Raw genomic sequence first — 72,089 nt, 5'->3', positions numbered from 1 at the left:
CAGTGCTTCACATTCTATAACAGGCATAATCGGAGACCGGAGCCAATATTAACTGGTTAACAATACTAACAGAAAATGGCACACAATGCAAGCATATAAAAGGTTTGCCTCCTCAGCTTTTTTTTTTTTTTTTACTGAAACGTGCAATAACACATAAACAAAGTGCTTCTTTTGGCAGATGCACACAACACTGTGAACAAGCCTAGAGTCCAGTGAGAACCTTAGAGTCCCTAGTGCAAACATGAACAAATTTTTTTTTTTTTTTTACTCCGTGACCCAGTCCCCATACCAATCTGGTCTTCGGCGCTGCCATGCTGGCCTTGAGACTTGCCAAGCCTGTAGGTGCGGCCCTCCACCCATACCCCCACCATGATCATGCATCACATGGAAAGGGGAGGAGGGAGGAGCCCCAACCGCATAGCGGTCATTAGGAGGTGGAGTTGAAGGCCTGGGGTCAGTTGGTCCATCCCCCGGCGCGGTCGAGAAGAGTGCATGCAGGTCGAGGTCCTGATCTGCTGGGTACACATCCACTTCTGGTGGACCAGTCTCAGAAGGCATCCAATCCTGGGCTCGGTTCAGGACCCAGGTGTTGTCTAGGGGCTCCCGGCTACGATATGGCTTCAGTTGGTCGTGATGGACGACTTTGACTTTGCCCCTGGGACCCTTTTGAATCTGATAAACTAGATCGTCCAACTGCCCCATCACAAAGAAGGGTCCTTCATAGGAGGGGAGAAACTTCCTTACTTTGTTCTTGACTTGACGGGTTCCTTTAATGAGATACCACACTGGGTCTCCGACTCTGTACAGTGTGTGGCAGGCATTTCTGTCATATTGCCTTTTTGCACGTGTGACAGATACCCCCAGGGCCTCTCGAGTGATGTTATGAGCCAGTTCCAGCCGCTCACGCAACTTTTGCACATATTCAGGGGCGGATGGTGCAGGATCCGAATCTGGGGGCAAACCAGCTACAAGGTCCACCGGCTCGCTGATTTCACGGCCGAACATCATGTAGTTGGGTGTGAAACCAGTTGAGCTGTGCTTGGTTGCTCTGTAAGCCATGACTGCATATGGAATCATGAGGTCCCAGTGCCAGTGACAGCGTTCTGCAGTAGAAGCCAGAATCTTTTGAAGGGTTGCATTGAAGCGTTCAACCTGTCCGTCAGATTGTGGTCGAAAGGGAGAGGTGTGAGTTTTCTCGATGCCTAACAGACGGCACATTTCTCGGAATACCTCGGATTCGAAATTGCGCCCTTGGTCGCTGTGCAGAGAGTGAGGCATTCCAAAACGGCACACCCAACCAGTCGCAACAACATCTGCTACCGTTATGGCCTTTTCGTCTGGGATGGGAAAGGCTTCGGCCCATTTTGTAAAATACTCTTGCACTACGAGTATATAGCGGTTTCCCCGTTCTGTATCACTGAGTGGACCCATAATGTCCAGTGCAATGCGCTCCATGGGGGCTCCGACTCTGACAGTACCCATTGGTGCTTGTGGGGTTTTATGGGGTCTAGCCCGGTATGCACAGTTAAGACAAGTCCGGCACCACACAGATACATCTTCCCTCATGTGGTACCAGTAGTATCTAGTCTGAAGTCTGGTCACCGTCTGTTCAACACCAAAATGTCCACCTACTTGCCCCTCATGCATCTGGTGCATGACATCAGGTTGTAACTTTCGTGGCAGGACAATTTGGGGATAGAACTGTGTGCCATCCAAGCAATAAAAGCGACGGACTAAGACTCCATCTCTGAAGTACAATCTTTTCCATTGACTCCAGTAGGTTTTAGTTGCTGGACTGCATGGGGCGACTGTGGTCCAGGCGGGGCGCTCCCTGCTAGCCTCCAGCCAAGCTTTGATTGGGGCAGTGTCCGAGTCTGTAGCCTGTGCCTGGCGTAGCTCCTCCATAGTCCAACCCGGAAACAGGGTGGTTTCGTTTGTATTTGCCACATAGATAGTCTCTGTGAGCTTAAAATGATCTGAATCGGTAAGGACGTTTGGGCTTACCCCGACCAGACTCGCAGATGTAGTTGACGTAGATGTTTACATCCCAACCGTACTCAGAGGACTAGTGTCAGACCCCAAATCACACTGAACTGCCTGGTGACTTGTGTTTACCGGCTGGGAGAGAGGGGCCTGCAGGTTACACGGACAGGACATACGGCATGGCCTGCGGAAGAGACTGTCAGCATTAGTGTGCAACCGACCTGGACGATGGATGATTTCAAACTCGTATTCAGCCAGCTTTTCAAGCCACTGAGCTAACTGACCTTCCGGCTCCTTCATCCTGGTCAGCCAGCGCAAGCTGCTGTGGTCAGTACGCACCTTGTAAGGCCGACCGAGCAGATACTGACGAAAGTGTGCAGTGAAATCAACGATAGCTGGTAGCTCTCGTCTCGTAGCACAGTAGTTCTGTTCAGTCTTAGTCAGTTTGCAGCTTCTGTATGCTAGCACTCGTTCAATGCCATTCTGCATCTGTGAGAGGACGGCGCCAATTCCTGTGTCGCTGGCATCAGTGTCAAGGAGCATTTCACCCTGATCCAGTGGATAACCTAAGACAGGGGCTGTTGTGAGGCAGTACTTGAGCTGGTCAAAAGCAGCCTGCTGTTCAGCACGCCACTGGAAACGTACGTTTTTCCTTGTTAGGTGGTGTAATGGTTCAGCAATGGAGGCAAAGTTCTTAACGAATCTGCGGTAATAAGAAGCCAGGCCAATGAATAGTCTAACGTCTTGGACTGATGTGGGAGGGGGCCAAGCTTGGACTTTGTGCACCTTTCCGGGGTCGGCAGCCACACCATGCTCAGACACAATGTGACCTAAGTAGGCAACTTGGCGATGGAATAAAGAGCATTTGGCTGGCTTCAACTTAAGATTTGCCTGTTCAAGTCTCTGAAACACCTGGCTCAACCGCTCCAGCATCTCTGGCACGTCTTTGGCCAGCACAATGATGTCGTCCAAATAAACAAGACAGGTCTCCCACTGCATGCCAGCCAGGACACGATCCATGAGACGCTGAAACGACGGTGGCGCGTTGCACAGGCCAAACAGCATGACATTCCACTCGAATAGTCCCTTACGAGTGCAGAAGGCAGCTGCGCGACGGGCTCTTGGTGTCAGTTCGACCTGCCAATAACCTGAAGCGAGATCTAGTGTGCTGAACCATTTGGCGGTGGCGAGGGTGTCCAAGGTGTCCTGAATGCGGGGTAACGGGTACGCATCTGTGATAGTTCGGTCATTGAGTGCCCTGTAGTCGACACAAAGGCGGTAAGTACCATCCTTTTTGCGCACCATAACAATTGGTGATGCCCAACTGCTGTGGCTGTGGGTGGCAATGCCATTCTGGAGGCACTCGCGGATCTGCTGGTCTGCATGATGCTGCTTTTCCCCAGCCATCCGGCGAGGAAGCTGCTTTATTGGTGCCCCAGGCCGGGTTATGATGTCATGCTGCACCAGACTCGTCCGTCCCAGGTCACCGGGCCCCCTAGAAAAGACACTTTCATAGGCACACAATAGGTTAGAAAGTTCAAGTTTTTCTTTGTCATCAAGATCAGTGGAACTCTGGACATAAAGCTCCTTCAGGTGCTCCGGGACCGCAGGGGTGTCAGGTTGGGGACTTGCCTTTTCGGGTGCAGTGGATAGGGGCAGAGCTTCTGCTGGCTGAAGGAGGCCTGCGATTACGCCTCCCTTTATCGTAACCGCGTGGTTGCCAGGATTGAAGAGACGCAGTGGGACAACATTTGTAGGCAGAGCGTTGACAAGGACTCTGGCAGTAAGTATTTTGTGCTTTTCAACAAACCCCTTCGTGGGGCTGAGCATCATGTCTCCTTGCACCCCTTGGTTACACTGCATAGTGCCCCTAACCAAGTATTCCTGACCAGGTTCTATTGTCACGGATCTGGCTACTCTCACAGCATGTGACTTTTGGGCAGCCTCTGGATGAAAATAGGACACGTCTTCTCCAAACAATATTATGCGGTGTTTGCCAAAATCAAGGCGGGCCTCAGCTTGGGTGAGAAAAGGGTGGCCTAGTAGCACGTCGTTGCCTGCTATGTCAGCTACCAAGAAGTCAACCACAACTTGGCGGTTGTTGATGCTAGAATGTTGGTCTCACCAAGCACTGGCACATCTTCTTGTCCCACCCCAAGCAGAGTCTCTACATGGGATGATTTAAGGGGGGGTCTCATGTCCTGGTGAATAGCATTATAATGCCGTAGAGGCAGCACACTCCTCCGCGCCCCACTGTCCAACACTGCGCGCACCTGTAACTCATACATGCGCATACGGATGCTCATTTCACGATTTTGATCTTTAAGGTGGAGCACAGTGAGTTGTGGTATTTCGTGATGGGTACCATGTATAAAAGTCTTTGCGCCCCTGCGAGGAGACGAGCACTGGCTCCGCTTGTGCCCCCAACCATCACAGTTGTGGCAGCGAATGTCTCCCTTACTAAAGTTCTTATGCTGTGGTAGGGTGTTTGCAACTGCGTGTGGGGAGGAACTATCAGGTGGGGGGCTAGCTGCAGACGTAGTTGCAGTTAAAGTCTCATTTCTGTCTCTCTCTCTTACAACAGCGGCCCGGGGGCTGCGCTCAGTAACGTTGCGGCCTCCCGGCCGCATGATGCTGGTAACATATGATGCAGCCCTCTTGGTGGTTTCATGGCGGTGAGCTATCTCATAAGCCCTGGCTAGGGTGACTGGACGTTTTTCTAACAGTTTTTGAACAAGCTCTGCGTCGCCCAAGCCATTTGTAAAAACTTCAACTGCTATAGCATCTTGCTCAGCCTCTGACCAATCCCCATAAGCTATGGATACTTTTCCATAAATGTCATCTCTGAACACATGAAGGGGTTCACCTGATTTACGTGTTCTTTGCCTCAGCTCCACTGCAACAGCTGCTGCATGGTCCGAAGCAGGACCATAAGCAGTTTCAAGTTCCTCCAGCAGGCGGCGATAGTCCCACTTGGACGAATGGCGGTTTTTGTGCACAATGGCGCCTGCAGCTCCAGTGAGACAGAATTTAAGCTGGATGGCCATAGTCTTAACAGACCAGTGATTTGCTTCAGCACAGCTCTTGAATCTGTGCAGAAACTCTCTCCATGGTGTACTGCCATCATACTGGCCAGGACGTAGGGTGGGGACTCTCTCTCGCGGGTCATAGTCTTCATCGCTGTCTGATGGAGGCTGACGGAGTGCGGCACGGCTCTTATATGGAAATGGATGACGGGGGTCTTTTGACAGGATTTGTTCGTGCTTAACAGTCTCTTCTGAGTTAATCCTGTGATGCAGCAGGGGGAATAAGTTTGTCTCTGGGTTGGGGGCAACTGGGGTACTGTGTATGAAGTTTCCCATGTGAGCTGTGAGGAATGGGTTTGTGTTTGCATAGTGCACCCTAAATGCCACGTTCTGAAGAGGATCAGGAGGGTTATGATCGTGGGATCCACCGTGCCTTTTTGCGTCTGCGCCGGGAAAGGGGTTTCCGGGGGCCGGATGAACGGGGCTGCATACCGGTGTAAACTGGTTTTCCCCATTAGCCTGTGAGTTAGCGCAGCTTTCATCACACAGAAACGGGTTATAATGCTCACATTTCCTCCTTGTTTCAAATCCATGAACCTCCGCAGTCCTTCGTCCCTCATTCTGGACGTTGGTTAGCGACATGAACGGGTTTGAATAGTTAGTTTCGTGTCGGTAATCATCATAGACGTAGCGCGCGGTCGCCATTTTTTTTTTTTTTTTGTCGCGACGCTCACCTCTCCTCTGAAAAACGAGGTGGTCCCTTCGTGGTCGCCAGTGTTAAGTGTTCCCGGATTCTCTTCCAGCTACGGTCGGAGGAAAAAGAAGATCCGTGTCTTCTTGGACTGGCCGACGTGGCTAGTGGATGTCCCAGAACTCTGGAGCTAACTTTCTCGGATCCTCACTCCGTTCTTAAGAGGAAGGAGGGGGGGCATATATAATAAAAGAATGACAGGCCGCATCTACTGAAGAGCTCTCCTTTATTTTTGGAGGTGCACTGGCATAAAAACAAATGATCGCTCTCTCTCCGTTGTTTTCCTGCTCCGATCTCCGTTTACTCACCGCGAACTACACCCCTACACGCATACTTCCGGTCACGAACATCCGGTCGCGCTTAAGCGCATCTCGTTAATACATACTGCACATACTGAGCTGCATAACCTGTGCATGAGTGCGGGACATCTCACAACATGTGTTACTGTACAGATAAATAACATGAAGTCAGATATCTTGTATCATTGATCAGGCTTCCTGCTAATATCTCATGTTTTTATATATTCCAGCATCACTTAACATCTATTATGTTAGTCTAATTGTTTCTGTTAAGCTGCACATGCCAACAGAAATAGACAGCAAGATATTATTACTGTGCTTAGAAAATGAAATTTCTCTTTTCATTTCCTTAGGTGCTGAGAAGGATAAAGCAGGTCCAAACTCCGTGTCTGACCCAACACCCTGGCGTGGAACCAGTCTGCTTCAATGCTTTTTCATTACAAAATGCAGGAAACATTTATAAGCAGGATTATGTACATTTACCTGTCGGAGGGAATGAGAGGCAAGTTTCTCTTCAATGCCCAAAAATTCAGAAATAAAGCTAATCAAATGGCAAATAACTGTAAAAGGTGATTATATATGTTCTTGCTATTTCATATTACATATAACAAATAGTAACTTTGCTGCAGTCACTTAGGACAAAAGCAATTGAATTAAAGTAAATACAGAACTTTACCATGTACACATTTATGCATCTGACTTCTGAAAGTAAAATGTAAAGCTGAAGTAAAAAAAAATACAGCTCTTTAAAACACACTTCATTTTCAATGTAATAAAATAAAAACGATCATTTTCACTCTTAGTTATTGATTCTGTTAAAACAGTAGTTGAGTTTTCTGGGTTTTATGTGGACTCTCGTGGTTCTGGAGGTTCTGGATGAGCAAGCCTCCTCAGAACTGTCTTCATCATCATCTGACTGGCTGAGATGTTACCTTCACTGCTGTCGTCTAGGTTCCTTTTCTGCACAGAACCAGATACTGACATCAGAACAAGCAATAAAAGTGCCTCTTAGCTTCCATTAAGAATGTATATGTGTTTGATGTGTTATCATTTTCTGTATGTAAAATTAATCAAACAAACGACAAACCTGTATTTCTGAAGAGAGGGTGGAAAGTCCTTGATGACAGCTGTGTTCCAGTTGTTGCCTGCATTGTAGGGTCAGTCTGCTCCAACATCAACTTTAAGACATCAGTAGACCGCTGGTGCTGTGCATGGCGTGAGATGTGCTGGACTAAAATCTGCAAATACAAGTTATAAAAATATCAGGTCATCACATAAATAGATTGTAGGTGTAAATAACTGCAGTTTAAGAGTAATCAAATATTGTAATACAAATAGATCAAAACAAACTTTATAAAGCACTTTAATGCCAAAGGCAACACAAAGTGCTTTGCATACTTTTATTTTTAAAAAGCTGATTAAATAAATCAGGTTTTCACACACCGAAACATAGAATATTAAAAACGCACTCATTTTATTTCACACAGTTATACACAGACACAATTTTCCCTAACCTCTGTCTTCACTGCATGTAGATAAAACAAAACATACCTTTCAGATTCATTGCATCAGGAGTCAGACCTCCACATCCACAGAGGCTGCAGCTGCAGATATTAAGCACAGCTCCCGTTTTACAAACATGACGTGAAGATGTCAGGAATAAAAAGTTTGCATTCGGGTTCGGTGAATAAATACGATGATGGAAATAAAATGTCCTCCCTGCCGATATCCAATAGGTGCCAACATCAGACTACATGATGGTCACCTTGTTAAATTATAATTATGATTATTACAACTGCATGTCATGTTGGGGAGCGAAAGCTACATCCATCATGAGTACTTACTGTGTGGTAGCAGGCGTAAAAAATAAATAGAGAAGTCATTTACCAACATTTACGTGGCAGAGCATAGGATAGATATAAGAAAATAAAACCTGGGCTCATTTGTACGCCGCAGGACGTTAAACCTGCTCGTGGCGTTAGCATAGCCGTTAGCATTAGCATTATCGTCATCAGCTTAAGTCACATCAGTCACAACAAAGCAGAACTTTATAGCAGTAGCGACACTTACCGACTGCATTGATGATGAGCCTCTTAAAGTTGCAATCCCCCCCCTTTCAACCGGGTTGATGCCATCTTCCCTTGGTATTTTCCCAAATGTTAGCAAAATGTTTGGCACAAACAGAGGCCGCAGCCAGCAGAGATGCAGGTGCATTATCAGCAAAAAATAATGTAATCCATCTGTCCCTGGTAGTTTGGTCCGCTGATGAAGGGAGAGAAAAAAACCTGCCGATGTTGGTTTTGGTTACAGACAGCAGTGGACATGATCGCTGCTCACACATCTTCACACAGCTTGTTGCTAATAGCAACTGAGGCAGGTCCAACAGGTGTATTTAGGCTGGAAAAGGGGCTGGTTAATGCAAATACCTCTCGGGGATGTCGACATCCCGGGGAGAAAATAAAAAAAATGCGTTTGCGAGACTTCGGTGTTGCGGGCAGTTTTGCTGCAAACAAAGCGTCCAGACGTAAAAACCCGTCTTCAACAGAAAGGTTTTTGAAACAGGTTTTGAAACCTGCAGTTAGTTGGTAGGACTGTGCTCTAAGACCAATTAATGGAGTAGTCAGATAGTGATGAAAATTTATTAACTAGTGAGATTGTTTCAGATAATGATGTTTGTGAGTTTTGGAGGAATAGTAAAATATCATCGGCATAAAGGCTTATTTTATGAATTATATTTTTGGACTGGATGCCCTTTATAATTTGATTCTGTCGAATTGCAGCAGCTAGTGGTTCAGTAAATACAGCAAAAAGTGAGGGAGAAAGTGGACACCTTGTCTGGTGCCCCTTTGAAGATTAAAACGTGGAGAGGTTTGATCGTTCGTCCTGACTCTCGCATTAGGGGAGCTGTAGAAGATTTTGATCCAGTCAAGAAAGGAAGGTCCAAAGGAAAATCTATTTAAAGTAGCTATAATAATTTCCAATTTAACTCTATCAAAAGCCGCCTCTGCATCCAGAGAAACTATTGTTGTTTCCAGGTTATTGATGGTAGAGTAATCTATTATATTGATTAGCCTGTGCATGTTAACAGAGGAATATCTGCCTTTTATAAAGCCTGTTTGATCAGGGTGTATAATAAGTGGAGTTACTTTCTCTAACCTTGCAGCTAAAGCCTTGCAGATTATTTTAAGGTCTGCATTTATCAGTGATATGGGTCTGTAGCTAGATGAAGTGTGGATTCTTTGCCTGGTTTTAACAGTACAATGATGCTGGCAGAGTTCATGTTTCGGGGTAAGTAGCAATGTTCCTTTGTTTGTGTCACCATTTTGAAAAACGTAGGGGCCAGTATTGTCCAGAATACTTGATAGAACTCTGCTGGGAAGCCATCCGGTCCTGGGGCTTTTTTACATGGCCTATGTTTGAGCGCTTCATGTAGCTCCTCTGCTGTAAGGGGGGAATCTAAGGCTGTAACGTGTTCCTGCTGTAGTCCTGGGAGGTCTATATTATTAAGAAACTGATTTATGTCATTATCTGATGGATCTAATTGGGATGTATACAGATTTTTATAGAAGTCTCTAAAATGCTATTTATTGTGTCTGGGCCATGTATTATATTACCTGTTGGCTCTTTAACAGATAAAATAGTTGCTCTTTCTTTGTTTTTAGTTGACTGGCTAAAAATTTTCCATATTTCTTGCTGTGTTTAAACCTCTCCAAGCATAACCTTTGCACCAGAAACATCTGGTAACTTTCTTTTTTTTCCTCAATTATGTACACACTTTAAAGATACTTAATCATTTTTCATATTTTTATTAGCTGGGTTGACAGGGGTTTAACTAACTGGGTGCAAACACTTGGTTAACTTATATTGTCACCTTGTTAATTTGGTTTATTTTGTCACCTTATCATTTTGCTTTGCTTTCGGTTAAAGGTGGAGTATGTAAGATTTTCAATATTTTCAAAATAAATTAACTAATAAAATAACTACAATCATAATTAGATTGTTTTTTTAAAATGTAGGTTCCAGTCTGTCCATATTTGATGCGTTATTAAATTACAAGTTTAATTAATGACAAATGACAAAAAGCACTTTGTTTTACTGGTAGGCAAACATTTAAGAAGGGTCTTTGTCATTAATTAAACCTGTAATTTAATAACGCATTAAATCTCAAGACCTCCGTCCAGACCTCTGGCTTTCTCAAGACTTGTTCTGATGAGTCTCCATGACAACGAAAGACTTGTTTACAATTGGTATCAACTAATTAAACTCTCCCAAATCAGGATTATCAGTAAAACAACACATCAAATCCCAATGGAGTTGAAAAGAAAGTGAAGAGGATGCAGAGCGGGAGTGAGACAGAGGAGAAAGCGATGGAGGTTTAAACCATTTCCTACAACTGTTTTGATGGGTAACGTGAGATCGCTAGCTAACAAAACGGACAAGCTTGAGATGCTAACAAGGTCTCAGAAAGAAAACAGAGAGTGCAGTATTATGTGCCAAGACATGGCTGCATGAACACATCCCTGACTGTAATGTGTCTGTACCGGGCTTTAAAACGGACCGTGCAGACCGCAGTAGACAACACAGCGGAAAGCTAAAGGGTGGTGGAATTGCAGTGCTGGTTAACCAGCGTTGGTGTCATCCTGGACATGTTACTGTCAAGGAGAAGATATGCACAAGGGACATGGAACTGTTAGCTGTGAGCTTCCGTCCATATTATTTACCCAGAGAGTTTACCTGTGTTATTCTGGTAGCGGTTTATATAATACCTGGTACCGCACCAGACACAGCCTGTGATGTCATCAGCTCCGTCGTTGCTCGGCTACAAACACAGCATCCAAACTCATTCATGGCGATCTCCGGAGACTTCAACAACGTCTCCCTCTCTGAAACTCTACCAACATTCCAGCAGTTTGTCAGCTGCTCCACCAGAGAAAATAAGATTTTGGACTTGTTTTTACCTTCATATGCCAGGAAAGGGCAAAACATCATCTTTTTTTAGGTTAAAATTAAGTGGCTAAGAAAGAAACTGAGCATCTGCTAGTATAAGGCAGAGTTTATTCTACAGAGCATTATACACTTCACAGGCAACTGGTAATATATTGCTTAAGTCCATTCTATGTACAACATGCATTACAAAATAAAGTTTTTCTTTATCATGATTTCTTTTGCAAGACTTAAAACGAAACCTCATCAAAAGAATATTGGAGACAAATGAAAAATGTAATTCAGTAATTTAACAAAATATTTTTACACAAACTATTATAACTTAGCAGCAGCAATTATTTAGATAATATGAGCAGTTTAATTTTAAAGTTAGATTTGGCATTTTCACCTTGATTAAAAATACTTAGTTGTTTGATTACCTCACTTACATCTCTTAAAACTTAATTTCACAAATTTAATAAAAAATGTTTTTAAAGCTTTTTGGCCACTAGTGGCATTTACTCAACAGTAGGGAGATGGGAAAGGGGTATAAAGGGAAAGAAGAAGCACATTTAGCACATGGCCCTATGCTGGGAGTCAAACCTGAGCCAGCTGTGCAGTGTCTGTTTACAGAACTTTTGCAGTTGTTTGTTACTCCAAAGTAATAGCATAACAGTTATTAATGATATAACTCTTTTCTTCTCAGCTTGGTTCTGAACTGATGGAACTAATTTTCACTGAGGTTGCGCTAATAGATGAAAGCTATTGCAAACACTGCACTAGTGCGCAAAAGTTTCTATGCTTTTGTTTCAACAGAAAAACATAGACGGAAGGCACATTACAGATGGCTGAACAGTAAGTTCCATCCATCCATCCATCTTCTGCCGCTTATCCGGGGTCGGGTTGCGGGGGCAGCAGCCTAAGCAGGGAAGCCCAGACTTCCCTCTCCCCAGCCACATCTGCCAACTCTGCGGGGGGATCCCGAGGCGTTCCCAGGCCATCCGAGAGATATAATCCCTCCAGCGTGTCCTGGGTCTTCCCCGGGTTCTCCTCCCAGGGGGATACTTGCCCGGAACACCTCCCCTGTGAGGTCCAGGAGGCATCCTGACCAGATGCCCGAGCCACCTCAACTGGTTCCTCTTGATGCTGAGGAGCAGCGGCTCTACTCTGATCTCCTCCCGGATGACCGAGCTCCTCACCCTATCTCTAAGGGAGAGCCCGGCCACCCTGCGGAGGAAACACATTTCGCCTGTATACGAGATATCGTTCTTTTGGTCACGACCCACAGCTCATGACCATAGGTGAGGGTAGAAACGTAGATCAACTGGTAAATCGAGAGCTTCGCCTTCTGGTTTGCAGTGTCCAGTTCGTCTTGGTCCCGGTCTCCATCGTCTGTCTTGCTAAATGTTTGAAACACTACTCCTCCTACACCTTTTGTCTCACTTCAACCATTCAAGTATCAAACTCTTCAGGCCATTCAGGAGATATTTACCACAACTTTTGGTCTTTGTAACATTTAAACCATTCAAGTTTAGCCAAAAACGTATGTCAGCTCAGCAATTGGTCCATTTTCTGCACCGGTACACAGGTACGTAATGGTATGCAAGACATGGGTTCAAATCCAGCATTCAATGTTGGGCACCATGATGGTATGCTAGTTTTTGCACACAGACTGTTCCATCAAAGTGCTTAGTTTTAACTGCAAACTGTGCGGTGAGTGTTGACTGTTTGCAAAAATAAAATAGTGTCTGTGCAATGTTTGTCTTGGAAAGTTGTACAACTAAGACAAAGTGTTAACTCAAGTTAAGAAAAAGCTTTGCAGAAATTACAGTTAAATATTAAATTTTTATTGTTAAAGTGCTTCAAATGGAACAAAGTTGTCTTTCCTGCTAGATGTTTGAAATGCTACTCCTCCCACACCTTTAGTTTCACTTCAACCATTCAAGTATCAAACTCTTCAGCTCATTCAGGAGACATGTTCTATAACTTGTGGTCTTTGTAACATTTAAACTTTTCAAATTATTTAAGTGTTTGTCAATTTTTTCAAATCCATTCCTGTGATTGAACAAAACGGGATGTAGCTCAGCAATTGGTCCATTTTGTGCACCTACACAGGTACACATCAGTATACAGCTCACATGTTCAAGTCCAGCATGGCATAAAATATTAATGCTCCTGCTCAGTGCATGAGCAATGGCTGTGGTGAAATAGTGGTAAAATGAATTACCTTATATTCATAATTTTGTGGGTCAAACCCAGATAATGGATCATGATAAATCTTGGCAGATGGTTATACTTCTCCTAATGCTTATGCTGACAAAAACTAACAAATCTTGTGCATTACTTCACTCATTTAAATGTTAAGCTCTTTTGCCAATTCCACACTGCAGTAAGCTTTAATAACATTCCATTTCCAATGGTAAAATATTTTAACACTTCTGTAAAATGCAGTTGAGAGCTGTGCTGGGTGTAGTGGTTATCTTGTTCAGATGTTTGTTGGTTCTAATCCAGAATAAATCAAGTTAGATAGTTGCACTGCTTCTCAAAAATGGCTGTGCAATTAGATATCAATATTCAACATAAATGGGCATTCACAGTTGCTCTTCTGCAAGAAGAGCCTTTGTCTAGTAAATAATATATTCTGGCTAAATCTACATGAAGCTGCTGCTGACTGTGAGAGATTCTGATTAGAACTGTTTAAAGAAACGCTCATTTTTAGACTGAAACTTGACTTTATCTGAGAAAGATATGAAAAAGCTGCCATGACATAATATGTCATTTAGTGCAGCATGAAACTGCTTTTTTTTTTTTAAATCAAGTTTGTTTTCTGAACAACTTTCTCTAAATAAACTGGTTGTAAGGATTACGCCTACTTGGTGGACTCAGCAGATCATGTTTGATGAGTGCTGATCACTCAGAAATGTTATTCCGAATATAAGAATGGTTTTCCTTTATTTCAGACAGTGGTATTTACATTAAAAACACAGGCGACTGCAGGTCAGTCATTTTCCAAAAATAAACCATGAAATAAAAAAAGAGGAAAAGGAAAAAGAATCTAACAGTTTTGCCTGAAAGTGAGTGGGAAGAAGAAGACTTATATCATCCCACCCCATTTCTACTTCCAGTATTTTACAGCAAATTCACTGACTCACAACAACAACAAACCTTTCCACTTACATGTCACTTTTTCTGAAATAGTGTTTTCTGGGCTACTTTTTCTGTCTTTAGAAAAAGGGTAAAAAAGTGAGAGTTTGGAGAGGAACCATGACACCTCTGCAATCAGTGGATAATCCACTCTTACTGTTCAGCACAATGTTTGTTCCGTCCTGTTCGTCTGTTGCCGAGACGAAAAGTGACAATAGATTCATTTTTAATGTTTCAATACTGTTATCAGTTTCATGGTGTGGAATTTCAGCAGCCAGATTACACTTACAAAAAACCTGTTAAACTATTTACCATGGCGATAATGAATTTCACCATTTTCATTAATGAAATAATCAAAATATGTTCATTTTGAAGGTCTTTGTTTAATTAAGGAACTTAAAACATCCCAAGTTCCTTTTGATTTTATTTCATTTTTCATAGAATTTACTTTTATAATATAGTTGCTTGCTTGTTCTAATATTGTTCATCTGACTGTAGGAATGTTTCATGTTTCACTTATTCCTGACAGGGAACTACCAACTCACCAGCAGGGGGCGATGTAATCTGCAGGGAAACTACCTGCAGAGGTCAGACACACCAACTCCCCCCAGCTTGGAGTTGATGCGCACCACTCTGAGAACTTCTTCTGATGCAGCAGAGATAAACCTCAGGAGGAAACGGTTCTGTTCAGGCTGAAATGTGGCCAAGAGGGAAATAAATCTGTAGACACGAAGAGATGAACTATTCCATCAAATGAGTCACTTGTTCTGTAAAAAGAGTTGATTCATTCCCAGTGAATGAAGTCAGGTCAGCAGAGCAAACAGCATGCTGCTTTGTTTTAGTAACTGATAACCTGCTGATCGACACTCCCAACACGTCTCCTCATCATCAGACTGAGACCACTTCTAAACATGTCAGGTTATTGACTTTTATTTTCTGGTGTTTCAGTCATTTCTCCTTCATCTGTTAAACAATCGGTTTAATATTTTTACATTTTCAGGATATTCCAGCCTGAAGTTGAACGTCTCCAGCTAGTGAGGACAAATATCTAAAATATACAACTTAGAACCACCGTCTTGTGCCAAGCGGATGGTCAAACTGAAGAAAAGCACAAATACATTTAAATACAGATTTCTACATGGACTGGGAGACGACGTGCTTCTCTGAGGGGTGCAGCTCTACGTGTGTGTGTGTGTGTTATGTGCATCAGGTTGCAGTTTATCAGTCATATTTCATTCTGCAGAGACTCCTCGTAGGAGAGGAGGTCAAAGTAAAGCAAAAGGAGCTGCATGGAGCTGCACTTCACTCTGCCTCCTAACAAAGATGATCTGGAACGTTGTTACTCCACGTTGCATGAATATATGTTGCTGCAGTTCAGCCAGTGTGTGTTTGGTGTTTCAGACTTGAGCTCCATGTTTCCCGTTCAGCTTAGAGCACCTGCTGCTACAAAGGTCTGCACGGCCCTGCTAGGAACAGTCAGTAAAGTACTTTTGAAATATCTGTTTTTATTACTGTTGTTGTGTCATCCAGTTTATCTCCTTTCAATATTTTTACTTTAGTTTTCAGTCAGTTACCTTAACTTGGCTGCACCTTTTAATGAAGGACGGAAAGTCTTCTGGTTTGTTTAAATGAGACCTGACAGTCAGCGACGCTGTTTTAAAACTCCTTTTTCTGACTGAATCTGGCATAACTTACAGAACTGTCTCATGAAATCCACAACAGAAGGAAAAGCAGAACACTCTGTGTTCAGAGAAGTCCCGACGTAGAACTGGTGGTACATGTAGAAGAGATGTAACGTCCTGGAAAACTGAAGCAGGACAAAGTTTCTATGATATCAGAGACAGCTGATATTAGCTGGAATGTAAACTGGAAGAAGGTCCACTCATCTGGTTGGCAACACACACCGGCGTGATGTTGAAGACACACTGCGCCTTGATGAGGGCCAGAGTCTCCAGAGAGACCAGGAACCCCATCCAGAGGAGACGTGCACAGACAGGAAGGTGCAGACTACCAGATGTGCATGAAAGCAACTGGACTTGAGTTTTCTTCCAGACGTTCCTCCGAGCAGCTTCCTCAGGTCTAACTATGTGGTGGAACACCTGGTTTTATGTGCTTTAGGACCTCAGTGGATCATAGGAACTCAAAACACTGTGCTCCACCCACTGAGGTCCTAAAGGACATATTAAACTGGTTTTCCTCCAGTAGAGAACTGAAGATTATATCTGTTAGGTTTAATATCATGGACAGTAGTTTAGTTTGTACTTTGTGTGGCTGTGTGAACGTTACAGAGCATAAAGAGATGCTGTTTTCCAGCTGCACGGTGGGTGCAACCATCTCTCACACGGCTGGATGGTGATCTGTCTAACTCACATTCTGTTACCGTTGTAGGGAGCTGCAGACGACCTCTGGCTTCTCCAGGGTACGTCTAGTTTATCTCTGTAGCCAAATGTCCTCATGTGCTTCCTGTATAACGTCTTCTCTGAGTTTCTCCAGCAATATGCAGATTCCACAATGGCGTGTGTGTGTGTGTGTGAGAGAGAGAGAGAGAGAGAGAGAGAGAGAGTGTGAGTGTGAGTGTGAGTAAAGCAGCCAATCAGAAACAAACTTCATCTTAAACAAGGTCTAACTTGTGACCCCTTTTTCCTGGCCAGTGGCGCTGCCATCAGTACTTTTCTAGACCCGTGTTTCTGTACCTGAAGTATAAATCCTTTTACCAAACAACAATACTCTGAATATGTGCCTTTATAAACAATAAGTTGCAAGCTTCCTTGTTTCCAGATGAATGATAAACAAACACAAGAGAGACAGAAGAGCAGACCAGCTGATCACCGACAGACTGATGCAACAACATGGAAGACCAGGAGGAGGCAGCCAGGCTGCACAGCGGCGCTACAGCAGCCATGTTTGTCTGCAAAACGCAGGAAAACTTTGGTTTCTAATGAAACGTCTCCCAGAACTCTCTAACTGGGAGAAGCATAGAGCTAAATCACCATCATCCTCCACGTGGTCACGTCCAGGTTGTTCCATCAATGTTCTTCTGAAACTAAGATCCATCCAGTCAGTTCGTCTGTTTCCTTCTGGTATCTAGAACCTTCATGTCTTCATCTAGAACTCACCATGTCTTCATCTAGAACCGCCATGTCTTCATCTAGAACCGCCATGTCTTCATCTAGAACCGCCATGTCTTCATCTAGAACTCGCCACGTCTTCATCTAGAACCGCCATGTCTTCATCTAGAACTCACCATGTCTTCATCTAGAACCACCATGTCTTCATCTAGAACTCACCACGTCTTCATCTAGAACCACCACGTCTTCATCTAGAACTCACCACGTCTTCATCTAGAACTCACCACGTCTTCATCTAGAACCACCACGTCTTCATCTAGAACTCACCATGTCTTCATCTAGAACCGTCATGTAAGGGAAGAATTCAAAAATGTGTTGCTGACAACGCCACCCAGGGGGAATGCTTCCCCTGGGAAACTGCTAACCAGAACACACTGGTCAGGCACGCAAATTCGTCACCACTCGGCAGAGACTGTTCAAGTTACAAAACAAAGTTTATTGAAACAAATTACAAAAATAATCTAAATCTCATTTAAAATCGCCAGGCTGCCAACTGAAATGGAGACAAAAGAAATGGGCCGTTGCAGCATTTAAACAAAAGAAGAAAACTTACAAACCAAATCACCTGTGCACTGCACCCCAAGTGAACAATTGTGAAGAAACCAAAACCCACCACCAGGGAAGGGAATACTGCCTCCGGCCCACAGCTCCTGCACACAGGATAAAAGTTAATACAATACTAATTAAAACAAAGCAAAAAAAAAACGAAATACAATAAACAAAATACACAACGAAAATATAATGGGTTAAAACAAACAATTATAAGGTGGGCCCAGAAAACAGGGCCAACCGCGTCCGGACAGAAGCCCCTCGCAGCACTCAAAGATGATGTGGGGCGAGCCGGGACATTAAACCAGAGCCCGGAAGGCAGCCGAACCGGTACGTGAGGTGGAGCCAAAACAGCAGGGCCGGGATCGCTTGAGATCCAAGGGGGGTTTGCATGTACCAGCCCAGCTAGAGATTAAGCATAATTAATATAAAATGATGCAAACTTATGCCACCAATTATGCCCACACATACCATCAAACTCACAGCACAGCAAACTCACAGCATCAGCGCAGTGGGGACAGAGGGACCACAGATCTGCAGCGTCGACTGTGAGCAATCTTATGGTGCGCCAATCTTGCCCCACATGAGCGACCAGCTCAACTACGAGTGAAAAAAAAAAGGCAAGCCGCTTAACATAAAGAAAACTGAGCGGACAAGGATCCGGTAGCAAGACTTACCTTTTTGATGGAGACAGATCACGCCACCGTCAACCCACCGCAGCCAGACAAAGCCAGAGAAAGCCAGAGAAGGAGATGACAACAGGAGTTTCACCTGCGCTTAAATATCTGCGCTGTACTGCCAATCTGTCAACATGCGACACTCCGGCAGCACAGCGCCACGTAATGGCCTGGTGGAAGAGGACCTCCGGCCACATATAGAACCGCCATGTCTTCATCTAGAACTCACCATGTCTTCATCTAGAACTCACCATGTCTTCATCTAGAACCCACCATGTCTTCATCTAGAACTCGCCATGTCTTCATCTAGAACTCACCATGTCTTCATATAGAACCGCCATGTCTTCATCTAGAACTCACCACGTCTTCATCTAGAACTCACCACGTCTTCATCTAGAACTCACCACGTCTTCATCTAGAACTCACCACGTCTTCATCTAGAACTCACCACGTCTTCATCTAGAACCGCCATGTCTTCATCTAGAACCGCCATGTCTTCATCTAGAACCGCCATGTCTTCATCTAGAACCGCCATGTCTTCATCTAGAACCGCCATGTCTTCATCTAGAACCGCCATGTCTTCATCTAGAACCGCCATGTCTTCATCTAGAACCGCCATGTCTTCATCTAGAACCGCCATGTCTTCATCTAGAACCGCCATGTCTTCATCTAGAACCGCCATGTCTTCATCTAGAACTCGCCATGTCTTCATCTAGAACTCGCCATGTCTTCATCTAGAACTCGCCATGTCTTCATCTAGAACCCGCCATGTCTTCATCTAGAACCCGCCATGTCTTCATCTAGAACTCGCCATGTCTTCATCTAGAACCGCCATGTCTTCATCTAGAACTCACCATGTCTTCATCTAGAACTCACCATGTCTTCATCTAGAACTCACCATGTCTTCATCTAGAACTCACCATGTCTTCATCTAGAACCGCCATGTCTTCATCTAGAACCACCACGTCTTCATCTAGAACTCACCACGTCTTCATCTAGAACCGCCATGTCTTCATCTAGAACTCACCATGTCTTCATCTAGAACCACCATGTCTTCATCTAGAACTCACCACGTCTTCATCTAGAACCACCACGTCTTCATCTAGAACCACCACGTCTTCATCTAGAACTCACCACGTCTTCATCTAGAACCACCACGTCTTCATCTAGAACTCACCATGTCTTCATCTAGAACCGTCATGTAAGGGAAGAATTCAAAAATGTGTTGCTGACAACGCCACCCAGGGGGAATGCTTCCCCTGGGAAACTGCTAACCAGAACACACTGGTCAGGCACGCAAATTCGTCACCACTCGGCAGAGACTGTTCAAGTTACAAAACAAAGTTTATTGAAACAAATTACAAAAATAATCTAAATCTCATTTAAAATCGCCAGGCTGCCAACTGAAATGGAGACAAAAGAAATGGGCCGTTGCAGCATTTAAACAAAAGAAGAAAACTTACAAACCAAATCACCTGTGCACTGCACCCCAAGTGAACAATTGTGAAGAAACCAAAACCCACCACCAGGGAAGGGAATACTGCCTCCGGCCCACAGCTCCTGCACACAGGATAAAAGTTAATACAATACTAATTAAAACAAAGCAAAAAAAAAACGAAATACAATAAACAAAATACACAACGAAAATATAATGGGTTAAAACAAACAATTATAAGGTGGGCCCAGAAAACAGGGCCAACCGCGTCCGGACAGAAGCCCCTCGCAGCACTCAAAGATGATGTGGGGCGAGCCGGGACATTAAACCAGAGCCCGGAAGGCAGCCGAACCGGTACGTGAGGTGGAGCCAAAACAGCAGGGCCGGGATCGCTTGAGATCCAAGGGGGGTTTGCATGTACCAGCCCAGCTAGAGATTAAGCATAATTAATATAAAATGATGCAAACTTATGCCACCAATTATGCCCACACATACCATCAAACTCACAGCACAGCAAACTCACAGCATCAGCGCAGTGGGGACAGAGGGACCACAGATCTGCAGCGTCGACTGTGAGCAATCTTATGGTGCGCCAATCTTGCCCCACATGAGCGACCAGCTCAACTACGAGTGAAAAAAAAAGGCAAGCCGCTTAACATAAAGAAAACTGAGCGGACAAGGATCCGGTAGCAAGACTTACCTTTTTGATGGAGACAGATCACGCCACCGTCAACCCACCGCAGCCAGACAAAGCCAGAGAAAGCCAGAGAAGGAGATGACAACAGGAGTTTCACCTGCGCTTAAATATCTGCGCTGTACTGCCAATCTGTCAACATGCGACACTCCGGCAGCACAGCGCCACGTAATGGCCTGGTGGAAGAGGACCTCCGGCCACATATAGAACCGCCATGTCTTCATCTAGAACTCACCATGTCTTCATCTAGAACTCACCATGTCTTCATCTAGAACCACCATGTCTTCATCTAGAACCGCAATGTCTTCATCTAGAACTCACCATGTCTTCATCTAGAACTCACCATGTCTTCATATAGAACCGCCATGTCTTCATCTAGAACTCACCACGTCTTCATCTAGAACTCACCATGTCTTCATCTAGAACCACCATGTCTTCATCTAGAACTCACCATGTCTTCATCTAGAACTCACCATGTCTTCATCTAGAACCACCATGTCTTCATCTAGAACCGCAATGTCTTCATCTAGAACTCACCATGTCTTCATCTAGAACCACCATGTCTTCATCTAGAACCGCCATGTCTTTCTCAAAGGGAAGTGTTGTCATCACCAACACAGGCGTCCGGAGTGACGATGTGCACCCGAAGGAGCACTTTAATAACGGCGTCACAAAAATCCTGAACACAGTTATACACAGTGCTCAGACCGACTCCAAAAAGATGGCTTATTGTCCTGTATTCGCCACCGGTGGCAAGCTTCCAGAGGGCAATTGCAACACGTTTTTGGGCAGGGATGCTCAGACGATAATTGGTGTCCTCTTTCGAAAGACTGCCTTTGGTTTGATTGCAGATGTACTGGTAAGATTCCCTTGATACATGGAGGTTTTGCACAAACTGCTGCGCAGTAAAACAATGGAGTCCCACCAGTATGCTGTGCCCAGACGGCTGGAGACCTCCTCATTCCGATCCGTCTGAATATCATCTGAAAACGGACATAATTGTCACTTGTTTGCTTAGTAAGTATGTCATCTAAATATAAGCAGCACTTGCTAAGCTGAGATGTGATCTGGCACAAGGGTTTTAAGTTGGTTTTATCTTTTATTGCATTTTTTTGGTGTGTTTTTATTTGCTGTGTTTTTATGCATGCAAACTTAACCCCCCTCGTTGCTATAGTCACCGGACTCCATGATTGAATCAGCACACCTGCTGCAGTTCACCTGCTGGTATAAAAAGGGAAAGAGTCATGGAGCAGAGGGAGCACCTTGTTTGGAAGAAGCTGCACGCGGGCATCGCTGACACACTGGGAGAAGAAGCGTCGAGGCAGCCGACACGTAGCGGCAGGTCAGGGGCTCCACCAGCCGTGTTTCCCAGTGTGTCAGCATCAGGATCTGGACCAGCCGGAGGGGTCGGACGAGTGAGTGTGTGGCGACGTGGAATACACGCATGGGCAGAGGAGAACTCTGCCTGCCGTGTGAGTATCGTAGCCACACCCTATCTAAGCAGCTTAAGGCTTCCGCGTAGAGTACCCTCCGTGCTGGAGTATGTTTTTGTCCTTTCAGGTAGCCTGGTGCGAGCCGTCATGCGAGATCCCCGGTTTTAATGGTGGCCTCGCCAACACCCTGCAAGACTCTCCCTATTCCGGGCCTGGATGACACCATGTTTTATTTTTAACCGGTTTTAGCCCGTTTAATTTTTATGGAACTTTTTAAGATTTATTTATTTATTGGGCATTTTTTTAAAACTGCTTTTCATTTAAAATAAAGTATTTTAAAACTAACTGGCTTGCTGTAATCCTCCTTGGCAATAGTGTGCTCCACCAGATCATTTATTTTATTATGATCGTACCACCATTACACATGTTGTAGCTAACAATGGCTACTAGTATAATAACAATAATTAGACGGAATAATTACCCTTCTCCATAGATGTAGTTGCCGTTCTCTGCGTCTGATAAACGCGGACGTAGAACCGTTAAGGGATTGGTTGCCCATCTGTGATACCCGACACAAAACTGGAAGGCCAAGAGCAGAGCTTGCAGGAGAACCACACACACCTCCATTGTTTTTTTTTTTTTGTTTGTTTTTTTTTTTTTGTCTTGTCCAGCATTTAAGCAAGCAGACTGATGTTCTGGATGCTGTGTTCTGCTGAGCAAATTTATTTTGCCAAGGGGAACTTTTGTAGATGTAATGATCCCCTTGTATTTCTTGATTCTTATTTTATTTTTCAATTTGTTTTGGATAATAGCTTGTATTACAGAGTTTATGCTGCTGGACCGGAAAGGACAGGAAAGGGGCAGAAAGAGAACAGAAAAGAGAACATAAAAAAACAAAAAAAAAAACAAAAGAAAGAGATCAATGCATACATGTATATGCACATACATACCCACCTACATATATATGTATATACACTCGCACATACATTATATATATACATATATACATACATACATACATATACACATACATACACATGCATACACACACATGTACACATACATGCATACATAAAGATAGATATACATACATACATATACACATACATACACACACATATATATATATATATATATATATACATATACATACTCACATACATACACATACATATACACATACACATACACACACATACACATACATATACATACATACACATACACTCACACATATGCATACATATATACATATCCATACACATACATACATACACATACACATACACATAAGTACACACACATACCCACCCACACACATAAATATATACACCCACACAAGCCAACTCTAGATTCGTGGAGAACAAAACCGTTGACAATCATGAGGACCAGAAACTAGCAAGTTAAGTCAAAAAGACAGAAAGAGAGCTACCTGCTGTTAGTGAATAAACTTGCTGGATGACTCAGTGACTGTGACACATGCAGAACATTCATGCAGAACATTCAGTGGAACGTGTTTAGAGAAGAGTGATCATGCCAATGTGACCCCGCCCGCCTACAGCTAGAGGAAGGCCAGGAGAACCCAGAGACCCGGGTAACCGACAGTCACCCCCAGGTACAGATCCCAACCCCCCCACTCCAGAGCCAGCCATGCATCTGCCCAGGAGGTGGCGAAGGAGGTGCCCAACCAGAGTCCCCCGCAGTCAGGGGGAACAGGCCCCAGCAGGCCCAGGCCGGCAAGGGCCGATCCCGCCGGGCACCGGCCACCTAGGGCAGACAGAGCGCAGGCCCCAGGGCCCCAAGAGCCTGTGAGCAGCCCCCCGCCCCCGCAGGCAGAGGGCCCAGCCCACACCGACGGAGGACCAGGATCCCCAGACCGCCACCCAGCGGCAGCCAGGTCGCACCCCAGCGCACCAGCTGCGCCCCCGGGTACAGGACACCACCCCCCCACCACCAAACCACACACACATATACATGCATACCCCCCCCCCCCCCCCCCAAACACGCACTCCCCTCTCAACCCCCATCCATACAACCCTCTGCAATCCATGCACATCATCCATCACATACACAACCCCACCCCACCTCTACTCACTCACCCATACCAAGTCACACGAACCCCAATCGCCCCCGCCCCCACACACGCTCACCCCCCCCCCACACACGCTCACACCCTGCCACCCCATCCCTCTACTTCTACCCAACCACACATGCCCCACCAAACACCCCTCCACCACCCATAGCCCCCCTCCAAACTTCACCCTCACTCACACATCCCATTCCGCATATACACCCCCCCTACACACACACACACACACACACACACACACACACACACACACACACACACACACACACACACACACATACCCTCACTCCTCCAACACAGGCACACCCCAATACAACCCACGCGCCAACATACCCCTCCACACACACATCTACTCATCCTCACACATCCCTATCCCCTACTCACCTATATCCCCAACCCTAATCCCCCCCCCAGCCATCCCACCATCCATCTGTAACCCCATACACCCACTCCCACACATCCTCACCTCACCCCTCCATCATGTCCCATGTGAGATACCTCAGAGGGGGCAGAGGACAGGATGGCCCCGATCAGGGCCCCCATAATTACCGCCCACCACTCCCAGCGTCCCCCCCACCACCCCACAGATGCAGCCGACCCAGCACCCCCCCAGGGCCGGCGACAACCCTCCTACAGCCAGGCCAGCCCAGACTTAGGCCTAATGGACGGCACTCTTCCCCCCCCCGTACCCCCCCCCAGTAAAGCCCCGAGAGCAGGGGCATGAGAAGACCCTATCGTCCCTGCCTCCCCCCCGCTTATGACTGATTGTGAAGTATGTATTAGTTGCAATTAAAACTGAGGGAAGTGCCACGCGGTGTTGGGAGAGGGACCACCTAAGCAGCCCCGCCCACCATACACCGCATGCTCTTCCCCCCAATCATGTGAGTCGTCAGTGTTTTGGTGTTTGGTGTCTAAGTGTAATTAAAACTGGGAGGTGAGCCGAGGCTGGGTGCAGCGATCAAGACCACCTTGATGGCCTTTCTCACCACCCAGCGCCACGTGCACACCTCCCAATACCCTGCCTGTGTGTGATGGGGAGCGGGGAGGAAGAGGGGTTGAGGGATTTAAGTCTGGAGGAAAGTGAGCTTTCCTCCAGAAGGTGAGCCGCCCGCGGCACTGGGCATGCCCCCTACTCCCAGGGCCCCCCAAGGACCAGGACAAGCCGGGGACAGCCATCCCTGTAACCAGAGCCTTCGGCGACTCTAACCAGAGAGTCATCACCGACCCAAGAGGGGACCAACTCACCACATGCAGAAGGGGGGCACGAGGACAAAGAGGAGGCGGGGCGGCAGAAGGGGAATCCCAGACCGATTGTCCACCGCCCCCTCACTCACAGAGGACACCCCCACCTGGGGACATGAAGTCCCCCCTTGTCCACACATCGGCACTTCACACTGTCTCAGCACACACCTACAGCCACACACACACACACACACTTCCGGACACATTCAGGTCCACCCAGCCACCCGTTCAGCCCACCCTTAAAACCATCCTCCTGACCCCCACGTCACATCCAAATCTCCCCCACTCCCATCCATCATATCTACACTTATCCACCAACCTACCACACACATGCACCACCCACTCCCCCATACATACACACCTCCATTGTTTACTTTTTCTGCCAGAGCACTTCTTCCTCTTTTGGGGGGGGGGGGGTATCCAAAACGTTTTACATGACGCCGCACCGACCAGACTCTTTGGGTCGAAACCAAAACCAGTTCTTTGAGCCGGAGCTGAACCAGCTAAGCACTGGCTCTAGCACCAGGTCTTCGTTGGTTGAAAAGCCCTAACAGTGGTGCAGCGGTTAGCACTGTGGCCTCTAAACAAGAAGATTGCTGATTCAAGCTTCGGCTGGGGGAGGCTCTAACAGCGGCCTTTCTGTGTGGAGTTTGCATGTTCTCTCTGTGTATGCATGGGTCCTCTCTGGGTTCTCCATATTCATCCCACTGTCCAGACATGCATGTTAGATTTATTGATCACTAAATTATCTATTCTTCTGCTTTAGTGTGACATGTTTTAAACCAGGAATCTCTGCCAACTACTTCAGGTGAGCAGAGTTTTCTATGAGACGATGCTGATTTAGTGAAACAGCTGCTGTATGTGATAGTTGGTTAGTTTCCAAACTAACCTACAGGCCTTTCTTGGTATTCAAGATGAAAAGCCACCAAGTGTTGTGACTTGTCTGGCTTCATACTTTATAATATCAGATAATAATATTTTGATACAACACACTGTGGTCTCTTCATCACTCTCTATTGGTTACCTGGTCAGGCAGGAGCAGATATGCTCCATATTTTCTTCTGTGTTTTTAGGACTTGAAGTCTTTTATTGATTCATCATTGTGTCCCATTGGGACTTGCACAAATTTGTCCATTGCTGCTGTGCCATCATAACTTTGGCCCCCCAGTTTGGGAACCACTAACTTAACCCATGAAACCAAACGGGCCAAGCTGAACAGAGCAGGTGATGAAGATGGGAGAGATAAAATAAACTTGTAGCAACAAAGAAAATGAAGGAAGGTGAAGTGGGCGGTAATGACTGAGTCAGAACCAGACTCCACATGTCAGTGCTCTGGTTTTAGGGATGAACCTTCACCTTGGAATCTCATGTGGGCGGTGTGATGAAATCCTACGTGTCTCAGTGACTAACCACGATGTGAAGGTTTGTGGTGCTGCTACACAGAAATGGTAGGTATGGATTCTGGCTGACTGGAACCATCTGCTTTGTGAATATGGAAATGGGACTCTGTAACTTCCCCTCCTTTGTTTTATGAACTGAAACCAATTAGTTGGATCTCAGTTCCCTCAGAACTGATAAAACAAAACAAAAAAAAAGAAACCATCACTAAAACAACCAGCAATGAAACTGGTTTGTTTGCAGGTTTCTCATTTTCCTCCGTGTGTCCAGATGATATTATATTCATCTGTCTTTTACATTGCCATAGTCGTTAGGTCAGTTTGTCCAGTAGGAGGCAGTGCTGAGCTCAGACTTAACTTCTGTGGTTTTTCACTGATTGGTGACAGTAATTGTTGTGGATCCTGTTCCTTTGTGGGCAGTCCAGCATCCTGGCAGTTAGAACAGCACCTATACCTCATTGGACAATCAGCAGAAGTATTTAAGACCAGCTCAGCTTGCCATTCATTGCCAGATTGTTGATTACCCAGCGGTAACAGCTCTCGGCCCTGAGATTATTTCTCATTTTTGTTTGCGAGTTGGCTAACCTGTTGGTGTCTTATCCTCATCAGAAGATCCTGGTCTGCCTGCCTGTCCATCCATCCGCTTGCCTGCCTGCTTACCTGCTGTCCTGCCTCACTATGTTCATCTCCTTGACAATCATCTGGATTTGGAGAAATCAAATAAACCTTTTTGGATAACAGAACCGCATCTGCATTTGGATTCAGATTGTTTCTCTACCCCTCAACAGCAATGCACCGCTGTAACATTGTTTACAAAAACACAAGAAGAAGAAAAATAAAGCTCCAAAGTTTTCTGCTGTTTTCTTCAACTTCTTTTTCTGGTTCTTTTTTTTTTTTTTGGCAGGTTCTGTGTGGTCTTCTTCCTGCTCCTCTTCTTCTCTGGTTTGTTCTTCCTGTCCATTTTCTCTAGTTTCACTGGCTGTGAGTCAGTTCAACTCAACGTGATTTCTGGTGGTATTGCTCCATTTTCTGCATCAAGCAATCCGTCCGTCTGTGTATCCGTCTTCTGCATTGAGCTTAAATGACAGCATGGTTGGGAGTGGTCTAGCCATCCCTTATCATTACATTTATCATAAATTAAGACTTTTGGCCTGATTTAAAGGTAGAGAGAGTGTTTGACTCCCCAGCCCAAACTGGGAGCTGGTTCCATAAGGAAGGGGTCTGATAACTGAGGATTCTGCCTCCCACTCTGGAACCACAAGTAGACCTGCAGTCTGAGAGCAAAGCGCTCTTTGGGGAATGTTTGAGACTCTGAGATCTCATAAAATGGAGCTCTGTCACTAAGAGCTTTATGTGAGGAGAATAATTTTAAATTCTACTCTGGATCCAACAGGAAGCTGATGCTGGCGATATGTCCTGTTGCCATCAGACCCCTCGCTGCAGTGTTTTGGATCAGATGGAGACTTTACAGGGCATTTTTAGGAAAGATTAATAATAAGGAATTACAACCATCCAATCTGGAAGTAAGCAGATGATGGAAAGGTTTCAGCAACTGACTGGTAAACAAATTTATCAATCAGATTTATCCGAGTGGACTCTGAGGGTCTGGAGGACAGATGGTCATTCCTCTGACTAACGCCTGGATCATCCTGTTTTCAGCTGCAGACTGTTAGCAGAGATATTCCGGTCCATCAGCAGCAGGACAGAAAGGATCAGAAGATCCCAAACATGATAGAAGATAAAATTACTGATAAATACATATACAAGAAGAATAAAAAAAAAGAAAAGCTTGGAAATTATTTACAATAAATACGATAAGAATAATAATAGTCTTTTATAGTGAAATGTGGGTTTTTGTCTACTGGGAGCTGTGCTGGTTTCCAGTCAAACTGCAGCAGGAAGGACCTGGAATAACTCCCCTTCCTACATCTGGGGTGAAGGAGTCTGTCTCTGAAGGATCTCTGCAGTACTGTCAGTGTTATATGATAACCCCACTGAGATGGAGGGTTCACCAGGTCACATTTATGGACAAATGGCTCCTTTTGGCACGGTCCAGCAGCAGTAGGATACTCTGCTGCGGCGGCAGGAAGAGGGGCGGGGCTTAATGAAGCCCACAGGTAGGATGGTAAAACTCAGCAGCGTCCATGTTGCCGCTACCTGCTCATTGTCCCATAGTCTTCACCTGTGCTCCATTTCACATGCAAATCCCTGCTCCATGTGTCCTGGCTGGTTCAACCGGTCGCGCCTTCATCTCCTCCCTCCTCTCTGGATAACTGGTGGTCCAATCACTGCTGGCTCTGCCAACCACCAGGAAACAAAGACACCTGCAGTCCTCCAGTCGGTGGCAACTGTTAGCTCAGCAGTCTCTGCTTGGTCGGACCGTGACTAGTGTGTAAATAGTGTGTGTAGACAGCTCAGGTCTGTTTCTGACCATAGTGTCGTATTGTTTTGTGTCTCCAGTCGTGTTAAAACTGCTTGGCTTTGAGTTCATGTGGAACTGCTGAGTTTGGTTTTATGACCAGAGAGATGTCGCTGGGCGAAGCCAGAAGAGGAGTTAACGGTGAGACTATTCCCTCATTCATCCTCAGCCCAGCAGCATCATGTGGTCAAATACGGTTGTTTGTTTGTTTTCTTTTTGATGATTAATGCTAAAATCATTCCAGACATCTGACGCTCCAAACCGTGGTGGAGCCGGAGGATTTCCAGCGGGATGGCCTGGATGGATTTCTGATCATTTTGGTCACAACTTTAATTCATAACTAAAGAAATACTGTATTTTATTTATTATAAGGCACATTTCAAAGCTGTTTTATTTTCTAAAAAACTGACGCTGCGCCTTTAAACTCGTGCGCTTTACTGATTTCCAACATCTAGTGTCAAAAATGAAGTGAATCAAATGAATCTGGAGCTCACCATCATTCCAGGAGGATTACCAGAAGAAGTCCAACTCCTGGACATCAGCGCAAACTGCAGGTTTAAAGTTGTGAGCTGCATTGTAGAGATGGATGAGAGACGGCGAACACACCTTTATGAAGACTGGGAGGCGGAGTCAGTTCCACCACCATATGTGAATGGATCATGGATGCCTGGCCTGACGGATCTCCTTTCACTGTAGTCCGAGCTTTTGCAAAAGCTGCAAAAGGGTGCAAAAGTATCATTGCTGAACACCGACCCGGCAGCGAGATAAGGACGAGAGAGAACCCGCATGTTTGGTGGAGAAATTGTCCAAATGTTTCATTCAGATACAGAAGATGAAGACTTTGATGGATCTGTGACATCAGACTGATCAAAAATAATGTGTGTTTTTTAAATACGTACCGTAGTTGAATAAAGTTCAACCAAACTCATTATTTTGGTTTCGTTACTTTTACTTTTGTTTTAGCATGCGTCCAATAAGGCAGAGCGTCTTCTGTATGACTTCAGAGCAGAAACAGACTCCGTAGTTGAGGCTGCACCTTATAATCTAGAGCGCCTTGTAGTCCGAAATACACGGTAGTTTTATCCAAGTTATGTGTTATTATATTCAGCATGGACTGCGATGGACTGGTGATCTGTCCAGGGTGTACCCCCCCTCTCACCCAAAGCCTGCTGGGATAGGCTCCAGCCTCCCCGCGACCCTTCATCGGACTCAGCGGGTCGGATAATGAATGAATATATATATATATCCAGCATTGTAACAACATGAGGACAGACTGAGCTGCTCTAAACTAGCTTAGCTTCTGCATCATCTGCACTACTTACCACTGGCTTCATCTCTTCTGTCTGCCTGTTCTTCTTTGTTTTTCTTGGTCGCAGACAGAAACCTGCGTTATGATAAACTCTCTTTGTTTACATCTTTACGGAGAGTCCGGCAGGTGGAGGTGGGACATTTAGGGAGTCCTGCTCCGTCCAGCGGAGTTAACTCTCTACACTGTGACTGCTGGGTAGCGGGTTAAAGTAGTCGTGGGTCCGAGCATTTGCACGGTATGCCTGTTGGCGAGCAGTGCCTCTGATGATGTCACTGCTCTGTCAGTCTCTAACTCCGCCGTTATCTGTAAACAGGAAGTGTTCACGGCTTGTCTGGAAGCGCCGTTGCAGCGGAGGAAGGGTTCCACATGACGAAATAAAGTCATGCATGCTGGGGGTGGCCGATAAGGGGGGGGGGCAGGATTAGACTGGGGGTGGCCACCCAAAGCCACCCTACCCCTCCGCCCCTGGATACGGCGAGGAGGTGACACACACACAGAAACTATTTCATACTGTATACTGGAGGTTTACATTTATAAAGAATATTTCCGTCATTAACATTAAACATTTTTATTTCTAATTATTACTTCTTGTGAACTTTTTATATCAGATGTGAAGCCGTCATAATTCCAGCTTATAGGTCTAATAATTAGTTTCTACAGATCTTCTTATCATTGTTATTTATCAAAAGGACATTTGACTTTATGTTGGTTTAATATGCAAACTGACTGTTTATGCATCTTTAGAAAATCCTGCACATCATCCATCCACTGTGGAAACCTCTGCACAGTCCTTCATCATCCCAGTTGGAAATAGCTGGGAACGCCACAGGCTGAGTCGATTTACAACATAAACTCAGGAAATGAAAATAAGGAAATAAGAAGAAAAACCAGCTCAGACTGGATTCAAACCGAGGTCTTGTGGTTGTAAATCACGTGGTTCAGACTCATAAGACTCATCTCTTAGTGTCGCCTATAAACGCTCCAGCTGACATTTAGTCATTTTCCAGAGGTTTCGTACAAAACAGCAGATTTTAAGAAGCAGAATTTTCCACAGAAACATGTTTTATGTTGTTTTGTTCCTCAGCATATCCACATGCTATCCAGCCTTTATTAAATTCATTTGTAACCTTGTTGATTATGTATTTTCTCTTCTTTTTCACTTGATTGTAATCAGAGTTGGACAACTTCAGACAACTTTTTCATCACAGATAAGAATCATTTATTTCCATCCAACTTGAACTGAAGATGAAATAAATCAGGTCAAAATAAAAGCAGAATATTTCAGCATGGAAACGTGTTCTTATTACAGAGTTTTAATGCCGTCTCTTTTCTTTTTCTGTCTTCAGCTGCTGATGTTTAAAACATCTGCATTCACCAGGTTTTATCTGTATGATATGAGGCTTCATGTAGCACCCTGATCTCACATCCGACCAGGACAGTTTGATTTTCACACTTTTACATCCCTCATCTTAACATTTATTTACATCTCATGTTTTTAGTATTGTAATGTGGGTGTGTCGGACGAGAAGTTGATCACTGCTGCTGCTCACCTGGGGGGGTGTGGCGAGATGGATTTGCGGCTGCAGCAGAGGAGAGAAAAGGGAGACTGAGAGGAGCGACGGGAGCGGGACGACGGTGTGGCTGTCTGTCGGCGTTTGACAAGCATTGTCTGAGCTCAGCTGCTGTGTACGTGGCGGCACTCTGGTGGGGGGGTGCTGTTCGCAGCTTATAGTGCTGCTGGCAGCGAAGACAGCTGACTAGGGGAGCTGCGTTCCTGCGATTAGGAGGGGAGGCTGGATGCCTCCTTTAGGTAGTTTGGGTCCGGGGATTAGTAAGTGCCTGGGCGGTGCATCTCCGAGCTCCTTCGTCTGTTTCGACAACTGAATCCACGCAAAGACATCAACACACAGAGTGGATCAGGCCTGCCAGTACACCCTTCGTGGCAGTCCGGCAGACTTTACTCCTTCCGCCCCACGGGAGGGTCTTGTCGTCAGACCGGGGCAGGATAAGTCACCATTTTCTATTCTGATAACTTTTTTTTGTATTTGTTTATAACTTTTATTAAGTTTTTATATCTTTTATAAGTCTGGGAGCTGTCATTTAAGGCGGTCAGTCAGACGAGCAACGCTTTACCTTTCTGACGTCATATGTGGGCGTGACCTACTTTGTGTTCCTTAAAGGGGGGGTGTTTGGTGAATCCCCCGAGTGTGCTGTATGGTGTTGCTGTGCAGCTGTTCTTGTGTGCCTTTTTGGGTGTTAATAGCTCCTTTTTGTTTGTAGTGTTTGCACGCAGAACGTGGTGTAGTGCTCTGCCTTCTGACTCCTCCATTTCATCTGCAGGTCCCAGACATTATTACCGGATCAACATTTTCCTAATAAAGTCTGTTGTGTATACATATAAACTGTTGTGGTGGGTACTCTCTAGCCTCTGACACCGGACCAGACCGGGTTAATAAAGGTGATGGCAGCGTGATAAACAGAAATCTTATTACAGTATCAATGCTGACAGTCAGAAACACCTTTTACTGAGTTTATGTCTCCAGATAAATAGATTAAAACACTGAGATTGAAAATAAAAAGTATTTAATGGGACATTCTACTTAAAGAAAAAACATGTTATTGCGTTTGAAGGTTTAAGTTTGACATTGAGTTTGTTAAATAAACCTCCAACTTGTCTCGGTCCCCACACAGCTTTACATGGACTGTTTTACTCTCATGTGTCTTATATGTCCTGTAGTTCATATGATGTAGTTCAGGACTGTTCTCCCCAACCTCACACACATCATACAGTGGTTTTCTCTTTTATAAGCAGACTGTGTCTTGCAGAGTAAAGTCTGGAACATAAAGTAAAATAAAATAAAACTATTTATACATTCTCTGAAGTCTTATAAACATAAATACTTCATGCAACCAGAAGTGGCGCCTCTCTGTGGGTGGATCTCTTCTGTAACACTGAATTCTTTCACTTTCCACATCGACTGGATCTGGATCTGGACTGTTTCTTCTCGGTAAAATGTTTCATGTCTGGAAGCTTTTTCTCGGAGTTCTTCGTGTTTCCGAGTCGACTTGAACGTGGCAGAACTCCGACATGGTGGATGATGTTTTACTGTCTCTGCAGTAAGTAAAGCCTCTTATTCTGCTTCTAATAACAGTAGAAACAACATGAACAGTAGCAGGAAGATGAACATGACATGACTGAGTCAGAACATGTTAAAGTTTCATCAGCAGTAGAAAATAAGCCTTTCTTTCTTTTCATCATGAACGTTTCGTTGTAAACATGAAGAACAACAAGGCTGGAAACCGGAAGGAAGTAAAAGCCTGAAGGCGACATTTGTCTAAAATGTTTCTTCACACAGCGGGATAAAAACCTGCTGCCAAACTGGAACCTGCAAACTAAAAGCTGAACGTCTGCTGCTGGAAGAAACCAGCCTGTTGTTGGAGATACGCAGCAGACGGGGTGTGTAGGGCAGAGACTGTAGGGGTATGATTCTCGCTTAGGGTGCGAGAGGTCCCGGGTTCAATTCCCGGACGAGCCCTTTGGATTCTCGTTGTCTCTGCTTGTGGATTAGAGAGAAGAAAAAAAAAAAAAAAAAAAACCAAAAAACGCAGTAACATGATGTCAGGAAAGATTCTTAGGGTGGCTGTAGCTCAGTTGGCTTCAAACTGGAGGTGTGGAGTTTGCTTCTAGGTTTCTAGGCTTCCCCTGACTGTGCAGAGGTGGCAAGAACCTTGTCTATCGTGGATAAAACGCTAAATGACTATAGAGTAGGTGTGTGAGTGCGCACGCGCGTGTAGAAATCCCCTGTTGGGAGCAGGTTTGTTCTCCTGACAACTCATCTGACCTGAAAGCAGCTTTCCAGACGTCAGCCTGCTGAAATAATGAGCTGTTAGAGGAAACAAGACAAACAAGATTTCTAGATTCTGAGAACATGTTTATATAAAACTCCTCCTGCTCCAACAACGTGAACTTTGAACTCATCATGGTCATAATCTTCATGGATGACTGATTTTCTTTCAGTCTCAAGCAAAGGTTGAAGCTTGTTTCCAGTTTCTGACTGTAATCCAGATTAATTCCAGTTTACTGTCAGTCCTGAAACCTCCTGCTTTCTGTGGTTTCTGTAGAATTTCTACACATGAACAAAACTCACTATTTCATCACTTCAGAAGTAAACCAAAGTTTTTATTTAGTCCAGAAGACCCGTCATACTCCCTGCTGTTGGTGAAGAACACCGAGTCATGAAGAGGCAAATATTTCATCCTAAACTCGTCTGAATATGTTCAGCAACCAGACACACACTCAGGAAGAAAACACTGCAAAGCTCATTGTGTTGCTTCAGCAGGCGATGCTCAACACATATTTACAACACAACAATAAGTCTTCATCTAAACAAGCTCAAACATGGTGTTCAGAGAGGGAGAGACCTGGTCTTTATCCATCATCAGCATCACCTTGTAGACCAGCTCTTCCTGAAGGACATGATCTGACTGGAGTTTATCCTACATTCATCCTGATGGACACATGATGGACGTGTAGGTCAGCATCACACATGGAAACAAGCAAAACCTGCACAGAAAGACCAACTTTGTGTTTCAGGAGAAAACAGGAAAACAAGCAGCTGACTTCAGACAAAAAGTAGTTCATTCATATACAATGATGCTGTTTTTTTATTCGTGATATTTAGAATTCATCATGATTTATGATTTATTTTATATGTATTCTATAAAATATTTATAAAATAATATATAATAATAATTATATCATGTAAATCTTCTATAAAATATAGCTGTATTATTTTCATTTCCTATTTATTAAAAGGCAAACACGTGTAATTACATTATGTTCAATTATATCATATTTATTTATCCTCCAGTGAGTGGAAACATACTGGATGACTCACTAACACCCACTGAAGTGGTTTATTTACAAAAAAAAAACAAAAAACATCTTCATTCATGGATATGCAAGAAAAAAGCAAATAGGTGTCCACTCTGTATGAAAGGGTTAAATGCTGATATTTCCAAGCTGGACTGAGTTAAATGTACTGTTACGTCTCCTGATCATTTCTTTCTGTCTGCAGATATCGATCGTCTCCACGTCATCTCATCCCAGATCCCAGAAGGATTCCACCTGCTGACAACATGAGTTTAGGAGGAAAACTTCAGGCTGCAGCTGTGCTGGTAAAACGATGTGTTGCAGTGAATAAACGTCCTCACAGCAAACATCAACATTATTAACACCAGCAGTGCTTTTCCTGCTCTGATCAGGGAAACGTGGCAGCAAATGGTTTTCACAGAAAGTTTGGATTTAACAGAAACCTGTTTTTTGTCCTTCGTCTGATTCTCTGATGTGCAGAAGTTTCAGTTTTCAGAAAAAGATCCTGAAGTTCATGAGAAAGGAGACACAGAAGCTGCTGTCCTGCTGATAAGACTGGTTAAGCAGTCGCTCTGCAGACATGCTTGTTTCTAAACTGGGTTTTATTTTAGTCTAAAAGATTCAGAATGAAACAGAAAGAAACCCGTCCACACTGTGTCCATAATGACTCTACATGCTCAGCGTTTGGTTTAGTTGTTCTGCAGAAGCTCAGGATGTTTCTCCAGTCTGCTCAGATCTCTGATAACCTCACACAGGTTTGCTCCTTAGTTCTCCAGGCGAGCTTCATTGAAGGGAACTACTTAAATCCCCACTGCTGAATGTTGAAATTAAATGAAAAATACTTTATTAATCCCCAAAGGGAGATCTAATATTGTAGTATATAATAATAACTAGAGGAGGTCTTGTTCCGGAGGCTGATGGCTGCTGGCAGGAATGATCTTCTGTATCTTTCAGTCTTACATCGGACCTGAAGAAGCCTCTCACTGAACACACTTTGTTGTTTCATCACTGTGTTGTGGAGAGGGTGTGAAGAATCCTCCATCATCTTCATCAGCTTGTGCAGCATTCTTCTTTGGACAATCAGCTCCAGCGGCTCCAGAGTTACTCCAAGCACAGAAGCAGCTTTCTGGATCAGTTTGTTGATTCTCTTCAAGTCTCTGGTTCTGATGCTACTACCCCAGCAGATGCTGCAAAGCTGACTGCACTCTCCACAACAGACTTATAGAAGATATGCAACATCTTGGTGCAGACGTTAAACCATCTCAGCTTCCTTAAGAAGTACAGTCTGCTCTGACCTTTCTTGTAGATGTAGTCAGTGTTGCATTTCCAGTCCAGTTTGTTGTCCAGCTGAACTCCAAGATACTTGTATTCCTCCACCACCTCCACCTCCTCTCCCAGGATGGAAACAGTGCTTTGTTTATTCTTCTTCCTCCTGAAGTCAACAATCATCTCTTTTGTTTTGCTGCTATTTAATATGAGATGATTGTCACCGCACCATTTAACAAACTGACTGACCAGTTCTCTGTACTCTGCTTCTTGTCCATCCCTGATACACCCCACAACTGCAGAGTCATCAGAGTATTTCTGCAGATGACAGGACTCAGAGTTGTACTGGAAGTCTGAGGTGTACAGAGTGAAGAGGAATGGCCAGAGTACAGTTCCTTGTGGTGCACCAGTGCTGCTGACCTCCATCTCAGACACACAACCTTTCAGTCTCACAAACTGGGGTCTGTTTGTGAGGTAGTCATAGATCCAGGTGGTTGTGGAGGTATCCACCTGGAATTTATGGAGCTTCTCACATAACAAAGCAGGCTGAATGGTATTAAAAGCACTGAGAAATGAAAGAACATGACCCTCAGAGTGCTGCCTGAATGGTCCAGATGAGAGTGTACTTTCTGGAGCAGGTATATGATGGCATCTTCAACCCCAAGTCCATTACGATATGCAAACTGGAATGGGTCCTGAAAGGTGTTTACTTGCTTGTTGAGGTGAGCCAGTAAGAGTCTCTCCAGGACTTTCATGATGTGAGATGTCAGGGCAACTGGTCTGTAGTCACTTGGTTCAGCTGGTTGTGTTTTTTTAGGCACTGGAACAAGGCAGGAGGTTTTCCACAACACTGGGACTCTATTTTGTCTCAGACTGGTGTTGAAAAGGTGCTGGAGAATCGGACATAGTTGTTTTGAGCAGGTCTTGAGAACTCTGGGACTGACACCATCTGGACCTGCAGCCTTGTTCTGGTTCAGTTTCTCAAGTTGCTTCTTAACCTGATTGCAGGAGACAAACAAGGTGGAGGTCTCAGGATGTCCTGATGTGGAGGGAGATGAAGCTGTGTTCTGGTCCATGACTGAGCTGCAGGGTGACAGATTGGAGGCGTGACAGGAAAGCAGTGGGCTTATGGAGGGTGTGTGGTCTGTTGGGCTGGAGGTAGGGGGTGAACTGAACCTGTTGAAGAATATGTTCAGCTCATTAGCTCTGTCCAGACCTCCATCAGGCTGGTCCCCCTTTAACTTGAAGCCGGTGATCTTCTTCATTCCAGACCACACATCCCTCAGGTTATTCTGCTGGAGCTGACTTTCTAACTTCTTCCTGTAGTCCTCCTTGCACTTCTTAGTCTGTGTTTTAAGTTGTTTTTGTGTTGCCCTCAATAACTCCCTGTCTCCATCCCTGAAGGCTTTCTTTTTGATGTTCAGCAGCTTTTTCAGGTCACTGGTGATCCAGGGTTTGTTATTGGGGAAGCACCTCACTGTTCTTGTTGGGACGATGCTGTCCACACAGAAGTTTATGTAATCTGTCACACACTCAGTCATGGCGTTGATGTCGTCTCCATGAGGTTCACAGAGGACGTTCCAGTCTGTAGCCTCAAAGCCTCCTCTAAGAGCATCTTCAGCTTCAGCAGACCAGATTTTGATAGTCTTTGTGATGACTGGTTGCTGCTGAACGATGGGCTTGTAGGTGGAGGTGAGAAGAACCAGATTATGGTCAGATCTTCCTAAAGGAGGCAGGGCAGAACAACTGGATCCATTATTCATATTTGCATAAAATAAGTCCAACATCTTATTTTCTCTGGTGGAGCAGCTGACAAACTGCTGGAATGTTGGGAGAGTTGCAGAGAGGGAGACGTTGTTGAAGTCTCCGGAGATCGCCATGAATGAGTTTGGATGCTGTGTTTGTAGCCGAGCAACGACGGAGCTGATGACATCACAGGCTGTGTCTGGTGCGGTACCAGGTATTATATAAACCGCTACCAGAATAACACAGGTAAACTCTCTGGGTAAATAATATGGATGGAAGCTCACAGCTAACAGTTCCATGTCCCTTGTGCATATCTTCTCCTTGACAGTAACATGTCCAGGATGACACCAACGCTGGTTAACCAGCACTGCAATTCCACCACCCTTTAGCTTTCCGCTGTGTTGTCTACTGCGGTCTGCATGGACCGTTTTAAAGCCCGGTACAGACACATTACAGTCAGGGATGTGTTCATGCAGCCATGTCTCGGTGAAGCACATAATACTGCACTCTCTGTATTCTTTCTGAGACCTTGTTAGCATCTCCAGCTCGTCCGTTTTGTTAGCTAGCGATCTCACGTTACCCATGACGATGGTTGGTAGAAATGGTTTAAATCTCCATCTCTTTCTCCTCTGTATCACTCCTGCTCTGCATCCTCTTCACTTTCTTTTCAACTCCATTGGGATTTCATGTGTTGTTTCGTTGATAATCCTGATTTGGGAGAGTTTAATCAGTTGATCCCGATTGTAAACAAGTCTTCCGTTGCCATGGAGACTCATCATACAAGTCTTGAAAGAGCCAAAAATATTCAGAAAAATCTCCCTTGCAGAACACCCCTGAACCGGCATGAAATCCTCAGAAAAAAGACCTAATTTGAGCTAATATTCATATAGGAAGAACTTTAAAAGTACTTTAAAAAAATTAAGAGAGCAAGTCCAAGCTCCTCTGTTTGCTGCCATCAGACGGCGCAATCTAGAATGGAAAGATTTGCTAGATTTTCTCAGCGAGGTGTCCCCTAACGGCGGCTAAATGGCTTCCATCTTTCATTCTACGTGGACTGAGGTCTCTCCACCCAGTAAAAGTCAGTCCGATAGTAGTACTTGTCTTTTTTCTTTCCTCTTCTATTTTTCCTCTTTCTTTTCCACACTTTTTCCAATAATCTCCTCTTTTATGGACATTCAAAAAGGCCAGTGTGTTGATATCCAGTTCCTAGCATGCGTGTGTGAAGTGACACTCAGCTGTAGAGTTGTGAAGCATCGGCTCCAGGAAGGTACATAATAAATGACTGTAGAGTCCAAACGAGTCAAAAACACATTTTTAAGGTCAGAAGGTTATTTTGTGCTTCTTTACAGAGGCTGTTTCACATTAAGCTCCTTAATTTCCACACAGCGTCAGGAATAAGAAGCATGTTCCTGCAAACGAAAACATGTTCATGCAGGATTGTCCAGAGGCTGCGTTTGCACATAAAGCTGCATTTGTTCCTCCTTTAACCTCTGCTCACATGGAGAAACTTTGGCAGTGGCTTCAGAAAACGCACAGAGACTCCTTTTCAAACAATTTTATTCACCAATCCACGCTGTGCCACACCGGCTGCTCCAGAAGTCTGGACGGAGGTCTGAACGGAGAACGGATGGAGGAATGAATGGAGGTCTGGATGGAGGAATGAATGGAGGTCTGGATGGAGGTCTGGATGGATGACCATATCTCAGCAAGGCTGTGACGGTGAAGTGATGTTTGGGTGGAATAATGAGGCGTGAGATGGCAGGACCCTATCTGAGGGGTCAAAATGGCCGCTGCACAATACGTGGAACTCCTAACGAAGTTTCTTCTCTTTGTGTAAAAGAAAAAACCTGGACTCCATTCACACTTTGGCTGCGTTGGGTACAAAGAGAGAAAACTGATGGTGGGACCACCAGAACCCCCTGAACCCACCCCCACTGTGGAGCATCCTGAACAAACAGATGGGTGAGGGAGGGTCAACGGACCTCCTGACAACTTGGAGAGGCATCAATGATCAGATTATGGGAGATATTTAACATTAACTGAATATCAAATTACAGGAAAATGAAATGATGAATATCTTTTTTATCCTGGAGGGAAACGGTTTTTTCAAAGTGTAGTAATTATAAGTGATAATTCCATGTCTGGCTGCTGACCTCCTGCTCCTCTCTGCACCTGATGATTTATAAGCAGTCATTTGGAGCACAGTGTGGGACGAACTACCAATAACAGGCTCTTAGAATAGACCCAGTAAAGGTTTCTCCACAGCGCTGTCACAAGACACTGGCTGGGATAACAGACAGGGAGGAGGGAACATACGTGTTTGTCATCTGTTCAATAATCTGGTGTTCAGGTTTGAAAATCCTTTTCTTTTCTTACTTTTACAGATAATAGTGATGAGAGCCTTTTCTGTCCACACTCTGACATGTCATCCATCTGAGTATAAAATAGGGATTGAATGCTGTCCCATGTGTCCCCCTGGTAAGACTCCACCACCCGCTGTTTCTGTCAGGATGCTGCATACATGACCCATGTGTCTCTCATACCGCTGCTTCAGCGCTGCATGTTGTGTTCCAGCACAATCAGACTGGAATGAAATGGTTTTCTCTCCATCAGGAAGTCGAGTTGAGTTCGACTGCATAGAGATCAGAAGTACGTCATGTCTGCCCTGCATGGAAGGATCCTACATGGACAAACCCAACGAACTAAAACAATGTTCTCCATGCAGCGTCTGTCATTCAGGTAGATTTACTTTACCAGAATAAAATCTAAAGAAAACTGTGTGAAATTCACGAGATTTTAAATCCAGGACATTTTAGCCTTTTGTTGGAGTTTCCATCAGTTTCCTTTCAGTACGGATCGGACTGTGTGTGTGATTCCTCCATGTGTTGTCAGGTTCAGGTGTGAGTGTGAAGCAGCCGTGTACAGGAACATCAGACACGGTGTGTGAACCAGCAGAGGGATTCTTCTGTATCGACGCTACAAAGAGCAGCTGTGCAGCAGCACAGAAACACAGCAGCTGTAAACCAGGACAGTACATCAGTAAAGCAGGTGAGTTGTTTCCATGTTCACAGTAAAGCTTGCTTAGAAACATGCAGCAAATGACAGAAGCAGAAGTGTGTGTGCAGCGTGCTGAAGCAGGGAGATGATATGAGTGTGTGTGTGCAGGAACATCCTCCTCAGACACCGAGTGCTCCGACTGCACACATGGAACATTTTCAGACGGATCGTCTTCATCTTGTCGAGAACACACACAGTAAGTGATTCTTCATGTTTCATCTCTAAGAGCAGCAGGGATTTGTTGCATTTCTACATTCTTCTGGAAACATCTTCCTCTGTCATTTCAGATGTCAGTCACTAAACCTTCAGCAGATAAAAGCAGGAACTTCTTCATCTGATGCTGAATGTGGAGAAAACAGTTCCGTTGCACCAGCAGCGAGGACCGGGATCGGTGTGGGTTTGTCAGTATTAGCAGTGATGGTAGCGGCTGGAGTTTTATACCTCTTCAGAGAGAAGATCATGTCTCTAATATCAGGTGAGGACAGTAGATGTTTGTAGGACAGCAGTTTGTTCTCCTGACTGTTCTGAAGATGTTTGTTTACTGTTTCATTTCTTTTCACAGGAAAACAAAGGAATAAATTAAAACAGGTTTGTTTTCCTCTTTTTTAACCGTAAATAGTTACAGATGTTAAATGGAACATGAATCATGTTTATTTTTATTGTGTTTTTCCACCAAAAAGGAGGAAAGAAATGTTGACCCAGTAGTGCAGGTACCACTGCAGGAATCAGACGATAACAGATGAGAGATTTTTTTAGAGTAAACACCAGCAGGTGAGTCTGATGTGTCTTCTCCACTGTCCCAGTCATCCTGCGAGGTCTCTGCAGATGTTCCAGAGGTTCATTATGAAGTCTGTTTATTTCCTTCTGCAGAGTTCAGCAGCATGTGGTTGGAGCTGCCAGTCTGTTCCCAGTCTGTTCCCAGCAGAGTGAACGTGTTTCAGAGTCCAGTAGAGATGCATCTGGATGCTGACACGTTGTCTTTGTGGTGGACAGAACCTCAATGCAGAAAACAGCTTTTCCACCAGTCTGGACCATCATCTACCAGTCTGGACCATCATCTACCAGTCTGGACCATCATCTACCAGTCTGGACCATCATCTACCAGTCTGGATCATCATCTACCAGTCTGGACCATCATCTACCAGTCTGGACCATCATCTACCAGTCTGGACATCATCTACCAGTCTGGACCATCATCTACCAGTCTGGACATCATCTACCAGTCTGGACCATCATCTACCAGTCTGGACCATCATCTACCAGTCTGGATCATCATCTACCAGTCTGGATCATCATCTACCAGTCTGGACCATCATCTACCAGTCTGGATCATCATCTACCAGTCTGGACCATCATCTACCAGTCTGGACATCATCTACCAGTCTGGACCATCATCTACCAGTCTGGATCATCATCTACCAGTCTGGACCATCATCTACCAGTCTGGACCATCATCTACCAGTCTGGACCATCATCTACCAGTCTAGACCATCATCTACCAGTCTGGACATCATCTACCAGTCTGGATCATCATCTACCAGTCTGGATCATCATCTACCAGTCTGGACCATCATCTACCAGTCTGGACCATCATCTACCAGTCTGGACATCATCTACCAGTCTGGACCATCATCTACCAGTCTGAACTATCATCTACCAGTCTGGACCATCATCTACCAGTCTAGACCATCATCTACCAGTCTGGATATCATCTACCAGTCTGGACCATCATCTACCAGTCTGGACATCATCTACCAGTCTGGACCATCATCTACCAGTCTGGACATCATCTACCAGTCTGGACCATCATCTACCAGTCTGGACATCATCTACCAGTCTGGACCATCATCTACCAGTCTGGACCATCATCTACCAGTCTAGACCATCATCTACCAGTCTGGATATCATCTACCAGTCTGGACCATCATCTACCAGTCTGGATATCATCTACCAGTCTGGATCATCATCTACCAGTCTGGACCATCATCTACCAGTCTGGACCATCATCTACCAGTCTGGACCATCATCTACCAGTCTGGACATCATCTACCAGTCTGGACCATCATCTACCAGTCTGGACCATCATCTACCAGTCTGGACATCATCTACCAGTCTGGACCATCATCTACCAGTCTGGACCATCATCTACCAGTCTGGACCATCATCTACCAGTCTGGACATCATCTACCAGTCTGGATATCATCTACCAGTCTGGATCATCATCTACCAGTCTGGACCATCATCTACCAGTCTGGACCATCATCTACCAGTCTGGACATCATCTACCAGTCTGGACCATCATCTACCAGTCTGGACCATCATCTACCAGTCTGGACCATCATCTACCAGTCAGGACATCATCTACCAGTCTGGACCATCATCTACCAGTCTGGACATCATCTACCAGTCTGGACATCATCTACCAGTCTGGACCATCATCTACCAGTCTGGACCATCATCTACCAGTCTGGACCATCATCTACCAGTCAGGACATCATCTACCAGTCTGGACCATCATCTACCAGTCTGGACATCATCTACCAGTCTGGACCATCATCTACCAGTCTGGACCATCATCTACCAGTCAGGACATCATCTACCAGTCTGGACCATCATCTACCAGTCTGGACATCATCTACCAGTCTGGATATCATCTACCAGTCTGGACCATCATCTACCAGTCTGGACCATCATCTACCAGTCTGGACCATCATCTACCAGTCTGGACCATCATCTACCAGTCTGGACCATCATCTACCAGTCTAAGTGTGTCGGCTAAGTTAAGGGTGGGACTGCTCTGAGTTTGTTTCCACTCTGCTTTAGTCAAACAAACCTTTATTCGTCCACATGAGAGTTATGCTGCACATTCTCACCCCCCCACATGAACAGCAGACAGAGGGGCTTCAGATGAGGGAGGTTGGTGTGAACGCACCGTCTGAGAAGCTCAACGTGGTTCCAGAAAATATGGGAACACACAGACAACAGTCCTGCTGGGAGCAAATGTTTGGAAGAGGAGACTGCAGACGGTGATGACAGCAGATGAAGGCTCTCTGGAGGATCTCAGGATTAGACCTGCTGGGACTGCAGTACATGGTACCAGTGGCTAAAGCATCTCCCAGTAGGAAGTAAACCATGGCAACCCAGTCTCCTTCTCATCAGCTTTAATATCTCAGCAGATGTTCTGCAGAGATCAGTCATGGTTACAAAATGTCCCAGAGACAACAGCTGAGACAGAAAGGGTCTGGTACCAGCACTTCTCTGCTGCTCCAAGACCAGCCGGCTTCTCCTGCATCACGAACCTGGAGGTACAGGAGCCCAGGAGGGACAATCATCACGTCTGCTTTTACTCTGAACTGAAGCTGGGTCTCTGTGACGTCACACATGATTCAGGGAATCAAAATAAACATTTATAAATGTAGAAGTGTTGAAGAATGTCCTCATTAAGCAGGTTTGATGCTCTGAACGGGATGTTTTCAGTGATGTGTTTTTATGTTTTTGTCATTTCTGACGCCTCGTTGTGCAACGCTGGATGTAAATGACATGTTCTTTTACCTGCATGCATGATGTCTGTGTAGCTTTTATGTTCTGCTCCTCCAGCTCTGAGAAAAGCTGAATGCAACCTGACTGAAACTTTTTACATGATGTTGCTTCTCAGTACTTTGGTTTAAATATAGACGGTGAAGTTCTGCAGTTCCTTGGTGGGAAAACTGCTAAAGATACCAGGAAGTTATTTTTTATTTTTATCTCTTGGATTGTGATAAATGAGGATATTTTCATCTTGCAGACCACTGAGCATCATGTCGTCTAGTTGTACTGAAAGCATGACTTCTTATTTAAAGTGTGAGTGGTGTAAGAAGGAAATCACATGCTTAATGTCTACATTTCAACGTGAGGTAAAGGACTGTTAACGTCCCTAAAGGTAAGCAACACATCGATGAAAACAAACGTTCCTTTGTGTTGCTGTTGGACAAACTGATGTAAAACTTTGTGTTCTTTACTTTAGTGCTGTTCCAGGCCTGCACTGGGTCATTATTTATGTGTAAAGTCACATAGATCAGTAGCACAGAGCTGGAAACGTGCAGATAAACAATCACTGTTACTACAGAAACATAGTTTTACTGTAAAATATTAAATTCTGGTAAAACAGGAAGCAAAACATTTAACCAGCAGCTTCGAGCTGATAATTATAGCAGTGGAAGGTTTCTGTATGATAACAAATCTAAGCCGCCATTTTCTGTTCATGCAGATCTTACACACACACACACACACACTCCGATGCAAGTCTTACAGATGTCCCTTCAAAAGTGGAAAACTAAAAGTTCATGTTTGCTTCGATTTTAAAGTTAATATTTAACTTTACAATCCGACCATGTGGTCAAAGTCCAGATCAGCCTGTTTGTGGTCGCGGGGGGGTTACATGTGCTGCGTTCAGGGGCAGCGCTAAAACCAGTTTCAGGGTTCATGTAACTTTCCAACATTATCTCTGGTGTTTTCTTGGCCTTCTGTGTCAGAGTTGCATTTAATCATTTGTTTCATCAAAATGTCGGCAGATTATCACTTCCGGTCCGGTGGCTGAATTTCTACTCCGCCATAACCGTAATGGCGCTGAAATGCGCATGCGCAGCATGCTGAACTGGGTTGCCAGGTTTGCGTATTATCAGCAGCTCTGGGTTTGGCCATCCATCTTAACCCCTTTACTCCTGGGGTGCCCAGAGTTCGTCCTGCAGGTTTTCCACGTATCTCTGTTCCACACACCTGGCTTCCATTAAATCAGGGGCAGGAACTCCGGTCATGTTCGGGGTTTTCCTGCTGCAACACACCTGACACACATCAGACTTAACCAGCAGACTGATGCAGAGCTGGACATGAAACTCTGCATTAGTCTGATAATTAGCCATTAATCTAAGTCAGATGTGTAGCAGAAGGAAACATGGAAAACCAACATGAAACCCACATAAATTCATGTATTTTAACTTAAAATACAAGCGAAATGCAGCGGAGGGAGTCTGAATGTGTCCAGCTAGACACATGATGCTCAGCGGTTCTCTGCTGCGCAACAGCAGAAGCCAGCCTGCAACACAGAGGAAGTCTGTAGCAGATGGTGAAATTCGTAGACAGGATGGCGGAGGTAGAGGATGAGATCAGAAACTGTGATGATGAAGGTTTAACAGCGTCTGACTCACTGATGTGAATCATTCTGTTAAAGGTGGCCGGACTGACACTGATTCTGATAGGTGGACTTGACTCTTTTTATGTACAAACTACATGGTTAGATGCATGTTTTGGAAATATCTGTTTACTTGTTCAGTTCTATGGACATGTAAGAATTTTTTATTAATTTATGTGTTCCTTTGGTTTTAATGTAAGAAAGCAGGAAAGAAGAAGCAGGTGGGAGGATGAACAGACGAGGAGCAGATTCCTCCATAATTCCACAAAACTAAGCAGCATGTTAGAAGCAGGAGAGCACACACCTCCACCATTTTCACCCAAACTGTGAAAAATCTTCTAAAATTCCTGACAATTCCTTCTGGATTATTCCCAACATGGAGTCTAAGTCAGGCTAAGATCCATCCTCTGAAAAATCAACAAAAATCCACCCAGTAGTTTTTACATAAAAAACAGAAACACCAGCAAAACAACCTGGATGAAGGAAAAGGTGTGTAACTGTGTGGAGGTTTATTTAGACTTTGTGTCTTGATAGGGAGCAGGGAGGGAGGAGAGGAGGGAATAACAGCCACACCAGAGCAGGACGCGGGACAGGATGAAGCCCACATGCCAGAGACAAACCTCAGGAATTTCATGCTGACATTTTAAAGTGAAAAGTTTTGGGGTTGTGTTTATCTGGCCTGGTGGAGTGTCTGCAGACGTACAACTCCTCAGCAGGCTCCTGCTTGGCGCCGTTTGCTGCAACGTTTCCTGTTGCTCTCTGACTGCTTCTGGTTGTTTTTCATGTTCAGCTTTAATGTCAGGTTTAATATTTTAACTCATCATGTAGGACTGCGGTTTGTAAAGGAAGTTTGTGTCGCACTGCAAACCCTCAAGATAAATACACAGCTAGGGCTTATGATCCAGTCGAGCTGTGTCTCCATGCTCCTGCTTTACATTTCAAATATACAACAATAAATCAGTGATGAAATGTTGTATTATCCATCAGATGAGCAGACTGTTTGCTGCATGTCATGGTGTTATTCAGAGCATATCCACCTTTTAGATTAGATACCTTTATTAATCCCAAATCAGTATGACTGCAGGTAATAAAAGCTAACGTTGAAAAGGATCAGCATTCACAGCATGTATGATGACTTCATCAGCTGGATGATGTCAGCGTTACATTGTGTGCATGGTATACCGGGAGCAGTACTGGTTTAAGAGCCTTGCGGCTGCAGGAAGAGGAGACCTGTGACGGCATTCCTCACATACTGAGGCCAGAATGTTCTGGAAGGAAGTGTGAGCTGAACCACAACATGGATCATGGCCTAGCTATCCTGGAGGCATCTCACTGCAGAGTCGACCTTCCCTGTTAGGCTGTCATGTCTCTTCATGTCCACAGCTGATATGCTGATGCAGCAAATATCTGCATGAAAACAGCTGATGAGTCACAGAAGGTCTGCAGGAGCCTCTTAAAATAGTCTTCTCTCTGTTTTTCACACATGCTAGAGTCGTTTACCTCCACGTATCTTATCATGTGCTCCACAGAAGTTGGTGGCAGAACCAGCCATTACCTGACTCAGTTTGTCGGTCAGGTTGAGGTTTATACCAGTCATTACTCTGATACCAAATGTTCTGATAGTTCATGGGTTGTGATGTTGCAACATGTAGTTATACAGAGAGAGGGGTGGATATATATATATATATATATATATATATATTCATATATATATATATATATATATATATATACTAAGGTGTAATTCAGAAAATGAATGAATGAATATATATATATATATATATATTCATTCATTCATTTTCTGAACCGCTTATTCCAATTCAGGGTCGCGGGGAAGCTGGAGCCTATCCCAGCCGGCTTTGGGCGACAGGCAGGGTACACCCTGGACAGCTCGCCAGTCCATCGCAGGCATATATATATATATATATATATATATATATATATATATATATATATATATATATATATATATATATATATATATTTTTTTTTTTTTTTTTTTTTTTTTTTTTTAATATATATATATATATAATATGTATATATAATATGTATATAAAATATGTATGTGTGTGTGTGTGTAAAGACAGATATAGCACAGAGCTGGAAACGTGCAGATAAACAATCACTGTTACTACAGAAACATAGTTTTACTGTAAAATATTAAATCCTGGTAAAATAGGAAGCAAAACATTTAACCAGCAGCTTCGGGCTGATAATTATAGCAGTGGAAGGTTTCTGTATGATAACAAATCTAAGCCGCCATTTTCTGTTCATGCAGATCTTACACACACACACACACACTCCGATGCAAGTCTTACAGATGTCCCTTCAAAAGTGGAAAACTAAAAGTTGACGTTTGCTTCGATTTTAAAGTTAATATTTAACTTTACAACCCGACCATGTGGTCAAAGTCCAGATCAGCCTGTTTGTGGTCGCGGGGGGGTTTACATCTGCTGCGTTCAGGGGCAGCGCTAAAACCAGTTTCAGGGTTCATGTAACTTTCCAACATTATCTCTGGTGTTTTCTTGGCCTTCTGTGTCAGAGTTGCGTTTAATCATTTGTTTCATCAAAATGTCGGCAGATTATCACTTCCGGTCCGGTGGCTGAATTTCTACTCCGCCATAACCGTAATGGCGCTGAAATGCGCATGCACAGCATGCTGAACTGGGTATTATGACTGTCTACCATAGACTGTATATAAAGAGATGGATGAGGTCTCCATGACGTCACCCATAGGTTTTTGAAGAACTGAAATGAAGCTTGGTGGAGGGGGCTGCGCAAGATGGCGGCGTGAAAGGTCGGTTACTTCGAGCTCTCAGCACCTAACTTTAATTTAAGGCACTTTTGACGCTACTGACTCAATTTTCATCGGATAAGCGAAAGCAAATCCTTTGTTTGCCTTTTCTGCCGCTTGAGAATATACCAAAATGCCAAAATCTGGTAGAAGAAGTGAATCTTCCAAAGAGGGAGAAAACTCTTTTAGCCTGCTTGCTAAAGACCATGACTATAATAGTAGTAGGATGTACTGTAACTCGCAAGCAACGACAGAAGAGGAATTCCCTCCTCTACCTGTAACTCTGAATAAGCCTCCTCTTGCCAAAAAACCCAATCTGTCCCATTCACTATGCTCGGATGATGCTGTTCACACGCTGTCCAACCTGATGAACTCCAGAAGTGACACACTGGAAAAGATGGTGAACACGGTTCCCGCCGAAATTACATTCCTAAATGAAAAGGGAGCACAGATGGAAAAACGTGTGGATAAAAGTGAGGAATCAACTCTGAGATGCATGGTTCGTGTGGCTGATCTGGAACGTTATGATTGTAGGAGCCATAAATGTAGTTTATGTTGGGAATTATCACTGGTGGATAGTTGATGTTATATTGTTGTCATGGTGATATGAATTGGGGTCACGTGGATGTGGATCGGTATAGGGCCAAGGAGTTAAAAGGGCACTGTCAGCCAGTCACTCAGGTTTTTGCTAGAGAGGAGGGCTGGGAAGCTGTAATTTTTGTTGACCGCTCTAGATACATACTTGACGTTGCACACTGTGACATATTATTCTGGTGAAATAACATCGTACCCAATCATCAGGCAGTATATGTAACACTTCCAATAAATAAATCCTCGATATCTGCGACCTATGTGCGTCATTTATGGGAACCACCAACAGCGCGTCAAACAAATAGACCGGACCCAGTCGTCGCCTCAGTAGCAACTGTGGAAGTCGCTACATCTTTTAGTCAACAATAAAACGGCAATCTACAAAAGAATCCTCGCAAGCAGCATCAGATCACAGAAACCAGGAAGACGCCAAGTAAGTGCGGATCTGAAGGAGAGCGCGCGTAAAGCGGCCACTCCAGACATCTTCATAAGGAGCGCAGGTAAGCCTACCTGTGGATGTCTGTGTCAGACTGTGTGAAAAGCAAGCCACACATCGTTAAACTACGGAGTATCTCCGGGGGAGAATAAAGGTACAAATGTTGGATAAGCTGCTGGATGTTTTGCGCTGGCTGCGCTCTATGATTAAACTCCGCACTTCGCCTCTTTAAATGCGCTGCTTGGATGATGTTTAAAGGACAATAAAGATGCCGCTCTGTTGAATGGAATTATGACTGGTGTTGCCCATAATGGATGCAATTGTTTAATGAAAACTTAAGAGGAAAAGAAGAAAAAACAAAGGAATCATGAGTCAAATAGGTGGTGGTGCAGCCCTGTCTGCTGACGTGGACTATGTGGAAAAGAGGGAAAGCAAACTCACTGAAAAGGCTTTGTTCAATAAAATTGCAAATTTACAAGATGACCGCAAAAGGGTTGTCAATAAAATTAAAGGATTAATACCAAAAATGAAAGAACTCATGAAAGAAAATGAAAATCTTGCAGAAAAAAAACAGAACATGGGGAATTTAAAGGTTTTCTGTGAGAAGGCCTCTGTTTTACACAATGAATTGCTGCTTATGATGCCTGAGGAGGAAATCACAAAACAAGAAGAATGGTTTTCAAGTATCATGAAATACAGCAATGCATTTTTAAAGGACACTGAAAACTGGATAAGTGAACAGGAACAAAACCCAGCTGTTTCTATACAGCAACTGGATCAAGAAAGAAGTGCAACAAATTTCCCATCAAAGTCAGCAATAGAAAAGGAGGATGATATCAAGCCAAGTGACAGTGTTTCAAATGTTGGAAGCTATAAAACCTCTTCATCAAGATCCTCAACATCTTCTGCTCGTCTGGTGGCTGAAGGTGAGTTGGCAGCTTTAACCATTAAGCAGACACTTCTCAATGAAAAACATGCACTTGAAGAAGAGGAAGAGCGACTGTGCAAAATAAAGGAAAAGCTGCAACTGGATGCTGAAATAGCTGAAAAAATGGCAAAACTTAATGTCTTTAAAACTCAAAGCAAAACAAGCAGGAAAGGATCATCAAAGGTTTCAGACGGAATGAATTCCTACCTTGAAAAGGAACAAGTGAAACAGCCACTCAATGCTAACGCAAATGAATTCATCCCTCTCCTTCGTCCAAATCAAAGTACAGCAACTACTGTTGAAATGAATCTTGGAGCCAAACAGAAAAGTAAACAAGAACCAGTGAGGACTGAATTTCCTTCAAATAATCATCCTCATTCATATTCTGCAATTCATCCAATCTCACCTGATCAACATGGACAAAATAAATTTCATGCAGATGCTGGTGCACAGCTGGAACCACAAGGTGATGTCATTGGAGTCATGAGGAAACAAAATGAAATAACAGCACTCTTGATCCAACAGCAAGGACTTTCAGTGCTTCCAAAAAGAGAAATTCCAATGTTTGATGGAGATGCACTTCATTATCATTCATTTATTAAAGCTTTTGAGAATGGAGTTGAGCACAGCACAAACAACAACTGTGATCGTTTATATTTTCTGGAACAACATACAAAAGGCCATGCAAAGGAATTGGTAAGGAGCTGTCAACACATAAACCCAGATCGTGGCTATTTCAAAGCAAAATCGTTGTTAAAGGAACACTATGGCAACGAACAGAAGGTGGTAGCCGCTTATATGGACAAAGCTCTTTCATGGCCTCAGATAAAAACAGAGGATGTAAAAGCTCTTCAGAACTACAGTCTCTTCCTCAGAGAATGCGGTAATGCTATGGAGGACGTGCAGTATCTTGACGACTTGGACATGCCATCCAACATGGTTAACATCATTAAAAAACTTCCATATAAATTCAGAGACCGATGGAGGAGTCACGTCTGTGAACTACAGGAGAAACACCAAAGAAGAGCCAAATTTACAGACATTGCAGATTTCATTGAAAAACAAATAAGGATTCTGACAGATCCTGTGTTCGGTGATATACAAGATTGTCCTTCTTCATCACCAACTAAAGGAATGAATAAACCTCAATTCCAGAATCGACCAGGAAATAGAGGAACTAGCTTTGCCACCAGTGTGCAAACTGTGGAGAACAAATCTCAGTCTCTGAACAGGGAAAAGGAGACCAGTCAAAGTGGAAGAAAAATGTGCATTTGTTGTGGAGGAGGACACCAGCTGGATGTATGTGCACAGTTGGGAAGAATGGCACACGAGAAGAAGATAACCTTCTTAAAGGGAAATGGCCTCTGTTTCGGCTGTTTGTGTATAGGACACATCAGTAAAGATTGTCGCAAAAGGATTTCCTGTTCCAAGTGTAGCCGGAAGCATCCCACTATCCTCCATAAAGAAAATGCATCATTGGAACAGACTGATAGGAACACACAGCCACATGTGGACAGCACGTTGATGTCAAGTGGTCTTACAGGGGCTGGAGACCAGGAATCTAAACTGCCTATTGTACCAGTCCAAGTAAAGTCAAAGAAAGGGAACAAAATTATAACAACATATGCCTTCTTGGACCAGGGGAGCAAAGCAGTTTTTTGCACTGAAGGCCTGATGCACAAGCTACATCTAGTGGGAAGGAAAGGAAATATTCTCCTTAGAACCATGGGACAAGAAAGAGTTGTGAGCAGTAACACAGTGTTGGGACTGGAAGTAGCAGCACTTGTCGGAGATGAGTTTCTGGAGCTGCCAAAGGTCTACATGCAGGAATCCATGCCTGTTCATCCAGGAAATATAACAACAAAAGAGGATATTAAGAAATGGCCACATCTAAAACACATCAATTTGCCTCAAATCAATGCAGGAATTGAACTTCTAATTGGAACTAATATCCCCAGGGTTGATGGTGGACCATATGCAGTAAGGACTAGACTGGGCTGGACAGTCAATGGACCACTTTCAAGAGACTGTGGAAAGACCATTAATCAGGATAAGCCATGCATAACAGTCAATAGAGTTTCTGTTGCAAATTTGGATGAGCTTTGGCAGCAACAGTTTAAAAATTACTTTCCAGAAAGCAAAATTGATGAGCAACCTGGAATGTCAAGAGAAGATCAGAGATTTCTGGAACTCATCACAAAATCTGCCAGACAGGTGAATGGACATTTCCAGATTGCATTACCTATATGGAATTCTCCCATCAATATGCCAAATAACAAAAAGGTTGTTCAACAACGTTTAAGCCTTCTGAAAAGGAGGTTTCAGAGGGACGCACCATTTTGTTCTGAATACATCGCATTCATGAATGATCTTTTGGCTAAAGGTTATGCAGAGAAGGTGCCTGATGAAGAGCTGGATCGTAGTGATGGCAAAGTGTGGTATATACCACACCATGGTGTTTACCATCCCACCAAAGGAAAAATCAGGGTCATGTTTGACTGTGGAGCTAGTTACCAGGGTACTTCTTTGAACACCCAACTTCTACAGGGACCTGATCTCACTAGTTCACTAATAGAAGTCATCACATGATTCAGGAAGGAGCCTGTTGTCATCATGGGTGATATTGAGTCGATGTTCCATCAAGTTTTGGTCCCACCCAATGATGCAGATCTGTTGAGGTTCCTATGGTGGCCAAAGGATGATGTGGAACAACCACCATCGGAGTATCAGATGAGAGTACATCTGTTTGGTGCAACATCATCACCTAGTTGTGCTAACTTCGCACTCAGAAAGTGTGCTGAGGACTTTGGACATCTCTACAGTGAAGAAACTGTGAATAAACTATTGCACTGTTTTTATGTAGATGATTGTCTTGTATCAGTAGCAACAGAGGAGGAAGCAGTTTCATTATGTCAAGAGTTGGTCTCTCTGTGCTCTAAGGGAGGATTTTCTTTAACCAAGTGGATGAGCAACAGACCTGAAGTGCTGAAAGACATCCCAGAAAGCACAAAGCTAAAGGTATGGAGGAGCTGAAGATGGAGCTGGATTTACCTGTCTTAGAGAGAGTTCTGGGTGTGCAATGGAGCATAAAATCAGACTCCTTCACGTTCAAGATTGCACTGAAAGACAGACCACTTACCAGAAGGGGAATCCTCTCAATCATCAGTTCTATCTATGATCCTCTTGGGATGCTGAGCCCTGTGGTTTTAACTGCCAAGAAGATCTTAAGAGACTTGTGCAGGACGGATATTGGCTGGGATGACATTGTGCCAGAACCATTCTGTGAAGATGGCTGAAATGGCTGCAGCAGCTCCACTCATTGGACAGGTTTGAGGTCAGTAGATGTCTGAAACCTGCAGGATTTGGAGAAATCACGAGAGCCCAGTTGCATCATTTCTGTGACGCCAGTGAAGATGGGTATGGGACAGTGACGTATTGGCTGTCTGAGAACTATTGCTCAAAGCTACACTGTGCATTTGTGATGGGAAAGGCTCGTGTTGCTCCTCTCAAGTCGGTCACAATCCCCAGAATGGAGCTCATTGCTGCAACAATGGCCAGCCGACTTGATGTGCTCTGGAAGAAAGAGTTACAAATGGACCTTATGAGCTCTGTTTTCTGGACAGACAGTGCTTCTGTTCTAAAATACATCAAGAATGAGACTTCACGGTTCAAGGTCTTTGTGACAAACCGGGTCTCACAGATCCTAAAGGTCTCATCTGCTGCACAATGGAGATATGTGGACACTGCAAGTAATCCAGCGGATATAGCCTCAAGAGATGTGAAAGTGGACACATTCATGAGTGATACCATGTGGTTGTCAGGACCTCAGTTTCTTCAACATTCTGAGAGTGAGTGGCCTGTCAATCCAGACATCCATCAGCTGCCCCCAGATGATCCTGAGGTAAAAACAGTTGGCGCACTGAATGTTGTGCAGACTGAAGAAGATCCTGTGACACGCCTGTTTGAGTACTTTTCCTCCTGGACAAAACTAAAGAAATCCGTGGCCTGGATTTTAAGGCTTAAAGATTTACTTGTGTCCCAAGTAAGAAAGAAGAAACAATTACAATGGATCCTATCACAGTCTGATGTCGGCAAAGAACAACTGGAATCTTCTGTGAAAGAACCGCTAACCAACATTAAAAGGAAAACTGTGTTAAGAAGTCTTTCAGTGGAAGAGCTGGACAGAGCTGAGTGTGCCATCGTTAAGTTCAGCCAGAGAAAGGGATTTCCTGAGGAACTATCCCACCTGGATAAGGGACAGCTCATTGTGAAATCCAGCCATCTTCGTAAGCTCTGCCCACAGTTGCAAGATGGAATTATGAGAGTCGGCGGCAGGCTCAGTAGGTCATCAATGCCTGTTGAGGTGAAACATCCCATAATACTTGCAAAGGATCAACACATCTCAGAGCTTTTGCTTAGACACATCCATCAGGAGGTGGGACATGGTGGTTGGAACCACATGGTGTCTAAGCTGAGGGAAAGGTATTGGGTGATTGGGGTCAGTACAGCCATAAGGAGGGTGCTCTCTAAATGTATGGTCTATCGACGTCTAAGCGCCCTGCCAGTGAACCAACAGATGGCAGACTTGCCCAATGACAGAATCGTTCCAGATGAACCTCCATTCACTCGAGTGGGAGTTGACTACTTTGGACCCTTTGAAATAAAGAGCAGGAGGAGCATTGTGAAGAGATATGGGGTCATCTTTACCTGCCTTGCAATCAGAGCTGTTCACATTGAAGTTGCTTCATCGCTGGATACTGATTCTTTCATTAATGCACTCCGACGCTTTATTGCGAGAAGAGGTCAGGTTCGTGAACTACGTTCCGATAATGGAACCAACTTCATAGGAGCAGAACGTGAATTGAGGACTGCGATTAAAGAATGGAATCAGGTGAAAGTGAATGATGTCCTTCTGCAGAAAGGAGTTAAATGGAGCTTCAATCCACCTGCAGGCTCACATCATGGAGGAACTTGGGAACGATTGATTAGGTCAATTCGAAAGGTGCTTAATTCCCTTTTGAAAGTGCAAAATCTGGATGAAGAGTGTCTTCATACGGTCCTGTGTGAGGTTGAAGCCATCCTCAACAGCTGACCAATAACTAAAGCCTCCTTGGATCCAAATGACCTGGAAGCTTTAACTCCGAATCACCTTCTTCTGTTAAAGACCTCACCATCTGTTCCACCAGGAGTATTCCAACCCACAGATGTGTACACACATAGGAGGTGGAAACAAGTCCAATACATGTCTGACTTGTTTTGGAAAAGATGGGTAAAGGAATATCTACTGGAACAACAGGAGTGTCAGCGTTGGGCAGGAGTGAAGAGGAACCTCGCCGTGGGAGATCTTGTTCTTATCATGGACCATTCTGCACCTCGTAACTCGTGGCCAATGGGACGAGTGATGGACACTTTTCCAGATCGAAGAGGATTTGTTCGTCGAGTTCATATCAAGACTCAGACCAGCTGTCTGGACCGACCCATCACAAAACTGTGTTTGCTGCAGGAAGCAGATAACAGTTGAACTTTTGGACTTTATGTGGTCAGACTTTGACTGTGTCTGGACTCTTCAGATTCTTCTTTTTTTTGTTGTTGTTGTTGTTATCATGTCTTCTTGGATAAGAAGATGGATAATAATGATAGATTGCTTAAGGATTTTGGTTTGTTGTTTTTTTTTGCATGTATTTATGTCTCCTATTTGTTTTAATATGGTTGATTATTATGTGACATCACTATAATAAGGGGCTGGTGTGTAGGAGCCATAAATGTAGTTTATGTTGGGAATTATCACTGGTGGATAGTTGATGTTATATTGTTGTCATGGTGATATGAATTGGGGTCACGTGGATGTGGATCGGTATAGGGCCAAGGAGTTAAAAGGGCACTGTCAGCCAGTCACTCAGGTTTTTGCTAGAGAGGAGGGCTGGGAAGCTGTAATTTTTGTTGACCGTTCTAGATACATACTTGACGTTGCACACTGTGACATATTATGCTGGTGAAATAACATCGTACCCGATCATCAGGCAGTATATGTAACACTTCCAATAAATAAATCCTCGATATCTGCGACCTATGTGCGTCATTTGTGGGAACCACCAACAGCGCGTCAAACAAATAGACCGGACCCAGTCGTTGCCTCAGTAGCAACTGTGGAAGTCGCTACAATGATCGTCGGTGGAATCTAAGGCTGTATGGCGTTCCTGAGAAAGAAAATGTACGTGAGGAGGTGATCAGCATTTGCCAGAGTTTATTGCCATCTTGGAAAGAAACGCTGCCGGATGCCATTGATGTTGCTCATCGGTTGGGGAGAAGGCGCCAGGATAAGAGGCCCCGCGGTGTCGTCATCAGGTTCATCTCCCGACGTCTGAGAGAGGAGGTCTGGAAATCTGCCAAAAACAACGCTTTTCTCAAATCAAAAAAGCTACACTTCTCTGAGGACTTAACAATGGAGGACAGGGATAACCGTCAGAAACTGTGGCCTAAAATAAAACAAGCGCGTGAAGAAGGAAAGGTTGCTTACTTTGTCGGCGGTCGAGGTTTTGTCAATGGGTCAGAGATTCACCATAAAGGTATTCAGTTACATCTAAGTTAGCATTAAGTTATTCGACAAGGTTATGTTTTTTCTACTGGTGCTGTTCTCGATCTTGCACTACCTGTTAAACAAACTTTAAGGGTCCGTAAAACAAGACTTTATTATTCTTTGTATTTATAAATGTTCACATTAATGTGTCTTTTCTTTCTTTTAATGCTAGTGGGTTACGCAATAATATTAAGCGTAAAGCTTTATTTCTTTTTGCTAAACAATTTAACACAGACTTTTGCTTTGTACAGGAATCTCATTCTACTTCTGAAGATGCCAAATTTTGGAAATGTCAATGGGGAAACTCCATATGGTTTGCAAATGGCACAGAGCGGTCAGCTGGTGTGATTAATTTAGAAAGCAAATTCTGTGGGAAAGTTTTACTCACTGAATGTGACCCCTTGGGTCACTTCATCTGTCAAACAATCCAGTGTAATGACCACTTTTTATTACCTCTAACGTTTATGGCTACAACACTGTGAAGGAAAATGATGGTCTTATTTTGGTCACTAGAGAATACATTGTTAAAATGCTTAGATAAATTTCCAAATGCTACTTTATTGCTAGGTGGTGACCTAAATGTTGTACCAGACAATTCATTAGATAAGTGGCCTCCTCGTGCACCTAACAGAAGCAACACCAAGTTAAAACATTTTATGGAAAGATTTAACCTGCATGATATCTGGAGAGTTAAAAATCCTCGTGGGAAAGCCTTTACGTGGTGTAATAAGACTGGTTCTAGTCACTCCAGAATCAACCTTTGGCTGATCTCAAAAAGTTTTGCTGTGGATCATATTAATGTGGACATTCACCCTTCTCCCCTCACAGATCACAAAGCCATTGTTATGAAAATGAACCTTTCCTCCTCTAACTCAAATGCTTCTAACTCAGCTTTTTGGAAACTGAATAGTTCAATTTTATTAAACAATTCTATTAAGAAACACGTTAAAGAACGAACTGCATACTTTTGGTCTAAAGCCATTAGAGAAAAACAATATGGCCTAAATTGGGAACTTTTTAAATTTGAAATTGCTCAGTATTTCAGGAAAACTTGTCGTGATATTGCTAAACACAAAAGGCAGCATGAACTACAAGTGGTTACAAGAATCTCTCATTTATCTCAAATTTCCCCAAATAACATATCGGAAGAGGAGATTCTGGAGCTGTCTAATTTACAGTCTGAATTAGATGACTTGTACAACCAAAAAGCCAAGGGAGCCTTCGTTAGATCAAGATCAAGGGTGAACAAAACTCTCTTTTTTTTTTAACCATGAAAGACATCATTCTAAAGTGAATAACATAATTCGTCTTCATGTGGATGGAATTATTACTGAAGAGTTCAGACTCATCTCTCAGTACTGTATACCTCTAAATTCTGTCAGGCATCCGCAGACACTCTCTTAAATTCCTTAACAGTCAAAACTATTACTAAAAATGAAAAAGAAAGGTGTGACAGTTTAATCACTCTCACTGAAGTGACGGAAGCCATCCAACAATTAAAGATCAATAAATCGCCAGGGACAGATGGTTTGACTTCTGAATTCTATAAAACGTTAGCTGATGAACTTTCTCCATTCTTAGTTGAAGTATTTTTGGAAAGTGTCGATAAAGAAAAGCTGCCAACAACTGTGACCCAAGGCCTAACTACCCTGATTCTAAAATCATGTGACGGGGTCAAAGTGTGGTTTTTAAATTGAAATAGTTTTATTGCATGTGTTTTTAACTTGTTGCTTGCACTACTAACCCCCCCTGGAGGCCTGTCGCATAACAACTAATTAACCTGTGAATGGCAGACTCTTTAAAGGAGCAACAGGTGTGGCAGAGGGAAAGAGAAGCAGGAGAGGAGCAGGACAAGGAAGGGGACGGAGCTCCTGGAAAATGGAAGACAATGACGACGACGATGATGATGGTGGCGATGGCGACGCTGGCAATGACGACGAGGAGACCACTGAGGGGCCAGTGACGACTGGTCCCACCGCGGCTTGGTGGTGGCCAGCTGGAGCCTAAAGTGCAGCAGCCAGTCTGAACCCTAGGGCGCAGCTACCTAGTCCTGGGCCTACGGATACTCCTGGCCCAGGACCAAGCGTGAGTAAAATGGCTTGGTTCAAGGTCCAGAGGGAGAGACTGGCTGCAGGGCCAGGCAGGAGGGTTCCCCTCTTAAGCGTGTAGACTGCGTGCTCCTCTCTGCAGGTCCTGGTCATGATGTCGCTGAAGGAAGGCTGAGAAGACAGGATCCGTCGCTGCAGAGAGGAGGGCCACCCCAAGCCGCACAGTGGTCATTTTAAAGGACGTTTTAAAGGACATTTTATTTTATTTATTTATTTATTTATTGACTTTTATAAAGCATTTGATACAGTGGAGCATCAATTCATTTTACAATCCCTTAAGAAATTTGGCTTTGGCGATTACTTTTATTCAGCTATTAGCACACTTTACAAGAACAGTAACAGCTCTATTAAATTAGCCGGTGGTACATCTCCTAGATTCAGTTTATCAAGAGGCATCAGGCAAGGCTGCCCTGCCTCTCCTTACCTTTTCCTCTTAGTTGCTCAACTCTTATCAGACCATATTCAATCTAGTGCACTGAGAGGTATCTCTCTACTTGATAGAAGATTACTTATTACTCAGCTAGCGGATGACACAACACTTTTTTTTACAAAATGAAAACCAAATCCCTGTTGCTTTTGATGTTATCAATGTTTTTTCAAAGTTGTCCGGCCTCTGCCTGAATTTAAACAAGTGTGAGCTTATGGCAATCAAAGATTGTGCTACTTCTGCACTGTATGACATTCCTGTCAAAACTGAGCTGCGATATTTAGGTATTCTATTGTCCAAAGACCAACACTCAAGATGTTCCTGTAATTTTATTCCTCTCATAGAAAAAACACAAAAAAAACTAAATCAGTGGCTCATGAGGGACTTGTCTTTAAGAGGAAGAACCCTACTCACTAAGGCAGAGGGTATCTCTCGTCTAACATATGCAGCTTTGGCCCTGCATGTTGATGATAAATTACTAAAGGAGACTGATAAAATGCTTTTTGATTTCATTTGGAAAAACAGAGCGCATTACTTAAAAAAAAGTGTCCTTATGAATTCCTATGAAAAGGGTCTCAATTTCCTTCATTTCCATTCCTTGAACAATACATTCAAAATAAATTGGCTGAAACAACTTTTTTTTAAAACCCCAACTCAATCTGGAACACCATTCCGCTGCATATCTTATCAAAAATTGGTGGTGTTGATTTTTTCTTAAGGTGTAATTATGATGTTCATAAGGTCCCAATCAAACTGTCAGATTTTCATCGCCAGACCTTCTTATCATGGTCACTTATCTACAAACATAATTTTTCACCTCACAAATATTATATCTGGAATAACAAGGACATCTTATATAAACACAAATCTCTGCGGTAACTGTAACTGTTTTGTGTAATTCGATTATTGTTTTCTTATTTTGTTCCGATTTCAATCAAATAACTCAAAGATACTGGAAGAGCATCTGTTGACATAGCGCCTAGCAAGCTAGCATGCTAAGTGAATGCTAACGCAAAGATCGCATAATAATCGTGATAAATGATTAGATTTATATGGCGCCTTACAAGGCATCAGAGCGCTTTACTTTTAATCCATCACTCATTCATACTTTGTGACAGTAAGCAACATGTGTAGCCACAGCTGTCCTGCAGCACACGGACAGAAACCAAGCAGCCGAGGTCCGCCAGGGGATTCTTTGACTCTCACAGATAAATAAAACCCAAACAACATCCAGCCGAGCCCATCAGATACACTGATTAACAACCCAGCCGAGTCCTTTTTCAGCTATTTTGCTCAATTTGTCAGCAAGTTAAGCCTGACAAAAATGTCTTATAATTTCCTGATATCTGCAAGGTTAAAGCTGTTGGACAGAGACACCAAACAGCCCCAGGCTGCAAAGATTAGTGATCTTTTTAGAACAAGGCTCATTAATTTCTCACACAACTTGTATCTGGATATTTATGTGATTTTGTTTTTCTTTACAAACCGATGTGTGTTTTTTTTATTGCTAGGTTATATTCTTAATTGTGGAGAAACTTGAATTTATAATGTGCTAAAATATGAGTTTTTACATCATTCACTATGTGTTATTTTCTTGTTCTTTTTTTTGGGGGGGGGGGGGGGGGGGGTTGTTTGTTAGAGTTTAATTTAAAATGCTTTATTAATAAACCTTGATTTGACTTAACCAATAAATGATTAGTGAGACCTGAAACTGAACGGTGTCTCTAGTCTGATGCATTCACAACATAATTTGGATGTTAATATGTCCTCATGTGAATTCTTTTGCCCCCCCGAAGGTAAACCAGCAGATGAGATGGAGGAGTCACATCCAGACTGGGCTCCAACATCTGGGTCAGTCTGAGGTGAAAGCCACAGCCTCAGACCGCCAGACCTGCAGACGGCGCAGATGTGGAGAATCCATAGGAAGAGGCAATAATAAACAAATGTGCATGAATGGAAATGAGAGAGGTGGAATCCAAGCGGATGCAGGAGCTGTAGGAGAGGAGCTACTTCAACATCAAGCTGGTGCTAAAGATGTTAAAGATAGTCGTGTTTTAGCCCACCTGAGGAGACATGTAGAAAGAGTGATAGGCAGCTTGTGCAACAAGTACACACTGTTACACAAAACACTACCAATAAGTTTGTTGCTTCCCTGTGAGGAGGAAGAATTTACTCTTCTTGATAAGATTGTTAATGTTTGTTGTATACTTGTAAACATGTGTCCAAGTGTTGCTGTAAGACCAGATGAAAGTGAAATGTGTGCATGTTGAAGGGTGTCTATAATGGTGTAAAACCACTTAAAACTTATAGATCACATAAAACACACCAGGGTCCTGTCTGATGTAGAACTAAAAGCGCTGAAATGTCTGATTCTTCCATAAAAAAATTAAACTTATTAAAGCTTTCACAGAGTGCAACAAAGTTAAAAGCTTGTCTTCAAGTTCATTTTACTCTCTGGGCTCCACATATTTAATATTTAGCAAGTAGCTCTGGAAGCACACCCTCCTAAAGAAGACTTGTCCTTCTGTAAGATAGTTTTCCAGAACTCCCTGTCTGGGAAGACGCACCGCTACAAAGTCCTGTTCTGTCCAAACAACCAGATCAGTCATCTGACTGAGTAACAAAAGTCTTATTTCCCACTTCTGGTTGAATCTGTGTGAAGTTGCTGGGCAAAACCCAGTATGCTGGCACATCTGTCACAGTCTTCATTCCACGGATGTGGACAGTTGCCTCCAGTTTAAACAGGAGTGCAGCTACATGCGTACAGGTCTCAGCTACTCCTGCCATGCAGGTGCAGCAGCCACATTCCACTTTGCCCGCACTGCTCACCATCACCCAGGGCTTGAGAGGAGGCTCGTTCAGCCGCTGAGAATGCAGAACTTGTGAGGACCAATGAACAGAGTTTATTAAAAAAAATTATATGTAGATATATATATATTGGCGTGCATTATTTTAGTCTGCATGCACACGTAGTTCGCCTAATTATAACAAGTTCACATCACTCGCGCTTTCGCTTTTGGTTGACAGCAGTTGTTCAACATAAAAATCACTGCTCTACTAACCTGTATCAATGATCATGTAATTCCTCAGGAATGAATGGCATCTGAAAATGGCGCCGGTCTACTATTTACGTCCCAGACCGCATTACGTCATCACGTCCGTTGCCAAGCCCTATGGGTTTGTCCATCCATCCTAACCCCTTACTCCTCAGGTGCCCAGAGTTAGTCCTGGAGGTTTTCCATGTATCTCTGTTCCACACACCTGGCTTCCACGCCTCGTTGTGCAACGCTGGATGTAAATGACATGTTCTTTTCACCTGCATGCATGATGTCTGTGTAGCTTTTATATTCTGCTTCTCCAGCTCTGAGAAAAGCTGAATGCAACCTGACCAAGCGGCAACCTCCGGCGGTTAAAAGTGAAGCAGATGCGGAAGTGCATAAAACTGCAGTTCCGCCTTCATCCACTAGGGGCTGCAAAACAGAGCAAATCCTCATAGAAATAAATATATTTACAGCAGAAGTAAACATGTTCACAGCAGAAATAAATATGTTTACAGCAGAAGTAAACAACAGCCTGGTACAAAAATCCATTTTAGGTTTAATAGGTCAGGTTAGGTTTTCTATCTCGCCCGTTTAAAAGTAATTTAATCTCAAAGTTCGGCATATTTAGGGGCGTGACCTTTTGATTGACAGGCACCCAATCTCCAGCTTCAAGTAAGAAGAACGTAGAACAACCGCGGTTTTTAGCCGGTTAACAACGTGACTTAGCTTTAGCCTGCTTACCTTCATTAGCTGGTTAGCTCCGGTTAGCTCGGTTAGCTCTTAGCTACAGAAAGCTCAGAGTTTGCTCCATGTTAATCATCCACCATGATACTCACAGCCCCCCTCTCAGCTCCACTTCTTTGCCCATATTTATATTTTCCGGGTGAAACGACGCGCATGCCCCTGCCAAGATGGCGATGGTAGGAACCGCCCACCGAGCTTCAATTTTTTTTTTTTTTTTAATTAGATACTCCAATTACAAAGAACAAAGTCAAACATAGCAAAGTTCAATCTCAGTGCATAGAAAAAAATACCTTCAGAAGGAACAAAGAAAATAGAGGTATCAATGAAACTGTAACTGGGGGGGGGGGTATAGAGGTAATAAGTTCCAGTAAGTAAATTAATCAGATGACTATGGGGATATACCTTACATAAGGGGGTTATAATATAAATTATAATAAAATAGATTAGTTTCCTGAATCATTGAGGGTCTCACTCATAGCATTCAGTAAAATTTGGGCCATAGACCCATTCACATATTCTGAGGATTTTAGAAAAGTATTAAATTAGTTTTTAAAGTGAGCAAAGTTGGGGGACATTTCTGCATTCTGATTTTATCTATAAAAACTTTGCAACACATAACACTACATTGACACAGAGTTAATAATTTTTGTTCCTTAACCCCTTAACAGTCACCCCCCCAAAATGCCAAATGCGCCTGAAAAAGACAAATTAAAGTGTTTTGCAAAAGTTCATACAGAGAAAAAGCGGACAAAAAAGGCTTCTTCTGCTTTTGCGCATGGACGCACACAAGTACGCACGTTGTCACAAATGTTTACGCACGGACCCCCTGAAGCCATTTTAACGGGGCCTCTGAGAGACTCAACCGAACACTCCTTGGTTTGTTGGGAACCCTGGGTGAGGAGAGAAGAAACTGGCATGACCACCTGCCTGAAATGGTACAGGTATATAACAACTCCATTCACAGCACAACAGGATATACTCACATGATTTGATGTTTGGGAGACATAGATTTCTCCTTCAGGACCGTCTCTTAGGTCTCCCTGAAAGCATTGGCTGTACATCTGTAGAGAACTGGGTTACCTGCCATCAAAAGCGTCTCCAGTTTGCAATGGAAAAAGCAAGGAAATTCAAGGATTCTGAAATGGCTCGGCAAAAGGTTTATTTTGACCGGAGATCTGCTCCACCTTCACTACAACCTGGTCAAAAAGTACTTTTACAGGATATGAGAGCAAAAGGACGGGGTAAACTCGCTAACAAGTGGGAAGAAAAACCTTACTTGGTCGTAAAACAGCCTGACCCCAGTTTGCCTGTTTACGTGATTAGACACGACAGAGGAGACCTGGAGAAAGTGGTGCATGGAAACCTGTTACTTCCGGTGCCAGAACAAAGTGTGGAAAACTGGCCAACCAGCTAATCATGACCCTGTGCCCGAGTTTCAGCAGAGAGGCTCCCGGTCCCACACAGATCCTCCATGGGTTGGGTTTTGGGCTCCTACAGGTTTGGACACTAGAGGGAGCTATTGGCCAAGGCATGACACTAGGGCTCAACCGGCTACAGATACGGAACCAAGGCGGTCCAACAGGGCTACCAGAGGAGTACCACCTCAATGTTAGAGATGTCTAGTTTTGTGTGCTGATCTGTCATTGGGACAATGACCATTCAAGCAGGGAGGGATGTAACCTGGTAGAGCTGTATCACCATTTTGTTTTTTGCGTGGTTGCTGTGGAACTGTGTGTGGGTGTGGTGAACCAGGTGTTTTCCATCTGCTAGTAAATCACTGTCCTATTTAAGAGGCAGACACACAACATTCTAGCTCTCTGTGGCTTGGTGAATTGTGTCCAGGTAAACTCTACACATGGGTTGACACACTTTATCTTTTGATGTTTGTATGGAAGTATTTTAACTACGTATAATAACTCTCTCTGTGGCTTGGTGAATTGTGTCCAGGTAAACTCTACACATGGGTTGACACACTTTATCTTTTGATGTTTGTATGGAAGTATTTTAACTACGTATAATAACTCTCTCTGTGGCTTGGTGAATTGTGTCCAGGTGGGCTCAGAGGGAGACCTGCAGGTTCTGCTCAGGAGGAGGAATGGCAGAGGTCTGAGTCGGTGGTTCATGGCTGACAGACTTAGCTTCGCTACTGCTAGCCTGATCAAGGCTTTGCCACACGGATAGGAGCTGCATAACAGGCCCAACCTCCTCCATTGACTCGCCCCAGTTTGCCTACTGGCACGCCAACATTGAAGGACATGTGCCTATTTTTTTAGTTTAATTTTAACCATTTTTGTAATAAAACTTAACCTTTTTAAGCTCGACTTCTGATTCTGTATATTTTGTCCACTACTGACTGGTTGGTCAGAAGTAACTGGCGTTAGACAAAACTTTTGAACAGCACCACAGGAGGAAAACACATGGTCGGTGTCCTCAGTGTTGTTCCCACAGAATGAGCAATTGTTGTCATTAATATTAAAGCGTAATCTGAGTAGCTCCTTTGAGGGGTAGATGATATTTAAAATTTTAAAATGCGTTTATTTTGCTTTGGAGGATACAGGGAATTTCATATACATAGACCTAAATTTAATAATTGGGGTTTGATCAAATTTATGTAAAATGTTGTTTTTGTTTTGCTTTCCAGGAAATAAAGTTTCAATAAAGCATTTTCTGATAAAGAAGTTATTATATTTCCGGTCCAGAAGAGGAGTTCCCTGAATGTACAGGGGGGCTATTTGGGGTTGGATAGTTTGATGCATCATTATGTTCCTAGTCAGGAATACAAATTGTTTGGGAAGTGCAAATTTTATAAAATTCTGAGGTAGGGGGGTTAAAGTTATGTTTTATGCAAAAGTGTTTATAACTCAATAAATTTCCATCCATATCCATCAGGTCAGACACCGACCATATGTTTCTCTCCATCCAGTTTCCATAGAATAAGGATTTGTTATGATGCAGTACATACCTGTTGTACCAAATAACAGTGAAGGGGGGGGGGGGGGGAGGAGGAGTTCTGTACGGATAACATTTTCCAGTACAGCAATATCTATTTATGGAACTCTGACAGCAATATAGGGAGCTTGTTAACATCATAGTCACTAGTAAGGAGAAACTTCAAACCACCAACTTTCTAAATAAGTAATTGGGAACACAATACCAGAAGGAGTTGCTGAATTTAAGCCAAGATTTTAACCAGTTTGTCTTCAAGGAACCATTAAGACAATTAAAGTCAATAACCTTCTGACCACCATCCTTTACTTCTTTTACCATACTGCTTTTTTCAGATAATGTGGTCTATTCCTCCAAATGAAATTAAAATTTATTTGGTTGATAGATTTTATTGTTTTATTTGGGATAGCATTGGAGTAAGAAGGGAAGATACACCAGGACAGGCTCTCCATTTTTGTCTGGTAAATCCGGCCTAAGATTGAAAGGTCTCTTTGGAGCCATAGGTTTAATTTAGTTTTACAATTGTTAAGTTTATCTTCCATATTCATTGATTGGCTTAAATGTTGATCTTTGGTAAGATGGATACCCAGGTATTTGAGTTCTGATTTGACTGGGATGTGACATATTTCTATTTACGGGACCGGTAAGAGTTCACATTTATTTATGTTTAAAGTTAGTCCTGAGGCTTTGGAGAATTTGTTGATTTTATTAATAGATATTTGAATTTGTTTTTCATCTTTTAAAAATAAAGTTGTGTCATCGGCCAGATGTTCATCGGCTGTTTGACTTTTGGCCATACAGCTTTTCTCGTGTCTTTGTCTTCCTTGATGAGATCTTCTGCAAACTGAATGTTGAGATCTCTGCAGACAGGGTGGTTCTTGGTTGTTCGCCATAGTCCATCTCTGAAGATTCTTCCAGTGATTTGCATGATGATTTGGTGAGAACGGCTGGCGTTGTTTGGGCCAAGGCGGTGTACTGTGTCGAGGATGAAGTCCATCTTCTCCTTCCAGTTTGGAACAATTTTTGTGATGATGTTTACCACAGCATCTCTAGTATTTTCATCTTTTTCTTCTTTGACACCGTTCAGCTTTAGGTTCCATCTTCTCTTGTAACGTTCTCACCTTAACCTCCATCTCCATGTTTTTCTCTTTTTGGCACTTCACTTCAGCTTCCAGTTTCTTGCTTTGTTCTTTGCACTTTTTAATTTCTGCAGAGCTAAACTCTACAGCTTTGGCAATATTAGTAATAGTGATTGTGTTTTGCTTAAGCTCCGATTTGAAGTCTGCCATCTTGTCTTGGAGGGTGCTAATTGCAGCTAAAACAGCAGTATTAGACACATGGTCTGCGTTGGCACAGAAGCTTGAAGTTTTGTTTGGCTTTTGCTTTTTGAGGGGTGTTAGTGAGTTCGCTGGGAGGTTAAGGTGTTCTTAGTGCCTCTGGTGTTTGTATCCATGTCTTCAGGCGAGAAGTAGTCGTGAGGGAAGAATGTTTTAGCTTTGCCGATAGCGTTAATTTTAGCATTAGCTTTAGCCATGGGTTTGTACCGTTTCAGAGAGTTGAATGTCCTTCAGTACCGTCTGGTAGGTCGTAGTCAGGTTATCAACTTCTTGGGAAATAGTTTGTTAGATGTATGTCTTAAATGTCCATATTGCTGCACCGCGTTACTACCACGTCTGCTCCCTCCGCCATCTTGCCGGAAGTCCTACCGAGCTTCAATTCTGCTCTTCAGAAACCTATGGGTGACGTCACGGAGGCTCCGTCCATCTTTTAGATGCAGTCTATGAAACTGACTGAAACTTTTTACAAGATGTAACTTCTCAGTACTTTGGTTTAAATATGAACAGTGAAGTTCTGCAGTTCCTTGGTGGGAAAAACTGCTAAAGATGCCAGGAAGTTGTTTTTTTTTTCATTTTATCGATTATAACCATCTTGGGTTCTGATGAATGAGGATATTTTCATCTTGCAAACCACTGAGCATCACGTCGTCTAGTTGTACTAAAAAGCATGACTTCTTATTTAAAGTGTGAGTGGTGTAAGAAGGAAATCACATGCTTAATGTCTACATTTCAACATGAGGTAAAGGACTGTTAACGTCCCTAAAGGTAAGCAACACGTCTGAAAAGGTCTGGACCATCATCTCAGATACTTTTATAAAACCAGCCTGTAGTTAGAAACTTCTGGATTCCCTTCTTCCAGTAGTGAAAACTAACTGGTGAATAGCGCCACCTGTGGACTGAGCAGGATGGGAGTGTTTGTTTGTTTTTTTGTCATTTGGCAACATTTTTACACTATTGTGGTTACATAAATCTGAACTACTGATATTTGTCACCGTTATTTTATCACCGCCCTGCTATTTCTGAGAAAGAGATTACATCATAAGTCATGTGACCGTACCCCAGATGCTGTTTTTAATTTATGTTATTATTGAAGTCATTGAGTTACAAACACACACAGAGCCAAATACAACAAGGATACCAGAGATAGACTGAAGAAGAGAAGACAGAAGATGTATAAGGCAAGTTATTTGCACAGCACCGTTCATGTACAAGTCAAGTCAAAGTGAAGGAGAGCAAGAGAGAGAAGCTCTGGATGTTTAAAGCATTACTGGATTTTCTGTCATTAAGTCTTTTATACAAACATTAATAAATGAAAGAATCAGTAAATTATAATAAGCCATGATAGTTATAAACAAACTGTAACCAGAAATAGTGCAGGTGAATTTAAACATGGAGCAGCTGCCTGAACTGGTACCAGACAGGTCCAAAGGTCTTCACCAGTAATCGGACCGGTACCGGTTAGATATAACATCCTGTGGGAATATTTATAATAACTGGAACCATACATGTGGAATCGTTACAAGCCTGATACCATCAGCGATCCTCCTCCACATCTAATGGGGGTGGGAAATTAATTTTCTTTTTTTTTTTTTTTTTTAAAAAAAAAAAGCAAATATCAGGATTTTTTGGTCCACAATTTTAAAGTGGATTTTTTTTTTTGGGGGGAAAAAAAAAAAAAAAAAAAAAAAAAAAAAAAAAGAAAAAGATTTTTCCTAAATCAATGAAAACAGGCCATTATAAATTTTTGTCATTTTTATTGTTTTTATTGATATTTTTACTTGTCTTCTTAGGCATTATAGCAGCAGAATGATGGTCTGGCTACTGGACTGTTTTTTCCTCATTAAAATGAAGAAAAACGACGAGCAAGAAAAGTTTTGTACAATTTTTTTAGTCTACAAAAATCATCAATGTCGAGGAATCGTGAGAATCACAATTTAAACAGACCCAGTACCCAAACAAATCGAGTCGGATCGAATCGGGACAAAAGCATATCGTCAGCCTGATATCTAGCGGCCGGTGGAGACACGGCGGGTCAGAAGCTGAAACTTCAGAGAAGATGGCCGTCCTCCAGTCCTCTACAGTCCTCTACAGTCCTCCAGTCCTCTACAGTCCTCCAGTCCTCTACAGTCCTCCAGTCCTCTACAGTCCTCCAGTCCTCCAGTCCTCTACAGTCCTCTACAGTCCTCCAGTCCTCTACAGTCCTCTCCAGTCCTCCAGTCCTCTACAGTCCTCCAGTCCTCTACAGTCCTCCAGTCCTCTACAGTCCTCTCCAGTCCTCTACAGTCCTCTACAGTCCTCCAGTCCTCTACAGTCCTCCAGTCCTCTACAGTCCTCCAGTCCTCTACAGTCCTCTCCAGTCCTCTACAGTCCTCCAGTCCTCTACAGTCCTCCAGTCCTCTACAGTCCTCCAGTCCTCTACAGTCCTCTACAGTCCTCCAGTCCTCTACAGTCCTCCAGTCCTCTACAGTCCTCTACAGTCCTCCAGTCCTCTACAGTCCTCTCCAGTCCTCTACAGTCCTCTCCAGTCCTACAGTCCTCTACAGTCCTCTACAGTCCTCCAGTCCTCTACAGTCCTCTCCAGTCCTCTACAGTCCTCTACAGTCCTCCAGTCCTCTACAGTCCTCCAGTCCTCTACAGTCCTCCAGTCCTCTACAGTCCTCTACAGTCCTCCAGTCCTCTACAGTCCTCTACAGTCCTACAGTCCTCTACAGTCCTCCAGTCCTCTACAGTCCTCTCCAGTCCTCTACAGTCCTCCAGTCCTCTACAGTCCTCTCCAGTCCTCTACAGTCCTCCAGTCCTCTACAGTCCTCCAGTCCTCTACAGTCCTCTACAGTCCTCCAGTCCTCTACAGTCCTCTCCAGTCCTCTACAGTCCTCTCCAGTCCTCCAGTCCTCTACAGTCCTCTCCAGTCCTCTACAGTCCTCCAGTCCTCTACAGTCCTCTACAGTCCTCTACAGTCCTCCAGTCCTCTACAGTCCTCTCCAGTCCTCTACAGTCCTCTCCAGTCCTCTCCAGTCCTCTACAGTCCTCCAGTCCTCTACAGTCCTCTCCAGTCCTCTACAGTCCTCTACAGTCCTCCAGTCCTCTACAGTCCTCCAGTCCTCTACAGTCCTCTACAGTCCTCCAGTCCTCTACAGTCCTCTCCAGTCCTCTCCAGTCCTCTACAGTCCTCCAGTCCTCCAGTCCTCTACAGTCCTCTACAGTCCTCTACAGTCCTCCAGTCCTCTCCAGTCCTCTACAGTCCTCCAGTCCTCTACAGTCCTCTACAGTCCTCTACAGTCCTCCACAGTCCTCTACAGTCCTCCAGTCCTCTACAGTCCTCTACAGTCCTCTACAGTCCTCTCCAGTCCTCTACAGTCCTCCAGTCCTCTCCAGTCCTCTACAGTCCTCCAGTCCTCTACAGTCCTCTACAGTCCTCTACAGTCCTCTCCAGTCCTCTACAGTCCTCCAGTCCTCTACAGTCCTCTACAGTCCTCTACAGTCCTCCACAGTCCTCTACAGTCCTCCAGTCCTCTACAGTCCTCTACAGTCCTCCAGTCCTCTACAGTCCTCT

This window comes from Telmatherina bonti (assembly GCF_933228915.1).
Source record: "Telmatherina bonti genome assembly, chromosome: 4".
NCBI lineage: Eukaryota > Metazoa > Chordata > Actinopteri > Atheriniformes > Telmatherinidae > Telmatherina > Telmatherina bonti.
Note: the sequence above shows the minus strand (reverse complement) of the source record.